A 72089-nucleotide genomic window follows, 5' to 3' on the forward strand; every position below is an offset into this window, starting at 1 on the left:
CTCAAAAAAGTATTGGATACTAATGAAGTGAATATTTGAAAATGTAGATCTTAAATAGTTACTTTCAGTTCAAAAACTGCAAGTTCACCTTAGCCTTAAGGATTCAGTTTTCTGATAATGCCCTAAGGTATTCCATCCAGAGATACAAAGATATTCCTTCTGTATCATCAAGCTTTTATTTCAAGTGTTTTCAGAAAATCAATCAACTATTAATTTATCCTTTTTTATTTCATAAACATATTTTAGTTTTCATTTAAAAATAGAGTACATTGACAAATTATTTAGGAAAATTAATGTAAAAATTTTCCTGAGACTTCATGTATGGAAAATCATATTTCATTTAGTATAGTCATTTACCAGGAATTTATACTTCTAGACATAGATAGATTTACATGTTGTTTTAATGCTTTATGACAAGACTTGCTTCTTAGAGAATTTATAGGAATATTTAAAGGCAAAAACAAGTAAAACTATATTTCTTTCCTAAGGATGGATGGGGAAACAGTGGAAGCAGTGTCAGACTTTATTTTTTGGGGCTCCAAAATCACTGCAGATGGTGACTGCAGCCATGAAATTAAAAGATGCTTACTCCTTAGAAGAAAAGTTATGACCAACCTAGATAGCATATTCAAAAGCAGAGACATTACTTTGCCGACTAAGGTCTGTCTAGTCAAGGCTATGGTTTTTCCAGTAGTCATGTATGGATGTGAGAGTTGGACTGTGAAGAAGGCTGAGTGCCGAAGAATTGATGCTTTTGAACTGTGGTGTTGGAGGAGACTCTTGAGAGTCCCTTGGACTGCAAGGAGATCCAACCAGTCCATTCTGAAGGAGATCAGCCCTGGGATTTCTTTGGAAGGAATGATGCTAAAGCTGAAATTCCAGTATTTGGCCACCTCATGCGAAGAGTTGACTCATTGGAAAAGACTTTGATGCTGGGAGGGATTGGGGGCAGAGGAGAAGGGGATGACAGAGGATGAGATGGCTGGATGGCATCACCAACTCAATGGACGTGAGTAGTCCATTACACACTGTGTAGTGCCCTATGGGATAATCAAAGAATTTAAGATGAATACCTTCGATGCTAGGTAGTCTAATTGACACAGGACATTCACACATGATGTATAGTTACTAGAGAAATATTAAGGAAATAATATATGTAAATAATATTGCCAGTAATTTTCAAATATTTCATTTTTAACCATAAAAATCCTGGGAAGTTATCATTAATCTTACTTTTTGAAGGCCATTAGGAGATCCTTTTAAATGCCAAAAACCTGGTAGGAACAGCTTTTCCAGCCCACATACCATGCCCTTTCCATTGAGGGTATCAACTAGAATAAGCAAAAGACCAGCTATTGTGAGGAAGCTTTTGAAACTTCTTGGTTCTGTGATGGGAGGATGTGAATATTTTATTTCTGTTTGTGATTTCTCCTTTGTAAATTATAAGTTCAATTGCATCGGAAGCCAGAAGAAGCCATTTTCATACTGTGTGCATTAGGCAAAAATCCTTTCACCCAAAGGCTGTGGTAACTAACATCAGGTAATTTTAAGGAAGTCAACTCATTGGTCCTATGTAGAAACCTTTTTCTGAAAATCACAATGTAGTTAAATTGTCAGCAGCCCTTACCATCTGAGCTCCTGAGGGTGATGGTGTCTTTTTTCAAACTGTTAGAATCTGAACAGCACACGTGTGGAAGGACAATTTTAAATGTGACGCATAAAAAATTGTTTTGAAAGTCAACCGTTACTTTAAATAAACCTAAATATATTTTATATCTCTTGACTCACATGCAGACCAGATTTGGAAATTAAAATGAAGAGTGAAACATAACTTATATTAAGTTCTCAAAGTCAAAGCTAGTAACTTGAGATATCTGAGTTAGTTGTTTTGTATTTTTTGAATCAATTTGAGTTCTATACTGGTTAGGAAAGAAACTGGACTGTGAAATAGAAACAAAAAATATAAGTGATAATAAACAGAAGATTATTTCTCTTTCTTGTAACAGTCTGAACTTAAGCCACCCAGTTAAGTATTATAGTGTATTTATCAGGAAACTCAGCTGCTTGTATTTGATTGTATCATCTTTGCTAGGGTATGAACTTGATCCTCATGATCTATGATAACTCACCAATGCTATGTTCCCACTGACCAGAAATCCTATGTATTGATGTAATCACACCTAAATGAAAAGTAACTAGAAGATGTAGACTCTGCTCCAGTGTGGCTATCTATCAGTGAAAATAAAAAGGATCTATGTTTCTATTATTATCTTAAAAATGCAACTCTTGGTCTCTGTCATGGGCTCAATGGTCCAAGCTCTCTGTTTTGTTCCAAACATTTTTTTAAACTGTATAAATAATTTATTCCAGTGGTAGTCTATCAGTATTACATGAGCTTCTACTTTTTGATGGATTATTCATTTTTTACTTACATCTCTTCTTCTGTAACTGTGGCTCTGTGCACTCTCTTTAAACTTCATTGAGAATGCTCTGTGATTAATTTTTATAAATAGTCCATTTATGTAAGAGAAGAATGAGTACTCTCTACTGTTTTGGTATAGAAATGCTCATAGGTCAAGATCATTATTTGTGCCATTTAACTGGCACACATTTAAATACTATTTCCTTTTTATTTGATTGAAAAATTAATGAATGATAACTTATTATATCTTCTGTTAAAATCAAGGATAGCTCAGCTTCTCCCTATAATTGCATCAATTTTTGTTGTACTTTTTTTCTTTTAGGTCATTTGTTAGCACATACATATTTTAAATTTCTGTGTATTTCTACCTACTTTTATGCACTCCTTTGTGCCAAATATAGCTCTTTAAATTAACGTCTATTTATCTCCTTCTGGTTATTGTTGTTATTTGCTTGAGTTACCATTTTTCCATTATTTGCCTTCCCTGTTCTCGTGAGGACCAGCTTGTATTGAACAGTTTGTGGCACACTCCTGTGCCTCTTATGGCCACATGAGGCCTGGAAGTTGTTGACCATCTTTCTTGACTTCTGTTGGTGGGAACACTTTTTCTCCATCCACATCTTCATATTTGAGTGTCCTTCTTCATGTTTAGGTCTCAGTTTAAGCTCCCACTTGCTGGTATAGAAGACCTGTTCCCTTTCTTCTTGGGACCAAGAGTCTAAGCTCTCTGCTTAGAAATACAGACAAGCGACCTCAGAGTGGCAGCAATTTCTGGGCAGATTGCATATTGATATCCAACTCCTGCTGACTTTGTCATTTCTGAAGTACTTTCCTGAATTTCTTGCAACTCTAATTTTATACACATATTTGTCCAGCATTTCAAGGTATTTTAATTTTCATCTGTAAGGTAGCTGATCTTTATTAATGTCAAAAGGAGTTTGATGGTAAAAAATGGTAGTTTACATTTAGAATAACTATTTCTACATTTATATGATGCATATTATTTTTCTTGTATTTTTTTCACACTAAATATCTCTTGTCTGTGTCTTTACTAAATTCTAAAAATTATCCTACCACTCAGTCGTCTCTGATTCTTTGCAGCCATATGAACTTGTGGCCTGCCAGGCTCCTCTGCCAATGGCATTTGCTCAGGAATACTGAAGTGAGGTGCTATTTCCGACTTTAAGGGATCTTCCTGACCCAAGAATTGAGCATACATCTCTTGTGTCTCCTGCAATAACAAGCAGATTGTTAGCCACCAGCACCACCTGGGAGGCTCAATCCTAGCATAGGAAAATCCTAGCATAGCTCTGGTGGGCTACAGTCCATAGCGTCACAAAGAGTCGGACAGGACGGAAGTGACTTAGTATAGATGGACCTCATCAAAACGAACCTAAATAACTGACTCCATGCCCACAGCCTCCATTACTTCCAAGGCCATATTCTATGCTCCAGCCACACTGACCTGAAAATTTTCATCCTTCCTTCTATCACAATCTCTTTGCATGTACCATACAGCTATATCCCTTCCCTTGTTAAGTTCCTAAGTTGTATCCAGCTCTTTGTGACCCAGTTAATTGCAGCACTCTAGGCTTTCCTGTCCTTCACTTTCTCCTGGAATTTGCTCAAACTCATGTCCACTGAACCGGTGGTACCATCCAGCCACCTCATTCTCTGCAATCCCCTTCTCGTTCTGCCTTCAAAGTTTCCCAGCAATGCTGTCCCTTCCCTAGTGATGCTTTCCCTTCCCTTCCAGGCAACCCTCCAGTCTTCTTGTGGTGAACACTTTTTCAAAGGAAACTCTGCCAACTTCCCTTACCTTATCCAATTAATTATAATTTCTCAGTATAACTGCAGAGATCTTAGAACAATTGTTAATTCACATTTCTGTTAATATAGGCTTAAGAGAATTTATTTCTGTGTGTACATGTTTATTTTGATTAAGAGTATTGTGAAGAGAGGGTTCCATTGTGTCCAGTTTAAGTTTCTATCTTTAAACCCCCTCATAGTGCCTAGTACACGGTATAGAGTTGATATATATCTGTTTCATAAATGAACTACTGTTTGAATAATATACTTGAATGACAAAGTCATGGACCAGGTCTTGCTAATATATTTTTCATTTGAATGTACAGTGTTTTCTGAAATAGAGATGTATTTATTTACAAGAGACTAGATTTTGTTTTGAAAAGGCAAAGAAGAAAAATTTTAGTCACTCAACAAGACTTATTAAATACCTATATTTCTAGGTATTCTATATTTTTTTTTTTTTTTTGCTTAATCTTCCAGAAGTGCTAAAGGGAAAAAAAATTAGTGTCTTCATTTTACTGAAGCTCAGTAACCTTATCACTATCACACTGTGAATTGTGGGTAGGAGTCCAATTAACTTCAGTGCTAGAGAATAGCTGCTTTCCTGTGCTGAATTTCTACCTCAAGCCAGCCTATAAGTCATCTTATTCATTGAGAATAGATTAGCTTCATTGTGTTTGAAAATTAAAGAAAATCTAGATTATTTTCCCAATGACTGTAGTTTCCTCAAATTAGCATGTTTTGGGAGATTGTTTTAGTATCTGCCATACTCTTATGATCAAATGGTACCCCCCCAAATAAAATTATTACTGATTTTAATTTAGAAGAAACCATGTTCTACCATCAAATATATAACAGGAGCAAATGGACAATTCAAGCAAATATTCTGGTTTTTAATTTTAAAAAGAATAGGGGCACAAGATTTCAGATTCAATCCTAGATGAAGTGAATTAAAATATTTTGCAAGGTATAATAGAGAAAACAACTATTTTTTTACTGAAATTCTCAAAAAGTATAGTTTCCTCACAAAAACAGTATTTTTTTTTTTTTTGGAAAGTACACTCAATATGATGGTTCTGTTGTTTTATTGTTTTTGTTGTTGGTTTTATTGTTCCTGTGAGTTAAATACACCATTTCCTCCTTCTATAACCTTAATGTCTAAAATGCAGATGGAAGATGATACACGAAAATAATTTTAAAAAATGATATTGGAGATCAAGTTGAATGTTGAAATAGTAGTGCAATCCTAGTTAATGTTAGCTATTATTTCAATAGAGAAAGTGTTTCTTTCCTATTATTATTGAATATGAAATTTTCAGGAAAAATATAAAGAAGAATGTAATTTGCACAAATAATTGCATTAGCACAGTGAATGGGGTATTAACAATTAGTCTGTATGTTCAACATGAAAATTATTTGGCAGAATTTTAATTGAAGGGATTTATGATTGTTTAGTCGGAGAAGGCAATGTCGACCCACTCCAGTATTCTTGCCTTGAAAATCCCATGGACGGAGGAGCCTAATAGGCTGTAGTCCAGGGGGTTGCAAAGAGTCTGACAGGACTGAACGACTTCACTTTCACTTTTCACTTTCACTTTTCACTTTCATTCATTGGAGAAGGAAATGGCAACCCACTCCAGTGTTCTTGACTGGAGAATCCCATGGACGGCTGAGTCTGGTGGGCTACTGTCTATGGGGTTGCACAGAGTCGGACACGACTGAAGCGACTTAGCAGCAGCAGCAGCAGCATGCATGTTTAGTAGGCTTAACGTTGCATTTTCTTGAATCACTCTGCTGTGTAATGTGGGTGGGGTGTGATTAGGATGTAGTAAGGCCAATTCACAGCAGAGCATCCAAAATGAGGTTCTAGATGTGTGTTAAGTGTGACTGGGACACTACTAGAGAAAACTACCATCCCTGCAGAAAAGATACTCTACACTTACTTAGTTCTGGGATAGATTCTAGAAATGAGCTTATCTTGTTCTTGCTGAAATCCGTTTAGTTATGCAGAATGTAATGGGATATGACAGTGGGATTTTCTGCCTCTTTCAGATTAGTGGTGCAAAACAAAGGGATATAATGTGACCACAAATTATAGAGAAATTAAAACCTTGGTATCTCTGGATTTGATGACCAATATCAGCATTTAAATTAATAAATTTGATGCAATAATTCAAATAGTAAAACTTTAATGTCATGAAAATCTATATAGAGAGACTCTCATTGTAGCAATATTTATACAATAATAGTGATATGTTAGGAGAAGGCAGTGGCACTCCACTCCAGTACTCTTGCCTGGAAAATCCCATGGATGGAGGAACCTGATAGGCTGCAGTCCATGGGGTCGCTGAGGGTTGGACACGACTGAGCAATTTCACTTTCACTTTTCAATTTCATGCGTTGGAGAAGGAAATGGCAACCCACTCCAGTGTTCTTGCCTGGAGAGTCCCAGGGATGGGGGAGCCTGGTGGGCTGCCGTCTATGGGGTTGCACAGAGTCGGACACGACTGCAGTGACTTAGCAGCAGCAGTAATATATTAAAAAACATATATATGCATAAATGAGGGCTTCCCCACTAGCTGAGCAGTAAAGAAGCCCCTGCAATGCACAAAGTGCAGAATAGGGTTAGATCCCCAGGTTGCAGAAATACCCTGGAGAAGCACATGGCAACCCACTCCAGTATTCTTGCCTGAAAAATCCCATGAACAGAGAAGCCTGGTGGGCTACAGTCCATTAGGGTAAAAGAGAGTCAGAAGCAACTGAGCAAACAAGCACAAATGAGTGAAGGATTAACCAAATTGCAATGCATTGAATAACTTAAACATTATATGGTGTTAAATATAACATTTTCTAATGCATAAAAGAACTTAAAGTGAAGAGACAAAATTTAAAATTTAATTTGGAGTATGAAACCAAGGGACCTAGATGTCCATCAGCAGATGAATGGATAAGAAAGCTTTGGTACATGTACACAATGGAGTATTACTCAGCCGTTAAAAAGAATTCATTTGAATCAGTTCTGATGAGATGGATGAAACTGGAGCCGATTATACAGAGTGAAGTAAGCCAGAAAGAAAAACACCAATACAGTATACTAACACATATATATGGAATTTAGAAAGATGGCAATGACGACCCTGTATGCAAGACAGGAAAAAAGACACAGCTGTGTATAACGGACTTTTGGACTCAGAGAGAGAGGGAGAGGGCAGGATGATTTGGGAGAATGGCATTCTATCATGTATACTATCATGTAAGAATTGAATCGCCAGTCTATGTCTGACGCAGGATACAGCATGCTTGGGGCTGGTGCATGGGGATCACCCACAGAGATGTTATGGGGAGGGAGGTGGGAGGGGGTTTCATGTTTGGGAACACATGTAAGAATTAAAGATTTTAAAATTTAATAAAAAAAAAAAAGAAAAAAAGAAAAAAAAAAAAGAAACCAAGGGAAACAAATTATTGAAAAGTGTAAACATGAATGTTATTTTTATTAAAGATAACCAAGGGAGTAATAACTTCAACTATATGATAATATAAAAATTTGAAAACACATCAGAGACATATTTTAAAAGATACAAAATATGTAGAAATCAAATGGCATGGGTGTCTGTACATGCTAGTGAAAATTTAATTAATCCTTTAGAACTAACCAGTTGAGTCAGCTACACTTTAACTCAAAAGTACTTCTTAATGCCCCAGGTTCATTTAATTCTTTGAGATAAAATTTATGTAATGAACATTTTTTTAAGCTATCTGAAGTCTCTTCAAAATTAAATAATGTAAATAATATATACCACTAGACCATTCAGGTATGACCTAAATCAAAACCCTTATGATTATACCATGGAAGTGACAAATAGATTCAAGGGATTAGATCTGATAGACACAGTGGCTGAAGAACTATGGATGGAGGTTCCTGACATTGTACAGGAGGCAGAGATCAAGACCATCCCCAAGAAAAAGAAATGCAAAAAGGCAAAATGTTTGTCTGAGGAGGCCTTACAAATAGCTATGAAAAGAAGAGAAGTGAAAGGCAAAGAAGAAGAGGAAAGGTATACCCATTTAAATGCAGAGTTCCAAAGAATAGCAAGCAGAGATAAGAAAGCCTTCCTTAGTGATCAATGCAAAGAAATAGAGGAAAACAATGGAATGGGAAAGACTAGACATCTCTTTAAGAAATTTAGAGATACCAAGGGAATTTTTTGTGCAAAGGTGGACACAATAAAGGACAGAAATGGTATGGGCCTAACAGAAGCAGAAGATATTAAGAAGAGAGGGCAAGAATACACAGAAGAACTATACAAAAAAAAAAAAAAAATCTTCACAACCCAGATAATCACGATGGTGTGATCACTCACCTAGACCTAGACATCCTGGAATGTGAAGTCAAGTGGGCCTCAGGAAGCATAACTATGAACAAAGCCAGTGGAGGTGATGAAATTCAGTTGAGCCATTTCAAATCCTGGAAGATGATGCTGTGAAAGTGTTGCATTCAATATGCCAGCAAATTTGGAAAACTCAGCAGTGGCCACAGGACTGGAAAAGGTTAGTTTTCACTCCAATCCCAAAGAAAGGCAATGCCAAAGAATGCTCAAACTACCACATAATTGTACTCATCTCACATGCTAGCAAAGTAATGCTCAAAATTCCCTAAGCCAGGCTTTAGCAATATGTGAACAGTGAAATTCCAGATGTTCAAGCTGGTTTTAGAAAAGGCAGAGGAACCAGAGATCAAGTTGCCAACATCTGTTGAATCATTGAAAAAGCAAGAAAGGTTGGTCTAGTCAAGGCTATGGTTTTTCCAGTGGTCATATATGGATGTGAGAGTTGGACTGTGAAGAAAGCTGAGTGCTGAAGAATTGATGCTTTTGAAATGTGGTGTTGGAGAGGACTCTTGAGAGTCCCTTGGACAGCAAGGAGTTTGAACAAGTCCATCCTAAAGCAAATCACTCCTGAATATTCATTGAAAGGACTGGTGTGAAAGCAGAAACTCCAATACTTTGGCCACCTGATATTAAGAACTGACCTATTGCAAAAGACCCTGATGCTGGGAAAGGTTGACGTCAGAAGAAAGGGATGACAGAGGATGAGATGGTTGTACAGCATCACTGACTCAATGGACATGAGTTTGAGTAAACTCCAGGAATTGGTGATGGTCAGGGAGGTTTGGGATCCTGCAGTCCATGGGGTCACAAAGAATCGGACATGACTGAGAAACTGAACTGATGCTGGGAAAGATTGAAGGCAGAAGGAGAAGGGGACGACAGAGGATAAGATAGTTGGATGGCATCACCGACTCAATGGACATGAGTATGAGTAAACTCTGTGAGGTGGTGATGGACAAGGAGGCCTGGCATGCTGCAGTCCATGGGGTACAAAAAGTTGGACATGACTGAGTGACTGAACTGAACTGAATATCTATCATGTCAATTTTATGACAATTATTCAAGGAAAAATGCAAGTAAACCATAATATATGGAAATATCTTCCCATTCACCTATTATAGCATTTTGATAAAGTATGGCATTAAGATAGAGCAAAAAGTTATACTGAAGGATTTTCATCATTTTTAGTCTTATTAACAAACACATAAAAGTAATGATTAAATACCATCAATGTGGTAATATGGGTTTTTCTTTCCACTTTATTATAACTCTTTATCCCTTTGTACGTATTAAAAGGAAAAAGTAATTATCATCTCCCTTGGTGGCATACATAGCCTCATTTTTTCAGATGTGCCATGTATTGAGTTTGACTATGCTCTCTCTTTTTTCATCCCCTAAATGCTTTGAAATTGATAATCTTTTAATAATTCCCACTTTGTGTTTCATAAACTGGGAAATGTGTGTGTGTTTGTATGAGTTTATTTCAACCTTTTTTTTTTTCTTTAATTTCCAAAATGGTTGTTTTTTTTCAGTTTGTAAGATGGAATCTAAAGTTTATATTGCTAACAATTTCCCATAGAGTTTGAAGCTGAAAGCTAGATGATATGATTTTGTGATGGAAAAGCAGTGAATGTGTTTCATTGACCGTGTTAATATCCTTGCTGCTCAAACATTCATTAGCTTTGTCGCCCTGAGCAAGTATATTTAAACTTTCTGCATCTCAGTTCCTTTTTCTATATTTTGGGGAAATAAAAGTTACTACCACAGAGAACTAAAAGAACTGATGTATATCAGCATGTGTATATTCACATTCATACATATAAAGGTAGCCAGATCCATATCGTATACAAAGAAGATTAATAATTCATTCAATTAGTTTTTTTTTGTATAAGCCAAGGAGAAGACTTATCTCCATATCTAACAATAGGTTATTTATACATGGTGTAGGGAACGTGACACTTTGTGAATCCAATCTGTAATTTGTGAGGCAAAATAAAGCTAATTTATATTGGCTGCATCAGAAAATTGAACTCTCCAAAGGATAAAAACCGGAGTATATACAACTCATTTGATAATGTAGATTCAAAATCTGCCTTAAAATTCCTTGGGTACATAGTACTCTGAAGAACATAAAGGATGTGAATGACCTTATCAATAATTGTAAAATATTATATGTAATTTTTTTTCCTGAAAACTAAATATAGCCTCTTTTATCACCTTAGGTAGTTCTGAATTCCCTATTATTATTAATCTTATTAACAATATGTTATTACTATATGTTGTAAACACTCTGCAAGTCATTTATAAGCTGCCACATGTAATAATGCTCAGTGGCACAAAATCAACCTTTAAACTAATGTTTACTCCATCACAGCTTCTTGCTTGTGAATTTTTTGCTGTAGCATTGGGGCTTAAGTGACATAACCCTAACATTTCATGTAATTTCCCTTGAGAGTATTTTAAAATAGTTTGGGCTTGCCTGAAAGCATGTTGGATTGCAAATAACAGAAAGTCACTTGAACTGGATTAAACAAATAGCTTTTATTACAAACTTCGAGGGTTACTTTAAGATCTTCAGGTCAGTAGCATCCTTTAGCTAGATATTGCTCCCCCATTTCTTTGCATACTACTTCTAGCACTATTTCTTAGCTGCTTCTCTTTCTATAGATTTCACTGCCTCTGTGTACATGTGAAAAGATGAGCATAGAAGGATTCCAAGTTTAGAAATCCTCAGTTGTGATAACTTTTAGAATCTGTCTGAAAAGGGTTATCAGATTTTTGTGGAGAGAATTTTTAAATTTATATTTTTTTAATGTGGGCCATTTTTTAAAGTATTTAATTTGTTACAATTTTACTTTTGTTCTATGTTTCTTAGTGTTTTTAGCTGTGAGGCACTTGAGATCTTAGCTCCCTGCACAGGGTCAAACCTGCATCCCCTGCTTTGGAAGGTGAAGTCTTAACCACTGGCCCACTAGGGAAGTCCCTGATGGAGAGAATTCAAATGTCATAAATTAAAACCTGTCAGTGATGTGGAGAGTACATGACACAAAATTTAAAAAGAAAAAAGAAAACCAGTTAGATGACCATTTTCTGTGAAAGGCTAGCTCTCAAAGAATACAGATGGTTTTACACTGGGCAGCCACCCCAGAATGTGTCTGCTCTATTAACCTGAACTATTTGTCTGTGAGTTTAAATAAAAATTGCAGATGTGCTTAGTGCATTGACTTTATTTTCTTTGTGAACAACCACTAACTTGTGATTCAAGGGGACATTTGAGATAGAAAACCAGCAACAATATTTCCTATTAAAATTATATGATATTTAAGTGTGGTTGGCTTTTCTATGATCTTCAGTTTGTCATTTATCTGCCATGAGTTTATTTTGGCTGACTAACATATACAATGACACCAAATTGACTCTGTTGGGGGATAGAAGTATAAAGGTAAGGTTCATAGAATGCTGAGTATACTTTAAACAATATTTTGCCATGTTTTCTTTAGTTATGGACTATCATTTTGTTATTATCACTTCTTCTTTGGCATCTTGTTTCACAATTACAAGGGCCTGACTAATTTTTTCACTTGGACACTTACTTTGTTGATAATTAATGTTGAGTACCTATACTTTTTGGAGAAAAAAAAGTTGATAAGTATTATAAAATACCATTTTAAAAATAGTTTTCTATTAACAAGAAGCCAACAAACTTAGGTGAAGGACATTTATCTTGGAATAATGTCAGACAGATGGTGTAGGATGTACAAATTACATTTAGAGAAAAGAGATTTGCAAGGCTATGCTGCTCTGAAAGGAAGAGATGACATTTCAGCTGGGAGTTTAGCTAGAAAAGGACGATATGGTGTACAAGTTTAAGGAAAGGTTATCTGAAGACTCACAGAAAGATAACACAGTGTCTATGGTGTGCAGCAGAAAATCCCTTTGACTGTAACAGGGTGTTTTTACACAGACTGTGGAGAGAAAAGTTGGAAATGTTAGTAAGGATTGGAGTGTGCATAAATATATGGTTTTAAATGGCAGAGATGTGGAATGTTATTCTTTAACAAATGGAAAACTACCGAAAAATTTTGAACAGGGAAGTGAAATATAGAGAGGAGAGACAATGAAATTCATCTCAGTTTTTTAGCAAGTTGGGCGGAATCAGGGAAAAGGAAAGGAGAGAAAGGATCTCTTATTGTATAAAACAGTTTATTTAACAAAGTGAAGTTTTAGGGAAAATCAGTGAGAGAGAATGAAAGTAAGAGAGAGGGAGAGGCAGAGGGATGGGAAAGGGGAAGAGAGAGAGAGAGAGAAAGAGACAAGAAATAATTTCTTGATCCATAATACCACTTTCTTCAACTGGGTATAAACTAAAAAAAAAAAAATACTAAGAAGGAGGGCCCAGGCAGTGTCCTACTCTTTGAGAACCCATGGACTATAACACACCTGGCTTCCCTGTCCTTCACTATCTTCCAGAGATTGTCTCGGTTCATATTGGTGCTTTGCATCAGGATTGATTTCCTTTAGGATTGACTGGTTTGATGTCCTATCGGTCCAAGGGATTCTCAAGAGTATTCTCCTTCTAAAGGAAATTAATCTTGAATATTTCATTGGAAGGACGGATGCTAAGCCTGAAGCGCCAATACTTCTGCCACCTGATGGGAAGAGCTGACTCATTGGAAAACAACTGATGTTGGTTAAGATTGAGGGCAGGAGAGAGAATGGGCAAACAGAGGATGAAATGGTTGGATGGCATCACTGACTTAATGAACGTGCTTTTGAGCAAACTCTGAGAGATAATGAAGGACAGGCATGCTGCAGTTCATGGTGTTGTAAAGAGTCAGACATGACTGAAAAACAACAGTCTAAATGCTATGTAAACAGGTGTGAATGCAATGCAACTGTTATGTAAATAGTTGCTAGAGTACAGTAAATTCCAGTTTTGTTTTTTGAAGGTATCTGGAAATTTTTTTCTAATATTTTTGATCCACAGTTTGTTTAATCCATGGGTGAGGAAATCCATGGGTGAGGGATATGAAGGCCTGATGTATATCTATAGGATAAAAACATTTTGTCAAAAAGTATCTGTATCTCTTAGAAAACCTCCTGCCTTATATCTATATTTATACTTCTGAATTTGACTGACATGCACTTATTCTCGTGTGATCGATTATATTTGTATATCTTTGGCAAAACATCTGTGGTACCCTTGTCCAACTAGATCTTAAGCACTGAACCATCTACTCCTTCCATCCAGTCCTGCTCAGTATTCAACATATTTCCCCAGAGCCACTGACCTCCTGTTTGGCTGTTTGTTTGTTTGTTTTGTTGTTGTTGTTGGTTGTTTTGTTTTTTTCCTTTTATATTATAATTCACATGTACTTTAGGGGTTTTGTATAGTAAAGCCTTTTCAATATTTTAATGGATCAGTAAATCTTAGATAGAACCTAGGGGGAACTCTTTCACACTAAATTATACTTTCTAATGAGTTGTATTAATGCATGTTTATTGCTATCATGTCTAAACATTTGTTGTAAATTGAACTTATGTACAAAGATAACCACAGGTTTAAAGATGCATTTTCAATTACTGAATCATCAGTAAGTACTAGTAGTTCAGTCTCTAAGTCACGTCTGGCTCTTTGTGACCACATGGACTGTAGCACGCCAGGCTTCCCTATCCTCCACTATATCCTGGAGTTTGCTCAAGTTCATGTCCATTGAGTCAGTAATGCCATCCAACCATCTCATCCTCTGACACCTTCTCCTTTTGCCTTCAATATTTCCCAGCATCCCAATGACTAATAAAGTAATGAGTGACGGAATCTAGAAAATGATTCTTTTGTGGATAGAAATAAAGCACCAGATATATAAATAAGCCCAAATTCTTCTTTTATTCTTCTTTTAGTTTTTTATACACATAAGCAGAAATGTGTAAGCAGCCGCAGCCTTTTATTTCTTTCTTGTTCGCATCACTGCTTCAGAGGCAACATACCATAATATTTTTCAGATCAGTACACCCTCATGCATTTTGGTTCACAGAATGCACAACTTACTACTCTGTCTTAACAAGAAATGCAATGCACATCAAATACAAAGAAATACAGGTATCACAGCTACTACTATCAGGGAATCACAGAACATTATTCTGTTTCTCTCTTGCTGTTTATGTCTTTTTAAAAATATTCTCAAGATAGAGAAGAACTACATCAAACTGCAAATGGATAAAACTCATTTCTCGCATCATAAAGCATGTGTGCACAAATTATTTAGTATTTATCCTTGGATTACCAGATTTCTAATTCAAGGATAAATACTAAATAATTGTCTAATTCACTTTCACACACACGCTACACATCTGTGTATCTGGCAACAGCACGCCGCTCAACATAATGCTTTTCAATAAAAATGCTTTGTAGGTGGGAATGGCATGGATTACAATTTCTGTGATTGACACATTTAAACAGTTTCATCCTTTCAGTCATCCATGAAAAAGGCATGATTGTGATTTTTTCAGTATGAATACCACAATGCATTTTCAGACTCTAGGGAGGTGCTCTAAGACAGTGTAGGATTATGTAAATTTTAAAAAGCTAGATTTTCCTAGTATAGTGCTCTAATCTATGTGGCTATTAAGAGAGTGTCATCTCTGTGATAGTTGCTAGAACATAAAGTGAGTTCAACTGCATTTGTCTGCTCTCACTACCATAACAAAATGCCACAGACTCTTTGGCTTTAACAATTCATTTTCTCACAGTTCTGGAGGCCGGAAGTCCAGGATTAAGCATTATCAGGGTTGTTTCCAGTGAGGCCTCTCTTCCTAGCTTGTGAAAGGTAGCCTCTTTCCATGTTCTCCCATGACCTCTCCCTCTTTGTCTAAGCATACTGATGCTGTTAAATTAGAGCCTCCCCATTATAATCAGATGATTTCTTTAAAGACATCTCCAGTTACAGTCACAGTGAGGGTCAGTGCTTCAGCATATGAGTTTGACATAATCTGGTCCTTAACACCAGTATTTTGTCAAAGCAATAAGGAGTCACTTAAAACTGAGTTGCTCAGTAGATGAAAATGTGAGCTCTTCGGGGTCTCCTTATGCCTCATTTTCTATAAGCAGAGTCTAGCTTTGAACTAGTTATGACCAACCTAGATAGTATATCCAAAAGCAGAGACATTACTTTCCCGATTAAGGTCAGTCTAGTCAAGGCTATGGTTTTTCCCGTGGTCATGTATGGATGTGAGAGTTGGACTGTGATGAAGGCTGAGCCCCGAAGAATTGATGCTTTTGAACTGTGGTGTTGGAGAAGACTCTTGAGAGTCCCTTGGGCTGCAAGGAGATCCAACCAGTCCATTCTGAAGGATCTCAGCCCTGGGATTTCTTTGGAAGAAATGATGCTAAAGCTGAAACTCCAGTACTTTGACCACCTCATGCGAAGAGTTGACTCATTGGAAAAGACTCTGATGCTGGGAGGGATTGGGGGCAGGAGGAGAAGGGGACGACCGAGGATGAGATGGCTGGATGGCATCACGGACTCTATGGATGTGAGTCTGAGTGAACTCCGGGAGTTGGTGATGGACAGGGAGGCCTGGTGTGCTGCGATTCATGGGGTCGCAAAGAGTCGGACACGACTGAGCGACTGAACTGAACTGAACTGAACTTTGAACTTAGCGTGTAACATCTCTGTATCAAGTTCTTTACACCATCACTGAAATCATCCATTCTGTATAATTTAATAGAATTTGTTTTGCTATTTCTTCTTAAAAAAATATGGTAGCATGTTATGTCATCAGATGACAGTTTTTATAATAATGGACTGAACATATCCCCGTGGTGAACTGCAATATGGATCTAACCCTGGCTTAAGGATTAGTATCCCTGGTCTAATGAAAAAAACCTAAAGACTAAAATCATTTTAGTCTGTTACAAAATAGAAATTATTTTTAAGATGTTACTTTCTTAGAAAGATATGCACTTGGTTTAGGTGCCAGATCACCCAGGGTTCTGTATAGTCTTCCAGATAGTTTAATTGTTAGAACAGCAAGGGAATGCATGGTGTTTTAAATTTGCAATGTTATGGAGAATATTAAATGAAACACTACATGCAGAGATGTTTTTAAAACACTAAGAGGAGATACAGTTGAAATGTGAAGTGAAATATTTATTGGTATGCCAGGAAGAATAATACAAAAGTAATTCTGGTGGAAGCCTAAATCATTTTCTTAAAGCTTATTTTCTTTTAAGAAACATATCATGATTTTTTAAAAATTATGGTTATATAATGGAGGTAATGGAATTCCAGCTGAGCTATTTCAAACCCTAAAAGATGATGCTGTTGAAGTGCTGGACTCAGTATGCCAGTAAATTTGGAAAACTCAGCAGTGGCCACAGGACTGGAAAAGGTCAGTTTCCATTTCAATCCCTAAGAAGGGCAACACAAAAGTTCAAATTACCGCACACTTGCATTCATTCCATGGCTAGCAAAGTAATGCTCAAAACTTCCAAACTAGGCCTCAACAGTACATGAACCAAGAACTTCCAGATGTTCAAACTTTATTGAGAAAAGGCAGAGAAATCAGAGATCAAATTGTTGATCATAGACAAGCAAGAGAAAGCCAGAAAATCATCTGCTTCATTAGGTATGCTAAAGCCTTTGACTGTGTGTTCCACAAAAATTACTGTGGAGCACTCTTAAAGAGATGGGAATATCAGACCACCTCACCTGCCTCCTGAGAAACCTGTATGCAGGTCAAGAAGCAGTAGTTAGAACCGAACATAGAAAGATAGACTGGTTCAAAACTGAGAAAGGAGTAGATCAACGCTGTATATTATCACCCTGCATATATGCAGAGTACATCATGCAAAATGCAAGACTGGATGAAGCACAAGCTGGAATCAAGATTTCTAGGAGAAATATCAGTAACCTCATATGTGCATATAATACCACCCTTATGGCAGAAAACAAAGAGGAACTAAAGAGCCCCTTGATGAAGGTGAAAGTGGAGTGAGAAACCTGGATTAAAACTCAACATTCAAAAAACTAAGATTGTGGCATCTGGCCCCATCATTTCATGGCAAATAGATGGGGAAACAGACTCTTTTTTGAGAGGGGGTGCTCCAGAATTACTGCAGATGGTGACTGGAGCCATGAAATTAAAAGAAACTTGCTCCTTGGGAGAAAAGCTATCACAAACATAGTCAATCAAAAAGCAGAGACATTACTTTGCTGACAAAGGTCCATCTAGTCAAAGCTATGGTTTTTTCAGTAGTCATGGATGGATATGAGAGCTTGACCATGAAGAAGGCTGAGCACAGAAGAAGTGATGCTTTTGGACTGTTGGGGAAGATTCTTGAGAGTCCTTTGGTGCCGGGGTCCAGCCCTGGTGGATCCAGGGAATTGGAAGGTGGGGACGGCATCGGCGTCCTTGGAAAAATACATATTTAATTACCGATATATAGAGAGATTAGAAACGGATAGTGTAGTAGGAAATTTAATGGAGAAAAAGAGGCTTAATATTCAGCCAGAAAAATGGGAAGCAAGAAAGAAAAGACATGGGGGAATCAGTCTTTCTGGAAACTGATCCAATTTCTTTATTTTGGTGTTTGCTTATATACCTTTTGTTACACATAGGGATGAATACAGAGTCACACAGGGGTCAGCAGTCCTGACCTTTATCAAAATCAGGTGCTTCACATAAATGTATAAAAAAAGGTCTTAGGGATATTACATCATCTTCTGGCCATGAGTGAGACCTGCTGACATTTTATGATCCTTTCTTTCTGATAACCAAAAAACTTATTTCTTCCAAGGGTGTTTTTCCTTAAACCAGGCACCACCCTCCAAATAAAGTTACATTCCTATAGGATGAGGGTGTAGTGAGTTATAATCAATAAAGGAATTTATTTAACCCAAGGTTAACATGATCAATCTTAAAGGTTAATACTTATTTATCCTATATGCTTAAAAGTTAATACTTATTTCTCCTAAATGCTAGTTATATTCATTATAAGGGCAGGGAACATGGAGATTTAGCAGCAAACATCAGCCCAACAAATGAAAATCCTTTCACCAATGCTCCCCTTAAGATCTGTTTAGTCTTAAGATAGTGACAAAGTTACATTTTTACATAGCAAGGACACAGTGATTTGTAACAAAGTATAGTGATCTATTACAAAAGAGAAAATTCATTAACTCAAGAAGTCTAGTGTTGCTAACCTTAAAAACTACTATATTTCCTTTTCTATATTCCAAATATGTTGATTAATATATTCCCAGGTGCCTAAGTATATGGAGGCCTGGTGGCAATCATTGACTAAGCCCTATGCTAATTAAGACTCTCAAAATACTCCAAAACTCTCTGTGCTGTTTATGGTTGAGAGGTAGCAAACAATCATGTGTGTAGTTGCAGGCATATGGATAATCCTGTCACACAAGCTAGTCTGTCAGCAGAGAGGTTTGACCTGAGACATCCTTGTCCCATCCAGAGCAGGGAATTAGCAGCAATTATTGGCACAACAAATGAAAAACACTTCACCAATATAATTCCTAACCAACCCACTATACTAATAATTTCCAACTCCCCAAAAGAATTTGCCTTTAGTAAGTCTAAAACATCTCGTGCCTCTCAGATTGGGGGGCTGTAAACAATCACATGTGGCCAGACAAACCTATACAAGTGGGATAGATAACCTTCAGAGGAGTCCGTAAGCTGAAACACTCTTGTCATGCCCAGGAATGTTTATTGCCTTTGAGCTGCACGTTTACTCCTCCGAGAAAAACGGTTATGGGGGAGAGCATAAAACAGACTCTGGTTTTCGGGTAGATGCTCGGGAATAGGGGGTTTCCTGAGGCTTGATCACGTGTTTGCTTATGCCAAGCCTCCTTCCTCATGACCTTTGCCATGGGCGGAGTTCCTCACGCTGGCCCCCAACACTTTGGTGTACAAGGAATCAAACCAGTCAATTCTAAAGGAAATCAGTCCTGAATATTCATTGGAAGGACTGATGCTGAAGCTGAAGCTCCAATACTTTGGCCACCAGATATGAATAGCTGACTCATTAGAAATGACCCTGATGCTGGGAAAGGTAGAAGGCAGGAGGAGAAGGTGATGACAGAGGATGAGATGAGTGGATGGCATCACCGATTAAATGGGCATGGGTTTGAGCAAGCTCTGGGAGATGGTGAAGGACAGGGAAGCCAGGCATGCTGCAGTCCATGAGCTTACAAAGAGTCAGACATGACTGAGCAATTGAACAACAGCAATAATGTAAATAGAAAATATATACTTATATATATTCTAATACATGTAAATAGAAAAATGAAGATTTTGAATAAGTGTATTAGCCTATAAAAAGGAATGAATAGGGAAAATATTTACTACAAAAAATAAGTGCTAAATATATTTGACAGAATCTGGTATCTATTACTGACAAGAATAGAGGATTTATGTTGTGATATAAAATCAGTATGCTATTTTCCTTTGATGCAAAAGGGAGCAAAAGTAAAATTAAGTGGAAAATGTGTATTTTTTTAATGTTTAGCACTGCAGTTAATTTTTTATGGGAGTTAGAAACATGTATTATTTGGAGATAAATTTATATTGGTTAAGTGTGTGGCCAACATGATGGAATTGGATCACCCTGAACTCACCTTCACCTGAATTCCAGTGCAGAGAAAACATTTTAAACAAAGCCTGGGACAGACCCACTTGATGATTCTTCAGAAATTCCCACAAAGGCTTGAAGCAACAGTGATTCCCTCAGAACATTTGCTAGTGGCTGCCAATTTTGAAATCTCATTCAAATGATGGCATGCACAATTTTAGAGTCCTCTTTCTAGTATATGAGCCGCAGGGGCTTACTCCCCAACCAGGGGACCAATATCTACCCTGGTACTCCCCAGGCCATACAGTAACCCATGGAGGGACTTAGTACTTTCCACCAGTTAGCTAGGACCCATTACACAAGGCAGGACTAGTAGCCAACTGCACCCAGGGCCAGCTCTCCCTCCCAGACCCACCACAGTTTCTACCAGAGCCTTTCTAGGCTCTGGAAGCCCACATGGGGACAACCTTAGTATGTGATGACCAGTGGGAAGTGTGCTTCTGTGCCCCACAGGGTATCTCCTACATTACACCACTACTCTAAGATTTGGGGAGACATAACCAACCTACCTCCATCCACAGTTCTTCAGGAACTCCGTCTATCAGATCTAGTCCCTTGAATCTGTTCGTCATTCCACTGTATAGTTGTAAGGGATTTGATTTAGGTCATACTTGAATGGTCCAATGGTTTTCCCTACTTTCTTCAATTTAAGTCTGAATTTGGCAATAAGAAGTTCATAGTCTGAGCCACAGTCACCTCCCGGTCTTGTTTTTCCTGACTGTACAGAGTTTCTCCATCTTTGGCTTCAAAAAAAAAAAAAAAATGTATATATATATATATATAATCAGTTCAGTTCAGTTGCTCAGTCATGTCCAAACTTTGTGACCCCATGAATCGCAGCACGCCAGGCCTCCCTGTCCATCACCAACTCCTGGAGTTTACTCAGACTCACGTCCATCGAGTCAGTGATTCCATCCAGCCATCTCATCCTCTGTCGTCCCCTTCTCCTTCTGCCCTCAATCCCTCCCAGCTTCAGAGTCTTTTTCAATGAGTCAACTGTTTGCATGAGGTAGCCAAATTACTGGAGTTTCAGCTTCAGCATCATTCCCTCCAAAGATATCCCAGGGCTGATCTCCTTCAGAATGGACTGGTTGGATCTCCTTGCAGTCCAAGGGACTCTCAAGAGTCTTCTCCAACACCACAGTTCAAAAGCATCAATTCTTCGGTGCTCAGCTTTCTTCATATAATCAATCTGATTTCGATATTGACTATCTGGTGATGTCCATGTGTAGAGTCTTCTCTTGTGTTGTTGGAATACGGTGCTTGCTATGAAAGTGAGAGAGGAGAGTGAAAAAGTTGGCTTAAAACTCAACATTCAGAAAACTAAGATCATGGCATCTTGTCCCACCATTTCATGGCAAATAGATGAACAAACAATGAAGACCATGACAGACTTTATTTATTTATTTATTTGTTTTTGGAGGGGCTCAAAAATCACTTCAGATGGTGACTTGCAGCCAAGAAATTAAAAGATGCTTGCTCCTTGGGAGAAAAATTATGACCAACCTAGACAGCATATTAAAAAGCAGAGACATTATTTTGCCAACAGATGTCCGTCTAGTCAAAGCTATGGTTTTTCCAGTAGTTGTGTATGGATGTGAGAGTTGGACTATAAAGAAAGCTAAGTGCCAAAGAATTGATGCTTTTGAACTGTAGTGTTGATCCCTGGTTGGGAAGATCCCCTGGAGAATGGCTACGCACTCCAGTATTTTGCCTGGAGAATTCTATGGCTAGAGGAGCCTGGTGGGCTGTAGTCCATGGCATCGCAAAGAGTCAGACATGACTGAGTGATTAGCACACAGTTCAGTTCAGTTCAGCTGCTCAGTAATGCCTGACTCTTTGAGACCCCATGAATTGCAGCACGCCAGGCCTCCCTGTCCATCACCAACTCCCGGACTTCACTCAGACTTGCATCCATCGAGTCAGTGATGCCATTCAGCCATCTCATCCTCAGTTGTCCCCTTCTCCTCCAGCCCCCAATCCCTCCCAGCATCAAAGTCTTTTCCAATGAGTCAACACTTCGCATGAGGTGCCCAAAGTACTGGAGCTTCAGCTTTAGCATCATTCCTTCCAAAGAAATCCCAGGGCTGATCTCCTTCAGAATGGACTGGTTGGATCTCGTTGCAGTCCAAGGGACTCTCAAGAGTCTTCTCCAACACCACACTTCAAAAGCATCAATTCTTCGGTGCTCAGCTTTCTTCACAGTCCAACTATTACATCCATACATGACTACTGGAAAAACCATAGCCTTGACTAGACAGACGTTAGTCAGCAAAGTAATGTCTCTGCTTTTGAATATGCTATCTAGATTGGTCATAACTTTTCTTCCAAGGAGTAAGCGTCTTTTAATTTCATGGCTACAGTCACCATCTGCAGTGATTTTGGAGCCCCCAAAAACAAAGTCTGACACTGTTTCCTGTGTTTCCCCATCTATTTCCTATGAAGTGATGGGACAAGGTGCCATGATCTTCATTTTCTGAATGTTGAGCTTTAAGCCAAACTTTTCACTCTCCTCTTTCACTTTCATCAAGAGGCTTTTTAGTTCCTCTTCACTTTCTGCCATAAGGGTGGTGTCATCTGCGTATCTGAGATTATTGATATTTCTCCTGGCAATCTTGATTCCAGCTTGTACTTCTTCCAGTCCAGCATTTCTCATGATGTACTCTGCATATAAGTCAAAAAAGCAAGCAGGGTGACAGTATACAGCCTTGCCATACTCCTTTTCCTATTTGGAACCAGTCTGTTGTTCCATGTCCAGTTATAACTGTTGCTTCCTGACCTGCATACAGATTTCTCAAGTGGCAGGTCAGGTGGTCTGGTATTCCCATCTCTTTCAGAATTTTCCACAGTTTATTGTGATCCACACAGTCAAAGGCTTTGGCATAGTCAATAAAGCAGAAATAGATGTTTTTCTGGAACTCTCTTACTTTTTCCATGGTACAGCGGATGTTGGCAATTTGATCTCTGGTTCCTCTGCCTTTTCTAAAACCAGTTTGAACATCTGAAAGTTCATGGTTCACATATTGCTGAAGCCTGGCTTGGAGAATTTTGAGCATTACTTTACTAGCGTGTGAGATGAGTGCAATTGTGCGGTAGTTTGAACATTCTTTGGCATTGCCTTTCTTTGGGATTGGAATAAAATCTGGCCTTTTCCAGTCCTGTGGCCACTGCTGAGTTTTCCAAATTTGCTGGCATATTGAGTGCAGCACTTTCACAGCATCAGCTTTCAGAATTTGAAATAGCTCAACTGGAATTCCATCACCTCCACTAGCTTTATTTGTAGAGATGCTTTCTAAGGCCCACTTGAATTTACATTCCAGGATGTCTGGTTCTAGATGAGTGATCACACCATCATGATTATCTGGGTCATGAAGATTTTTTTGTACAGTTCTGTGTATTCTTGCCATCTCTTCTTAATATCTTCTGCTTCTGCTGTTCCATACCATTTCTGTCCTTTATCAAGCCCATCTTTGCATGAAATATTCCCTTGATATCTCTAATTTTCTTGAAGAGATCTCTAGTCTTTCCCATTCTGTTCTTTTCTTCTATTTTTTTGCATTGATTGCTGAGGACGGCTTTCTTATCTCTTCTCGCTATTCTTTGGAACTCTGCATTCAGATGCTTATATCTTTCCTTTTCTCCTTGGCTTTTCGCTTCTCTTCTCTTCACAGCTGTTTGTAAGGCTTCCCCAGACAGCCATTTTGCTTTTTTGCATTTCTTTTCCATGGGGATGATCTTGATCCCTGTCTCCTGTACAATGTCACGAACCTCAGTCCATAGTTCATCAGGCACTCTATCTGTCAGATCTAGGCCCTTAAATCTATTTCTCACTTCCACTGTAGAATCATAAGAGATTTGATTTATGTCATACCTGAGTGGTCTAGCGGTTTTCCCTACTTTCTTCAATTTAAGTCTGAATTTGGCAATAAGGAGTTCATGATCTGAGCCACAGTCAGCTTCTGGTCTTGTTTTTGTTGACTGTATAGAGCTTCTCCATCTTTGGCTGCATAGAATATAATCAATCTGATTTTGGTGTTGACCATCTGGTGGTGTCCATGTGTAGAGTCTTCTCTTGTGTTGTTGGAAGAGGGTGTTTGCTATGACCAGTGCATTTTCTTGGCAAAACTCTATTAGTCTCTGCCCTGTTCATTTTGTATTCCAAGGCCAAATTTGCCTGTTACTCCAGGTGTTTCTTGACTTCCTACATTTGCATTCCAGTCCCCTATAATGAGAAGGACATCTTTTTTGGGTGTTTGTTCTGAAAGGTCTTGTAGGTCTTCATAGAACCGTTCAACTTCTGCTTCTTCAGCGTTACTGGTTGGGGCATAGACTTGGATTACCGTGATATTGAATGGTTTCCCTTGGAAACGAACAGAGATCATTCTGTCGTTTTTGAGATTGCATCCAAGTACTGCATTTCAGACTCTTTTGTTGACCATGATGGCTACTCCATTTCTTCTGAGGGATTCCTGCCCACAGTAGTAGATATAATGGTCATCTAAGTTAAATTCACCCATTCCAGTCCATTTTAGTTCGCTGATTCCTAGAATGTCGATATTCATTCTTGCCATCTCCTGTTTGACTACTTCCAATTTGCCTTGATTCATGGACCTGACATTCCAGGTTCCTATGCAGTATTGCTCTTTACAGCATTGGACCTTGCTTCATAGATATATATTTTTGTAACATATATATTTTTATATTTTAGCATATATATTTTTGTAATTATGCTGTACATATAAATATATGTGAACATGTATATGTTTTTGTGAACAACATAGTAACAAACTAAAAACCTATAAAAAATACATACATATACACATATGAAAAAGTGATTCAAATAAACTCTACAGATAGTCATCAAATCACAAAAAAGAGAGGAAAAGAAGGGAAAAAAGTAAAAATAAGAATAACCAGAAAGTGATTAATAAGTAACAATATTAGCAATAATTACTTTAAATTAAAACAGTCTCAATGCCCCAATCAAAAAATATAGTGACTGAATGGTTAAAAACGAGAACCATATATTTGCTCCCTATAAGAGATGAACTTCAGATCTAAAGACACACACACTAAAGTGAAGTGATGGAAAAAATATATTTAATACAAGTGGAAAAAGGAAAAAATGTGGGAGTAGCAATACTTATATCAGACAAAGTAGATTTTAAAACAAAGCTCTAACAAGAGACAAGGAATATTATATAGTAATAAACTGATTGATCCAACAAGAAGATACATGTAATTGTAATATATATACACTCAACATAGGAACACCTAAATACAGAAAGTGGTCGTTAACACATGTAAATGGAGAAATTGACAGTAACACAACAATAGAAGGAGGCTTCACCGTATCACTTATATCAAGGAATGGATCATCCATGTGGTGGTTTAGTAACTAAGTCGTTTCTGGCTCTTGTGACCCCATGGACTGTTGTGACCCCATGAACTGTAGCTCACCAGGCTCCTCTGTCCAGGAGATTTTCCAGGTAAGAATACTGGAGTGGTTTGCCTTTTCCTTCTCCAGGGGATCTTCCTGACCCAGGAATTGAACCCAGGTCTCCTGCATTGCAGGCAGATGCTTTCTCAACCTAGGTACAAAGGAAACCCATTCATGTAGATAATCCATATAAAAAATCAGTATGAAAATATTGGCCTTGAAGAACACATTAGACTAGACTAGATATACTGTGTGTGTGTGTATCCATTCCAACCAAAATCAGCAGAATGCAGTTTTTAAGTACATGGAACATTATGCATGGGAGGGAGAACACATGCAAGAACACAAAACAAATACCCATAAATTTGAAGAAACTGAAATTAAGCATATTTTCAGACAATAATGATATTATAGTAGAATTCAGCTACAAGAGAAAATAAAAAATAAAAACAAGTAAATAAATGAAAATTTGGACGGAAGAAGTAAAATTGTCACTATTTGTAGATGGTGATGCTGCTATAGAAAGTTCTAGAGAAATCACTGAAATTGCAATAGAATTTATGAATGAATTCAGTAAAGTCAAAGGGTACAATGTTTCTATGTACTAACAACAAACTATCAGAAAGATAAATTAAGAAAGCAATCTCTTTTACAATTGTACCAAAAATTTAAAAAATACCAAAGAATAAATCTAAACAGAGAGGTAAAAGGCCTATATTCAGAAAACTATAAGACATGGTGAGTGAAATTGAAGATGGCACAAACAAATGGACAGATATACTGTGTTCATGGTTTGGAAGAATCAATGTTATTAAAATGACCAATTAAAATTATTAATGAACAAATCAAATTAATAATATTCTCACTGAGAAAATAAGGGGTAAAATCTTTATCAAGAAATATAAAGAAAGTCTTTCTGAAATCAATTAAAAAACTGAGTATATTGATACTAAATTTTTAGATTTGTCTATATTAGCCAGATTTCAATCATTGTAGATTTGATCTCTAAGTTCCAAGTGATTTATTAACAATAAAATTGTTAATAAAAATTACTGCCATTGTTTATTTAAATAAATAAAGTTGTCCAGAAGAAAACAAAGAACAACAAGAATTCTGTGTTATAAATAATTTAAAATTTTATTATAATAATTTTAATGAAAGATATTAATAATAGCATTGAGTCAGGGTATATGAGGTATAAGATAACTACAAACATAAAATAATTTCCAAAGAAGTATATTTGAAAAGGTATTAGAATTCTTCAGTGTTCTAAATGAACAAGTACTGAAATAGAAATGTTCTTGTGAAAAAAATATAATGAACAAATTCTAGAATACAGGGTAAATGATTGCTTAATAAATGTGCCAGCCAAAGAAATAGAATATGTTATAACTGTGTTGAGCAATTAATCATTTTGAATTAATTGGAGAAATAGTCTAATAGTCTCACTCTGTTAACATATCTAATTAACTTCAAAGTAATTAAAATCTAATATAGAAATGAGGCCATATAAATAACATAATCAACTGTATCTAATTCTTATTAGGTTTTGGAATGTTGAAGAATTTTCTAAGGAGAAAATTATTGATGGAGACAAAAAAAGATGCAACATTATCTAAAGCAATTTGTCACTTCATGTGAAAGTTTTAATAATCTTATTTGTCCAAAATTATTCTAATTTTGCAATTTATCCTAATTTCATACTGGTGAAATAACTAAACATTTTAAAACAGTGAGATAGGCAGCTGCTCTTCCCACTGCTACCGGAGGATCACCTACCCTTTAGTACAGACCAAAAAGCAAGTAGTAATTGGACAGAAGAAGAATGGCATTGAAACAGGTTTCCAGCAGCAAGTGCTTTGGAGGACTGCAGAAAGTTTTTGAACATCACAGTGTTGAACTGAAGTGCAAAATGAAATTTGCTGTGTATTTACCACCAAAGGCAGAAACTGGAAAATGCCTTGTGCTATATTGGCTGTCTGGTTTAACTTGCATAGAACAAAATTTTATATCAAAATCTGGTTATCATCAAGCTACTTCAGAATATGGCCTTGTTGTCATTGCTCCAGATACCAGCCCTCGTGGCTGCAGTATTAAAGGAGAAGAGGACAGCTGGGAGATTGGCACTGGTGCTGGGTTTTATGTCAATGCTACTGAAGATCTTTGGAAAACTAACTATAGAATGTATGCTTATGTATCGAAGGAGCTTCCCCAACTCATAAATGACAATTTTCCAGTGGACCCCCAAAGGATGTCTGTGTTTGGCCACTCTATGGGAGGCCATGGAGCTCTGATTTGTGCTTTGAAGAATTCTAGAAAATACAAATATGTGTCAGCATTTGCTCCACTTTGCAACCCAGTGCTCTGTTGGGGCAAAAAAGCTTTTACCAGATATTTGTGAACAGATCAAAGTAAATGGGAGGCTTATGATGCTGCCTATCTTGTGAAGTCCTATCCAGGTTCTCAGCTGGATATACTAATTGATCAAGGGAAAGATGACGAGTTCCTTTCAGATGGACAGTTACTTCCTGATAACGTCATAGCTTCCTGTACAGAAAAGAAAATCCCTGTTGTTTTCAGATTACCAGAGGGTTATGATCATAGCTACTACTTTATTGAAATCTTTATTGCTGATCACATCAGACATCATGCAAAATACCTGAATGCATGAAAAACTGCAGATAAGAGAATCTCTTCAGGATTATAAAATTGTAATAAACAGAATTTCAAGGAAATAAGATTTTAAAACTTTGGATTTCGTAATGCTAAAAATGCTTTATTTTGTAGTTGAAACACCCTCTGAATAAATATATCAAACCTGAAAAAAAAATAGTGAGATAGACAAGTAACTCATGAAACAGCAGACTACTATGCTACCATAAAATTAATAGTCTAAAATTGTATTTTGTAACAAAGCACATATACAAAATTTGTGTACATATACATATATATGTAATAACTGGCTTCCCTGATGGCTCAGTGGTAAAGAATCTGCCTGCAATGAAGGAGTTGCAGGATACAAGGGTTCGATCCCTGGGTTGGCAATATTCCCTGGAGGAGGGCATGGCAACCCACTCCAGTATTATTGCCTGGAGAATCCCAAGGACAGAGAGGATTGGTGGGTTACAGTCCATAGGATTGCAGAATTGAGAGTGACTGAAGCAACTTAGCATGCTTGCATGTACTACATAACATCAACAAATACATTTTGATTGATAAATTATATAATGTAAAGCTTGTTCTTTATTTTGTGTTGGAGAAGGAAATGGCAACCTACTCCAGTATTCTTGCCTGGAGAATCCCATGGATGGAGGAGCATGGTAGGCTATAGTCCATGGTGGTGCAGAGTCGGACACGACTGAGTGACTTCACTTTCTTTCTTTATTTTGTATGACATCCTCTTAGGTAAAACACGTGTCATTTTGTATAATTTATATGCATATAAGGGCTACCCTGATGGCTCAGATGGTAAAGAATTCTCCTGCAATGCGTGGGATCTAGGTCCAGTCCCAGGGTTGGGAAGATCCCCTGGAGGAGGGCGTGGAAACCCACTCCAGAATTCTGGTCTGGAGAACTTAATGGACAGAGGAGACTGGCAGGCTGTAGTCAGTGGGGTTGCAAAGAGTCAGATATGACTGAACGACTAAGCACATCACACCATATGCATATGGATGCATATATATGCATAGAAATTCATATACATATTATGTATATATATTAATATTTGTATATATTAAGATAAAAGTTCTCCTCTTTACTTTCTGAGTGCCTATCAGATTAACTTTTGGAACTGCTTTGTGGCAACTTTGGCTTTTTCTAGCATATACCGCAAAACTTTTCCAATCTATACCCAGTACTCAGGTCCAAAACTACTTCCACATTTTTGGGTATGTATTTGTTATAGTAGGGCTTCCCTGATAGTTCAGTTGGTGAAGAATCTGCCTGCAATGCAGGTGACCCTGGTTCAATTCCTGGGTGGGGAAATAGTAATACCTGACTTTTGGTAAGAAAATATGTATGGTTGTAGTTCTCTGGAGAAATAGACCTACAAGTCTGTGTGTATGTTAATTTTGCTCAGTTGTGTCCAACTCTTTGTGACCCCGTGGACCATAGCTCACCAGGTTCCTCCTCTGTCCATGGAACTCCCTAGGCAAGAATACTGGAATGCACTACAAGTCTCTACATATATCCATTTCTGACTATACAGTTTTCTCTTTCCTGTCTGTCTATGTATCTACAAGTTAGGGAGAAAGAGAGATTTGGGGAATTGACTCACATGACTATGGAGGCTGAGAAGGCCCACCATCTCCCACTTGTAAACAGGAGGCCTGCAAAGGCTGGTGGGCATAGTTCCAGTCTGAGTCTGAAGGGCTAGGATCCAAAGGTGCAAGTTCCTATCAAAAAGCAGGAGACTGATGTCGCAACTCAAGATCTCAGTGTGCGCTAAGTTGCTTCAGCCCTGTCCTACTCTTTGAGACCCCATGGACTGTAGCCCACCAGGCTCCTCTGTCTATGGGATTCTCCAGGCAAGAATACTGCAGTGGGTTGCCATTCCCTTCTCCAGGAGATCTCCTTGACCCAGAGATCGAACCTGTGTCTCATAGGTCTACTGCATTGGCAGGTGGGTTCTTTACCATTAGCACCACCTGGGAAACCCTAGCTATTAGATTGCTCTTGCTGTTCAGTCTCCCAGTCATGTCCAACTCTTCACGACTCCATGGACTGCAGCACCCCAGGCCTATCCGTCCCTCACCATCTCCCAGAGATTGCCCAAGTTCATGTTCATTGCATCAGTGAGGCTGTCCAGCATCAGATAGAAAGTGTGAGTTCTTCCTTCCTCTGTTTTGTATTCTGTTCAAGCGTTCAGTGATTGAATAATGCCCATATCATTCTATATGATTCCAATGATGCCATTTCATGGAGAGTCCATCTGTTTACGTAGCCTACCCACTCCAATGCTAATCTCTTCTGGAAACACTCTCACAGACACATCCAGAAATAATGTTTAACCAGATATCTGGGTATCTCATCAGCAAGTGAAGTTGACATATAAAATTAATCATCACATAAGAGAATTTGGGCTTCCCTGGTGGCTCAGATGGTAAAGAATCCAATTGCAATACAGGAGGCTCTGGTTCGATTCCAGGATCAGAAAGATCCACTGGAGAAAGGAGAAGTTACCCACTCCAGTATTCTTGGGCTTCCATGGTGGCTCAGATGGTAAAGAATCCACCTATAATGCAGGAAACCTGGGTTTGATCGCTGGATTGGGATGATCCCTTAGAGGAAGGCATGGCAACCCACTCCAGTGTTCTTGCCTGGAGAATCCCCATGAACAGAGGAGCCTGGCAGTCTATAGTCCATGGGGTCAAAAAGAGTAGGACACCACTGAGCAACTAAGCTCAATACATAAGAGAATTTAATAAAATTAATTTTATTATACTTATTTGTAACCATGACTTTGCCCATAGTTTGTGTGATTTTAAGAATCAAGCATATGTTGTGTTTCTACCCTGATTCATATCCCTAAACCTTATCCCTTTCAACTTAGCTATACAGGTAATCGATGCAGAGTTTGTTTAATTGTTATTAAATATTGTTTGAATAAAACTGAACATTTGGAATCTAAGTAGAATTATTGACACATCCTTGTCCAGTTTGAACCTTGTGTATTTTCCCAATCTTTGTTTGTTAACTCTTGCAATTCATAAGAATAAACACTTTTGAAGCCAAAATGTGGGTACATTCCTCTTATGTGTTTCTCCTTAATGTCAGGAAATTATTTTCCAATTTTAATCATTTTTATATTGGCTTTGTAACCATTGTATTGTAATGTTAGGAAAGTACCTCAAAGATGTGCTCACAATACTATGCACCTGTTTCACATATGCCATATTTGTAAGGATTCTAAGAACAAGAATTTTCTTAGTACATTAATTGGGGTATGGCACAAACATTTCTACTGGTAGCTGAGGACTGAAGATATTTTGATGGCCACGTAGATACCACCTAAATGCAGCATATCCCCTCACACCATTCCTTATCCACCTTTGAGATATTCCTTATCCTTATTCTCTTGCTACCTTATATGCCTTGTCTCTGTAGTTCTGAAAGTTTGAAATCAGGACATTTTTCAAATTCTTTTGGACTATTGCTGAATATGCTGAAAGAAAAACATATATTACTGATACATACTGGAATACTAGAGATTATCCATGGTGCTAATATAATTATTTAGGGCGTTATTATTTACTTACATCTAGAAAACTTGCTCTTTTTTGGCTTCTTTTCGTTTAGACTGAATATTTTTCACAGCTCTAGTTACAAAGCAAACTTTCTCATCACACTTTGAAATCAATCACTTAACACCTGTTTCAAAAGTAAATAAATGTTAATTGACAGTTTTATTATCATTCAAAGCACCTTCTTGGTAATTAATGCTAGGTGAGGTTCTCAGTCATCATTTAGTTTTAACCTGAGTGTCAAGAGACTTAAAATATGAGATTTCTGTAATTAATAACACAGAGTGCTATGCCTCCATTGATGATGTTTATTTATGTTGATGTGTTATGGTTTTATATAAAGTTATAAAACATCTCAACATATTTAGCACTCTTTTCTCATTCAGTGCAACAAGAAAATGTTTCTTCCATTTCCTTTTCTTGAGAAATTCCATTTCTGTGGGATAATTACACACTCATCTGGTTTTCAGTGATGAGAAAAATACTCATGTTGGCAGATGGTACTATTGGTTATTGAGAAATGAATATCATAGAAATATTCCATTATGGTTGGGTTCACTAATAGTCAATGGATCCAAAAATCTGTGCAATATGAAGTCATAGTAAAGAGAAAAAGAGTTCCAGGTTCAGGTAATTCACCATTATTTTTTATTTGAAAATCTGTGCAAGCAATAATATGGCTTATATTCTTTTATATAATTATACCCATAGAGCTTATTAGACTATTTTAAATCTATTAAATAATCATTATTTTCATATTTCTAAAAATGTGGTTCTGAATTGTCTTTTCTTTCTCAAGTTGAAGTTAACTTAAATAACATTTGTCTAGTGCTTCATATCTTGCCAGTTCTTCCACGTATACTATCTCATTTAATTTTCAGGGAATTACTGAGAGTAATTGTTAACCTCATGCAACAAACAAAATTGTCTCAAGGTCATATAGCTGGCAACTTGCAAAGGTTACTTTTACCTTTGATTAACTCCACAAATGTTAGGGTAACAAATGCTAACAAATGTTAGGGTACTGTAACTGTATGAACATGAAAACAGTATAATTCCATTAAAGAACAGCATGTTTTCAAACATTCTCAACTTCTCAGGGTGGTTTGTCTTACGAGACAGTTCTTAAGGAGAGGCTGAGAGAGAGTCGCCTGTTGACAACTTTCCTCCTTTCTTAGTGGTGGTAGTAGTAGTGTCAGTCGCTCAGTAGTGTCTGACTCTTTGCAGTCCCACAGAGTGTAGCCCACCAAGCTCCTCTGTCCATGGGTTTCTCCAGGCAAGAATAATGGAGTAGACTGCCATACTCTTCTCCAGAGGCTCTTCCTGACCCAGGGATTGAACCTGGCTCTCCTGTGTTGCAGGAAGATTCTTTACTGTTTGAGCTACAGGGAAGAACTTTCTTTCTTATTTCTCTTTTATCCTTTACTCAAGGATAAGAAAAAAAAAAGAACATTTTAAGAATAGAATTCTTTCCCAAGCACCAGGTGATATTCAGGAGACCTAACTCAGGGGGAAAAATAGGTAAAGGTATGCTATGAAGACCTATTACAAGCCAAAATGTAGGTATTATACTATGCATTAAATATTATATTAGAAATTTCCTATATATTACTGAATTCAATCCTAAAGCTACCTTAGTGAATTACAAAATTTTATCAGTCACCCCATCCTACTAATGAAGACACTAGGTTTAGAATAGATAAGTGTCTTATTCAATATGAAAAACTAAATAACTAGGCTTGTCAACAAATGATAACTGAATGTCCTTATAGAATACACAAAGTTGGGCCTTTCCCCAAAACACACAAAAATCAACTCAAAGTGAATCATAGATGAAAATCTAAGAATTATGTATGATAAAACTCTTAGAAGAAAACATAGAAATAAACCATTACCTTGGGTTAGGTAAAGACTTCCTAGACATAATACCAAAAGAAGAAACAACAGAAAGAAAATTAAATGAATTGAATGACATGAGAGCTTAAAATACTTGTACATTAAAGGACACTATCAACGAAGTGAAAGATAACTCACAGTAAGGGAAAAATATCTTCAAGACAAATATATGAGAATTATATGCACAATATAAGACTAATTCCTATGACTGAGTAATAAAGAGACAACTCAAATGGCATGGAATCCAAAGAATATGCAAATGCCCAATAAACACTTGAAAAATGTTCAATATCAACAGTCATTAAGGAAATTCAAATCAAAGCCATAATGAAGTAACACAACACTTCCCACCCACTAGGATAGCTATAATAACAAGCATTGTAATGGTTTGAAAACCCTGAAACACTTGTAGACTGATGATGGGAATACAAATTGTCCAGTTGCTTTCAAAACAGTTTCATAGTTCCTCAAAATATTAGTGTTTTCACGTGACCCAGCAATTCTACTCCTTGTATATACTTAAGACAAATGAAAACATATGTCCACACACAAACTAGTTAACAATTGTTCAGTTTAGTTCAGCTCCGTTGCTCAGTCATGTCCAACTCTTTGTGACCCCATGGACTGTAGCACACCAGGCTTCCCTGTCCATCACCAACTCCCAGAGTTTATTCAAACTCATGTCCATCAAGTCAGTGATGCCATCCAACCATCTCATCTCTGTCATCCCCTTCTCCTCCCGCCTTCAATCTTTCCCAGCATCAGGGGCTTTTCCAATGAGTCAGTTCTTTGCATCAGGTGGTCAAAGTATTGGAGTTTCAGCTTCAGCATCAGTCCTTCTAATGAATATTCAGGACTGATTTCATTTGGATTGACTGGTTGGATTTCCTTGAAGTCCAAGGGACTCTCAAGAGTCTTTTCCAACACGACAGTTCAAAAGCATCTATTCTTGGGTGCTCAGCTATCTTTATAGTCCAACTGTCCCATCCATACATGACTACTAGAAAAACCATAGCTTTGACTAGATGGACATTTGTTGGCAAAGTAATGTCTCTGCTTTTTAATATGCTGTCTAGGTTGGTCATAGCTTTTCTTCCAAGGAGCAAACGTCTTTTAATTTCATGGCTACAGTCACCATCTGCAGTGATTTTGGAACCCCCGAAAATAAAGTCTGTCACTGTTCCCATTGTTTACCCATTTGCCATGAAGTGATGGGACCAGCTGCCATAATCTTAATTTTCTGTTCATAACAACACTATCCCTAATCTTAGAAGAGTGGCAACAACCTAGATGTTCACCAACTGAGGAATGGAACAAAAAATGTGTTGTATTCACACAATGGAATATTTTTCTACACGGTAATGAAATATTAATGCATACTACAAGGGTGAACCTTGAAATACACTAAATGGCCAGATATTTTATCCCCTGCATGGATCATTGCCTTGTCATGGCAAAGGGGCTTGCATAACTCTATGAAACTGTGAGTCATACCATGCAGGATCATATAAAATGCACAAATCATAGTGGAGAATTCTGACAAAATGCCGTCCACTGGAGGAGGGAATGGCAAACTATTCTAGTATTCTTGCTGCAAGAACACCATGAACAGTATTAAAAGGCAAAAAATTATGACACTGGAAGATGAGCCTCCCAGGTTGGAAGGTGTCTAATATGCTACTGGGGAAGAGTGAAGGGCAATTGCTAATTGCTCCAGAAAGAATGAATTGGCTGGGCCTAAGTGGCAATGACACCTAGTTGTGGATGTGTCTGATAAGGAAAGTAACATCTGATGCTGTAAAGAATAATATTTCATAGGAACCCAGAATGTACCCAATCCTTTCACTTTATGGCAAATGAATGGGGAAAACAGTGGAAACCATGACAGATCTTATTTTCCTGGGCTGCAAAGTCACTGTGGATGGTGACTGTTGGGATGAAATTAAGAGACACATGCTCTTTGGAAGGAAAGCTATAACAAACATAGTTAGCATATTGAAAAGCAAAGATATTACTTTGCTGACAAAGGTTCGTATAGCCAAAGCTATGGTTTTTCCAGTTGTCATGTCTGAATGTGAGAGTTCAATTATAAAGAAGGCTGAATGGCAATGAATTGTGGCCTTTGAATTGTGGTGCTGGCAAAGACTCTTGAGAGTCCCTTGGACAGTAAGGAGATCAAACCAGTCAATCCTAAATGAAATCAAACCTGAGTATTCATTGGGAGGACTGATGCTGAAGCTCTAATATTTTAGCCACATGATGTGAAAAACCAACTCATTGAAAAAGACCATGAGGCTGGAAAGATTGAAGGCAAAAGGAGAAGGGGGCAACAGGTGATGAGATGGCTCGATAACATCTCAGACTCGATGGTCATGAGTCTGAGCAAGCTCCAGGAGATAGTGAAGGACAGGGAAGCCTGGTGTGCTGCAATCCATGGGGTCACAAAGAGTTGGGTATGACAGTGATTGAAAAACAACACAAAGGTGAACCTTGAAAATACGCTAAATGGCCATAGATTGTTCGATTCTGTTATGACTTCGGAAGAATTGGCAAATATATAGAACCAGAATAAAGTCTAGTTTCCTAGAAACTGAGGGTGGGCTTTCTTAGTGGCTCAGTGGTAAAAATACAACTGGCAATGCTGGATATGGGGGTTTGATCCCTGGGCTGGAAAGATCCCCTGGAGAAAGAAATGGCAACCTACTTCAGTATTCTTTCTTGGAAAATCCCATGACATAACTCTGGTGGGCTATAGTCCATAGGATCGCCAAGAGTCAGACAGGATGTAGCAACTAAACAACACGTAACTGAGGATAGGGTGTAGGACTCGGAAGTGATTGTTAATCAGTAGAGGGTTTCATTTTGGGGAATGAAAATGTTGTATAATGGTATTATGGTGAAGATTTCAGAAACTGTGAATTAAATCCAAATAACTGTACATTTTAAATGGGTGAATTATTTTTATGTGAATTTTATTTATTAAGGATGCATTTAAAATAACCAATAGAATATGAAGCCAAGATGCTGACTTCAAATAACTAGATAAAATATATATTTTAAAGGGTTCACAAAAAGCCTACTTTTATTATCAAAGGAAGAAACTTACCCCTTTGCAAAATTCATTCTGCACTTGACTTTTTGATCCCATCAGAAAAAAAAAAATACTCATATATCTTGTTTAGTATTATTAACTGAGAAACACTGGTATTGATTTGATTAAAGATGAAGATGTAATTTGGTATTGATTCTGATTGAAGGGATATGTGTACTTAGACACAGAACTGTGTGTATGAGCTGTGTAGTGTATGTAGAAGTCTAAATGCAGGCTCAGACACAACTCCTAGAAACCTAATGCCAATTATTTTAGCCCTTTTCTGTACATTCCTTCACTAGCAGTACAGAAAGAAAATGTCATGTTACCCATGCAAATGTTTCTTCTAGATATTTAGTAAGTCTGGGTTCATCCAGGCTCTTCAAAACTGAATAAAGTTGTGGTCTACATACTGATATTATGTTTTACCTGGAAATATACAGCTAAGTAGAGATATCAGCATTTCTCACTCACATGAACACTGTAATAGCATTGCTCAAATAAGTGTATATCTAGAACTTCAGCTACTTTTTTAACTTTTTTTTTTTTTTTTTTAACTTTTTATTCTGTATCTGAGTGTAGCCAAGAAACAATGTTATGGTAGTTTCTGGTGGACAGCAAAGGAATTCAGCCTTACATATACATGTACCCATGCTCCTCAAAACTCCCCTTCCAGCCAGTCTGCTATGTAACATTGACCAGAGTTCCCTGTGCTGTTCAGTAGAAACTTGTTGGACTCTCAGCTTTAACTCACTAGAATTTCTCCTTTCCCTGAGCATTATTTACATTAAGTTCTTCTTAAATAATTTTGCTAGTCAAAAGTCAGGGACCTGAGGCAAACAACCTCTATCAGAATGTTTGCAAATGTTCCATTGAGAACACGAACAGTGGGAAGCAGGATTATTAGTGAAATAAACAACGGAAGATACACATTAAGGTCCTTAATGTTGTCGTTAACAGCAGTTATATCATTCCCTTTTTACTGATGTTGGCTTTATGTTAACAGAGAAGGATTAAATTGAGCAACTAGAGAGTCCTGATTTTATCCAATCCTCAGGTAGGCTGTAGGGCAAAGGGATGTCAGACTGTCCAGTGACTGTAGCTGGATTGTCCTGCATCGTTTGGGGTAAAGATGGAATCCTTAGAGCTTGGGTACCATGCATCATGTTAGAATACTGCATGCTCTCATGGCATTTTCCTAAATGAAACCTTTTTCCTTACTTTAAATCTGTCTTGCACAAGTTTCATTCCAAGTTATCTATCCCATTTCTTTTTCAGCGAGGAAGGTGATATCAACTAAAGAATGGAGGAAAGGCTCCTGATTTATTTTAGGCACTTAGCTCAATTTGCTTTTACTTGTTTGGGAAATTGCTTTTTCAATGCAGAAAAATGTGTTGCAGTGAAGCAATTTCATGGGCTTGATGACACTGCAGTGTGTTACTTGCCTGTATCTGTTCTAAGTGTAAATGAAATGCACGGGCAGCAGGATCACCATTATTTACTTCTTTTATTGCTTCTCCTTTTCTTGCCTACTAGATTACATGTGTGTTAACTGAGTTACTGTTTACACTTATTTAACAGTATTGACTGAAATTACCCTGAATCTCCTCCAGTGAGGACTGATTTAGCTACAAATCACTGTTCCAGCTCTGAAATCATTAATCAGCCATAGGCAACATCCATTATGTGGGATTTCAGCATAGAAGAAATATTAACAGCTCCCTGGAAGAAACGTTACCTTCATATTGGCTGTGACTCCCTGCTGGAGCTACAAATTACACTCAAGTAATAATTATAATACATTAGTAGGGATTTAATTTCCAATAAGTGCTGTCTGTTTAAGAAATGGCAATCTCACCGTGGCTCAGAGAACAATAGATCATGTTATCAGCCAGAATAAACCTACATGGAATTAAAAGAAAGATAATGAAAAATTCACTACAGTTTGAAAACTGTAGGGGAAAAAAAGAGTGAGTTTCTCAGTTACATTTTTATAGATCATGTTTACAGATCATCTGACTGGATGATATTTGGTATGGTTGGAATATTTTTGCTTTAGTTGATAGTGAAATTGTGAATTCACTAGTTAACATCTAGTTTGATAAGTCAGTAATCAATTTTTTTTATTATTATTTTTTCTGAGGGGTGGAAGTTACCCCTCCGTAGAACTATAGGAGAAATTCATTCTTTAGTTGCCTATACACAGTGACCCATGTTTTGCATCCAAATTAATATTCCAGCAACCATTTTCAAAAGTATAGAAAAGTTAGAATTTTAGAGGAGAAATTGTTACTAATTCTACTTTAAACTACTTTAAACAGAAAATAGAATGTTTCTGTGAAGTTAGACCTGTAAATAAATGGTTTAGGAAGGTTTTATTATGGTTTTAGCATAATACATGTTTTGTGAAGTCTGCACATCTTCACTTAAAATTTTCAATAGAAACTCTTATGTACAAAGTTTCATATTAGGAACTTTTTTTTATTTTATTTTTACTTTATTTTACTTTACAATACTGTATTGGTTTTGCTATACATTGACATGAATCCACCACGGATGTATACGAGCTCCCATTCCTGAATCCCCCTCCCACCTCTCACCCCATATCATCTCTCTGGATCATCCCCTCTACTGACACATATATATATATAGAACTTTTATACTGTATGTTGACATCTGTATACTTTTTAGAGTGGAGTGTAAAAAAGACCAAATATTATTTGCTTAACTTTAAATGAAGTAAATTTTATTTATAATACTTTCTCAGTTCAGTCACTCAGTCTTGTCTGACTCTTTGTAACCCCATGGACTGCAGCATGTCAGGCTTCCCCATCCATCACCAGCTCCCAGAACTTACTCAGACTCATGTCCATCGCGTCAGTGATGCCATCCAACCATCTCAACCTCTGTTGTCCTCTTCTTTAGTACTCTTAGGTTTTTACAAAACTCTTCATTTCCTCCAAAATATTAAGTGTCTATGGATGTCCACAAATACTGATGTAATAGCAGGGATATTCTGAAATTCTGATGTTTGAAAATGCCTTGTTCTCAAAGAGTTTGTATCATAAGTTCATTTTTCTTTTAACAGCTGGACTCATTTCTCATATTGAACAAGTTCTGGCACACTGCATAAACCAGATTGTGTATGTGCCAGTGCTTGAAAGTTTTCCTTCAGGTTCAATGAACTATTGATCTAAGGAATACAAAGAGATTCCATTACTGAATAAAGAGATTCATATTTTCTTAACACTGTAGAAATTCTAGTTTGATTTACGTAGCCATGCCAAGTGTATGTGTGTGTGTGTGCATGTGTGCGCACACATACATGTGTGTTTGTATTTGGAACTTTTCTATTTTGTTCTGCTGTTTGATAGATTTCATGTCATATTGTCAGATACAGAAGGAAAAATAAAAGAAAATGATTAAAAGTAAGCTTTGCACCCATTCTATACTGAATGACATGTTAAGAATATATACAAAGTTTATAAAAGCAAGCAAAATGCCTTCTCTTAAATCTGCCTATAACTCAGATTGGAAACAGCATAAGAAGCTATTTCTCAAAATCTGAAACAATTTCATTGTTTCAAAGTTTATTATATTTAGCAACATTTTTGGAAAATGAACTGTATGACTTATGACAACTTTAGAAGGGGCAATATGCAGAATCATTTAGACAATTTAAAAAGTTGAAGTCAGTCTTTAGCTCTGAAACACAAATTACCCCTTGAATAGCTAAATATGTAGCATATCTCAAAAATGACTCCCTAAGCTTATTAGAAATAAAATGATATGACAGAGCACGATTTCACAGCCCCTGTTTCACCCAGCATACAGTGATCTCTGCTAATTATCTGAAAAAGTATGAGTCAGGCATGAAACTTATCAAAGTGATTTTACATGATCAGATTTTTTTCTTAGGTTAAAAGGAAATGAAACACAATTAAAAATGAACTTTAAGGCTTCATTCTCATTAAAATGTGGCATTCAGTAATAAGAAAGAAAATCTACAGGGCATTATATATATGTAATATATTATGTATTCTTTTTACATAAGTAAATAACTAAGGGCTTAGTCATCTTGCTTAACAGTTATTGCAGTTGTAATACAGAGTAGAATACAATATATACTTTCAAAGCACTCCTCTCTTATTGTATAATTTTATAGGATGTGTATTTAGAAATAATTCAAGTGGTTTAATCATGCAGTGATTAATTAAAATTTGTGGATTTCTGACACACCTTCTACTTGAGTGCACAGCCCATAAGCATATATTTATAGCTGTGTAATAAAATAACAATCTCAGAAATTTTAAAAATACATTCTTTTAAATTTAATGAATGCAGTTATGCTTCTCATAGATGAAAATTAAAATGCTTATGAATTGGGGAACATATGCAATACTTGGTATATAATAAATGTACAGTGATATGGTATCAAGATGAAGCTTATCAGGATTACAGGGGGTGAGGGTCAGTGAAGAATATATTCTAAAATATATATGAGAAAGTGAGAGATTTAAATAAGAATGTAGATGAAGAGTAAGTAGTATGTTTTATTTCACTCCGAAATGTTCTAAGTGACTGTCCAGGAATGATAGACTCAGCCAGTGTGGTAATCCACATTTCCTGAAAAATGATCACTATAGAATCATCTTATTACATGATTCAGTTGTTGAAAGAGCAGTAAACATAAACAAGTGGATTTCATTCTAGAACTTGCCTTTTCCAGCTTTGTGTTTTCAGAAAAGCCATTAAAGTGCTCTGAACTTGTTTCTTCACATTTTACATGGAGTAGCAACACTGTGTGGAAGGAAATGGCAACCCACTCCAGGACTCTTGTCTGGGAAATCTCATGGATAGAGAAGCCTGGTGGGTACAGTCCACGACTTAGTGACTAAAACAGTCAGTCAATAATACTTGAACTGACGGCTATCTGTTATTTTTGTAAAAATCAGAACAGGAGATGGTAGCATATTGCTATTATTATTTGTGCTGCTGCTGCTGCTGCTAAGTCGCTTCAGTCGTGTCCGACTCTGTGCGACCCCATAGATGGCAGCCCACCAGGCTCCCCCCGTCTCTGGGATTCTCCAGGCAAGAACACTGGAGTGGGTTGCCATTTCCTTCTCCAATGCATGAAAGTGAAAAGTGAAAGTGAAGTCACTCAGTCATGTCCCGACTCTTAGTGACCCTGTGGGCTGCAGCCCACCAGGCTCCTCCGTCCATGGGATTTTCCAGGCAAGAGTACTGGAGTGGGGTGCCATTGCCTTCTCCTAAATAATAATAATTACTACTATTATTATTAATAAATATTACTAAATCAATAATAATAGTAATATCAAAGAAAATGAGCAACAATAATTGTAACAACAGTCTTAATAGTGACAAGGTTTCCTTAGCACTCATTGAGTCAGTGTGTTAGGTGGTACCAATGTATTTTATTTGTTATGCAGTCATGTGAGATATTTAATATTACTATCTCCACTTTAGAATGAAGAAAACAGAGAAAGTTTAAATTAGTTATGGAGACCACGTAGTTGGTAAATAAAAAGGAACATTTATGTCTGCCCAGCACTGGAGTCTGAGCCAGCTGCTGCACATTTGATTCTTTACCACTCCCAAGAGATTATGTATAGTTTATGTAATTCTGAGGAAGACCTTCTCATTTGATATTGCTGTTACCTGTTTACCGTTTGCTCTTCAAGGAGCTTGCCTTCTAGCTAACGTTCAATAAAAAACAAGCGGGGGTAAATGAGGCAGTGATTGCTTGGAGTCCATACAGACACATGGTCTGGCATGCAACAGAACTTCACAAGTTAAATTTAGAGAACAAAAAAAAACTATTGTTTTAAATGTCAACAGTTTAATTAACAGAAATAGTTCCTCACATTTTAAATCATATATGTTAAGAGGGTAGATCATAAAAAATGTACCTGTAGTAATATCTTTATGCGAAGAGAAGAAGACATTTTCTTGTATTCAAAATTCCTAATTCTTTTTATCTTGAATGTCATGAATGTGAGATTTCATTCTAGTAGGAATGCATATACATGTCAATTCTGATTCATTAATTTTATTTACCAGTAAACAGAATTTCTTCTAATCACTGAAACTGTTAGTTTTATTTTTTTGTTATAAGAATGGTGAGATCATTATATTCAAATGGAAATGAATCATTGTCATATGCCTTTACTATTTCTAGAGGCAGACATTTTAAAAAGCTGTAGATTGGATTTTTTATGGATTTTCATTGCAACAGAACTGATGATTACTGTGAATATGTCTTGTCTGCTTGCCCTATGGATAACCTCAAATATACTTCCATAAACTTGGAAGCTTAATGGAGATATATTGATTTCTTAATTTAATGGAAAATGTCTGTGTAATATAAAATAATGGATTCATTTAATGTAGTTACATCTAGGAATACAGATCTCTAAAACTTATACCTCACATGTACTTCATGTGATAACTAATCAAATAAGAGATAAAGAGAGTCATTCCAATTGATGCTACCCTGAAAGAACTACCTCTTAACATTTGGAATCTGTAACTACTGAAAATATATGAAAATGATCGTGAAAGTCGCTTAGTCATGTCTGACTCTTTGTGACCCAGGCCAGAATACTGGAATGAGTAGTCTTTCCCTTCCCCAGGGGATCTTCCCAACCCAGGGATCAAACCCAGGTCTCCCATATTACAGGCAGATTCTTTACCAGCTGAACCACAAGGGAAGCCCAAGAATACTGGAGTGGATAGCCTATCCCTTCTCCAGCGGATCTTCCTGACCCAGGAATCCAACCGGGGTCTCCTGCATTGTAGGCAGATTCTTTACCAACTGAGCTATGGGGGAAGCCCACCGAAAATGTATAGCTATTTTTTCACATTTACTATTGTCCTTTCCTTCTTTGTTTGAAAATAGCTAGCTCTATATAAGTTCAAATATTAGGAAAATATTTTTTTCATTTTTACTCTTATATAATCTCTTCTTATTGCTAAGTAATAACAGTAATAGAAGGAGAAGGGGCCGACAGAGGATGAGATGGTTAGCATCCCTAACTCAGTGGACATGAATTTGAGCAAACTCCAGGAGACAGTAAAAGATAGAGGAGCCTGGCAGACTATGGTCTGTGGGGTCCCAAAGAGTCGGACATGACTTAGAGACTGAACGACAAAAAAGCAAAGATTTTAAGATGACCACAAATTATATTTTCTGGTTTAATTTGAGTCCTTTCTTTCAATACCACCTAGAATGGACATGTTTTGAATAATCTTAGAGGATAGAACTAATGTCTTCATATGTCATCAATTCATGTCTTATGACTCATTGATTTATGATCTGTAGAAGTCATGTCTTACACTTTGGGACCCCGTAGACTGTAGCCCAGCAGGCTCCTCTGTTCATGGAATATTCCATGCCAGAATACTGGAGTGGGTAGCCACTCCAGTGTCTCTGGGGACCTTCCCAACCCAGGGATTGAACCTGGGTCTCCTGCCTTGCAGGTGGATCCCTTACTGTCTGAGCCACTGGGGAGGCCCTTGTTTTCCCATAAAAAGACATTAAATCTAACAAAGTACCCTCATAAGATATACCCCATAAGATATACACAACTGTTAGAGGACTTACCCACACTATGGATGTTTATGTGGTTTGCTTACCATCTAGAATCTAGAACAAGGTTTAAATTTGAAGACAATCTTTAATTTCTTCTTTATATTTATGGTTACTTAGGAGAATGTTTGACAATACAGTAAAACCTCATGCACTTGTTGAAAGCTTTGAATTCAAAATAGTTTCTGTCTGGCCAGAATACATTGAATAAAATATTCATTATTCAGTAGGTGAATTCTGAGTCATAAGATCATATGAGGACCTGTGCTTGGGATTCAATGGTAATCAAATGGATATAGTTGTTATTGTTCTGTTGCTCAGTTGTGTCCAGCTCTTTGCAACCCCGTGCATTGCAATACGCCAGGCTTCCCTGTCCTTCACTATCTCCCAGAGTTTGCTCAAATGCGTGTCCATTGAACTGGTGATTCCATCCAACCATCACATCCCTTGTTGTTCCCCTCTCCTCGTTTTTTCCGTCTTTCCCAGTGTCACGGTATTTTCCAGTGAATTGGCTCTTCACATCAGGTGGCCAAAGTATTGGAGCTTCAGCTGCAGCATCAGTCCTTCCAATGAAAATTCAGAGCTGATTTACTTTAGGATTGGCTGGTTTGATCTCCTTACTGTCCAAGGGACTCTCAAGAGTCTTCTCCAACACCACAGTTCAAAAGCATCAAGTCTTTGGCACTCAACCTCTTTTATGGCTCCCCTGATACTTAAGTTGGCAAAGAATCCATCTGCAATGCAAGAGACCCTGGTTCGATTCCTGGGTCGGGAAGATCTGCTGGAGATGGGATGGACCTACTCCAGTATTGGTCTTCCCTTGTGGCACAGTTGATAAAGAATATGCCTGCAATGTAGGAGACCTAGGTTTGATTGCTGGGCTGGGAATATCCCCTGGAGAAAACAAAGGGTACCCACTCAAGTATTCGGGCCTGGAGAATTCCATGGACTATACAGTCTACGGGGTTGCAAAGAGTTAGGCACGATGAAGTGACTTTCATTTTCACTTTCTAACCTTCTTTATGGCCCTACTCTCACATCCATACATGATTACTGGAAAATTCAGTGCTTGGACCATAAGGACATTTGTCAGCAAAGTAATTTCTATGCTTTTTAATATGCTGTCTAGGTGTGTCATAGCTTTTCTTCCAAGGAGCAAGTGTCCTTTAATTTCATGGCTGCAGTCACCGTCTTCAGTGATTTTGGAGCCCAAGAAAATAAAGTCTGTCACTGTTTCCATTTTTCCCCCATCTATTTGCCATGAAGTGATGAAATAGATGCTATGATCTTAGTTTTTGGAATGCTGAGTTTTAAGCCAGGCTTTTCAATCTCCTCTTTCACCATTATCAAGAACTTTCTGCCTTTATGGTGATGTCATCGGCATATCTGAGGTTATTGATATTTCTCCCAGCAATCTTGCTTCAAGCTGGTGCTTCATCTGGCCTGGCATTTTGCACATTATATTCTACATATAATTTAAAGAAGCAAAGTGACAGTATACAGCCTTGATGAACTTCTTTCCCAATTTTGAATCAGTCGGATGTTCCATATCCACTTCTAATTCTTGCTTCTTGACCTGCATACAGGTTTCTCAGGAGGAAGGTAAGGTGATCTGGTATTCCTGTCTCTTGAAGAATTTTCCACAGTTTGTTGTGATCCACCCAGTCCAAGGCTTTAACATAGTCAATGAAGAACAAGTACATGTCTTTCTGGAATTCCCTTGCTTTTTCTGTGATCCAATGAATGTTCTCAATTTAATCCTCTGCCTTTTCTAAATCAAGGTTTTATATCTGGAAGTTCTCAGTTAATTCACTGTTGAAGCCTAGCTTGAAGGATTTTGACCATTACCCTTCTAGCACATGAAATAAGCGCAATTGTGCGATAGTTTGAGCATTCTTTGGCATTCCCCTCCTTGGGGATTTGAATGAAAACTGACCTTTTCCAGTCCTGTGGCTGCTGGTGAGTTTTCCAAATTTGCTGAGTGCAGCACTTTCACAACATCATCTTTTAGGATTTGATTTTTACCTAAGATTTACACACAATTTTATGTTCCCTAATTTATCCCATGTTATATTTTTAACGTTTTTTGTTGTTGTTGTGGAAAAAGTCACATAATATGAAACATACTCTTTTAACCATATTTAACTGTACAGTTCAGTGACGCTAAGTACATTCACATTGTTGTGCAACTGTCACCACCGTTCATCTCCTTGCACTTTGCACCTTTCTAAACTGGGATTCTGACCCCATTAAATACTAGCTTCCTATCCCCTCTCCCCACTCCCCCACCCTCTGACCCAATCCCTGGCATCTACCAATATACTTTCTGACTCTATGAATTTGATTATTCTAGGTACATTTTGTAAGTATAATCAAATAGTGTCTGTCTGCACCTACTATATTTTGCAATGTATTTTTAAAGTTAACTTAATATATGTCCTACCAACATATTGTACCTTCTCTTTCCCCTGTCTTCTACAAAGTGTTCTCATTTATCCCTTTTATACATAGTAGTGCATATATATCAGTATCAGCCTGCCAATATATACCACCTCCTGTTTTCCCCTTGGTGCCCATACATTTGTTCTCTATATCTGTGTCTGTCTCTGCTTGGATGCAGACAAGATGTTACAACAACAACAGAAAATTCCCACTTCAAAATTTGTGTAAATTTATTTATTAAAATAGTGCTACCTCTAAATATATTTTATAAAATGGTTATGATATTTTGCTGCTTTCTATGTTCTTTCATGGAACTAGAGGCCCTGCTTTCTTGATAAAGTTATGAAATACAAAATTCAGAAAAAATATAACAATTTCATCTCAATGTCCCAAAGCATATAAACTTGAGTGCTTAAATTTTAGCATTAATATTATCTGATTACAAGGAAATGAACTCTTAAGCGTATTCAGTTACTCGCCTCTTTATATTGAGGAAATCACATAGAATTTTTGTTATCTTTGTTAGTATCTCTAAAATAACTTCCACAAAAAAAATTTGCTGCACAGCCCTGTTCGCACAGACCTCACATCATTGGATAAGGTGATTTCTGGCCTAAAGGATGTTACATTTTTCTGTATTTTATATAAATTTTCATAATCACTTGTCTATTGTTTAGAGATGACCATAGAGTATTTGAGGGGCTTCCTATGAGGTGCTACTGGTAAAGAACATTCTTGCCAATGCAGGAAACACAGGCAATGTGGGTTTGATCTCTATGTCAGGAAGATCCCCCGGAGGAGGGCATTGCAACCCACTGCAGTATTCTTGCCTGGAGAATCCCATGGACAGAGGAGCCTGGTTGGCTATGGTCCATAGGGTTGCAAGCATTCAGACTGGACACGACTGAGGTGACTAAGCAGCAGCAGCAACGTGGAATATTTGATCTTTTTTTTTATCAGTTATAGAGTATACAATACTGCTTTTCCTTAATACTATTCATTTTCAAAGTAATCTTTATAAGTGAGTGATCAAATTCACTGATGGAGAAGTGATACAAGTACTCAGGAGACTAACTTCATATTCATTTGCATAAGTACTTTTTAAAGGCACCATTAATAAGTACACTTATTTAAGGTTTGAGGGCATTTGTTGAACTTCAGTGAATTAGATACTCAAATACCCTACACATCTCATTTTCCCTTGTATCCCTTATAGTTAGGAGTAAGCTCCCTAGCAAAAACTCTGCAAGACCTATTTTTTTGCAGTAGAATCAATTTCATTAAAAGTACATTAATATGAAATCTGTGTTAAAGTTGCTCCTGGATACAAAATTTATCATTACTCAATGAAGAAATAAAAAGCTACAAAGTTAGCATTAATCAAATAGGCAGTAGCACACGATACATATTAACCAAGGACAGGCTTTTTCAGCTGCAGTCCTTTACCAACCTATAAGAAAAGACTTAAATACAAATAATTTATATTCATTAATTATTCCAGGAAGAACTTTTATTTTGCCAAAAGTTGTTATTCTACTTAAAGTTACTATAGGCATGTGGAAATAATATATGACTGTGTTTGTGTAAAAAGAAATTGGGATGGGGAGGGAGATGGGAGGGAGGTTCAAAACGGAGGGGATATATGTATACCTATGGCTGATTCATGTTGAGGTTTGACAGAAAACAGCAAAATTCTGTAAAGCCATTATCCCACAATAGAAAATAAATTTAAACAAATGAACACACACACACACAAAAGAAATAATCAAATTTATCTTTATCAGAAACACTATGAGATATTGTTGAAAAGGAATTATCCAACTGACAATATAAAATCAAAATATATTTGTTGAGTATACTTATGATTTCAGAAAAGCTGGAGGTAGCACAATGACAATTAGAGTATTGATAAATGACTCCTTGAATAGGGAGATTATGAAAAGGGAAAGCTTGGCTAACAATAGGGTTATGTCAGGCTGAAGTGGAAAATGAAACAATGTTTGCTAAGAAAGATGAAGACTGCAGCTATCCTGGGGAGAAATTAGGGTTGAGAGTTGGCTTTAGTGCTCAGAAGCAGCATCATGTATCTAGATAGCATATTAAAAAGCAGAGACATCACTTTGCTGACAAAGGTCCATATAGTCAAGACTGTGGTTTTTGCAGTAGTCATGTACAGATGTGAGAGTTGGACTATGAAGAAGGCTCAGTGCTGCAGAATTGATGCCTTCAAACTGTGGTAATGGAAAAGACTCCTGAGAGTCCCTTGGATAGCAAGGGGATCAAATCAGTCAAACCTATAGGAAATAAACCCTATACATTTATTGAAAGGACTGATACTGAAGTTGAAGCTCCAATCCTTTGGCCACTTGATGGGAAGAACCTATTCATTGGAAAAGACCATGATACTGAGAAAGACTGAAGGCAGGAGAAGGGGACAACAGAGGGTAAGATGGTTGGATGGCATCACTGACTCATTGGACATGAATTTGAGTACATTCCAGGAGATAATGAAGGACAAGAAAACCAGGTGTGATGCTGTTCATGGGATCAGTAAGATCTGGACATGACTGAGTAACTGACCAACAGCAACAATGGAATATAATGCAACATGTTGGAATACCTTAGGAACTGGAGAAATATATTTAGACCTTATTCAAACGATTAGAATTGTATTTAGTAAACAGTAAAGTAACATGGAAAAATTTGGGCCCCACAAATTTCAACCGGATATTGACTAGTCATTCCCAGTCTGTCCTGCAACATATGATTGAGAAAATGTATCCACCTTTGTTGACTAAAGGCGATCTGTGGTTATGATAATATGTAAACAAGGGCCAAAATTTAAAAAAAAAAGTCAATATTCAGTTGTCTAGTTTCATTTGTTGAAGAAGAAAGAGATGAATCTTCTACCTATATATATATAAATTCTTCAGGGAAGGTGGTAAAATACAGAGGAAGCCCACTAGGAGAAACCTGAATGAGGTTGTTGTTGTTTAGTCACAAAGTCATGTCTGACTCTTTGTGACCTCATGGACTCCTTTGTCCATGTGACTTCCCAGGCAAGAATAATGGGGTGTGTTGTCACTTCTTTCTCTGACCCAGGGATTGAACCCATGCCTCCTGCATTGGCAGGCGGACTCTTTACCATTGAGCTACCTGGGAAGCCCTAGGATAAATGTATGAAGGGCATAAAGGAAGTAATTATGGCATCATAGATACAAATCCAAGGATTTTTTTTTTTTTTTTTCTCTAAGCAATACCAACATGAACCCAAAAAAGAAAAAAATAAATGAATAATCACAGAGGCTTCCCTGATGACTCAGTGGTAAATAATCCACCCACAATGCAGGAGACACAGGAGACTGGAGTTTGATCCCTGGGTTGGGAAGATACCCTGGTTGAGGAAATGGCAACGCACTCCAGGATTCTTGCCTGAAGAATTCTATAGACGGTGGAGCCTGGTAGGCTATGGTCCATGGGGTTGCACAGAGTTGGAAATGACTGAGTGTGCACAACACAGCAATAATCACAGAGATTGTTATGGACCAAACACATTTTCTCTGTTCTCTTGACTCAGCTTACCTTTCTCAACTTTCCATGGATGTTGCATTGTGGCTGGATTTTAGCCAGTGGAATATAGGAATGTTAAAACCTTATTTTCAACCTTAGCTCATAAACCACTTCCTCTATTCTAGCGCATCTCAGCTCAAAGAGATTGTGCCCCCTCAGGGATATATGGCAAAGTCTGGAGATAATTTTGGTTACACTGGAGCATGATCCACTTATGTCTGAATCTTAGAAGTCAGAGAGGTTGCAGTTACTGCTAAACATTCTACAATTCTAAACAGCCCTTAAAACAAAGATAAGGATACAAAACAATAATAGGACCGAGACTGAAGAAGCCTGCTTTATCTTCTTTAATACCTCCAGTATATTGGATATCTAGAATAAATTTGGTGTTGAGAAACTTGTGAGAAATAAACAGTACATTTCTACTATGATTCTGCCATTACACATATTCAAAGCATTTTTGGTATAATAGCAACCATAACTAAACTAAAAGAGAGCTGGATTCTTATTGGTATTAACAGGAATATAATGAGTTCCTTCCTTCTATGGAAGGTAGCTGAAGAATTTTTTAAAGGGAAAAAAAAAGTAAACCCATTACAAGGCAAAGTAAACATTATGCTTGATTCCCAGCTTTGATTTTTAGCTTTGAATGCTATTTAGAGTATTGCAATGAGAAATGGAAAGAAATAACCTCCCACATTTCTGAGGAAAGTGTAAATTAAAATTTTAAAAGTCTGTAATTTACTTTAAAGATATATCAAAACCTTAAAAAGATGTGTGGCCTAGTTGGAATTAATATCAATAAATGATTTATGAACTCTTAGTAATATTGATGACAGGAATGCCTTATAAAATACCACAACTTCTAAACATAAGGTAGTTTTATAACCCCCATGGTATATATCAATATGATTAAATATTTTAATCATTAAGTATCATTGGTATTTTTAAAAGCTGATCATATTATATGGATATATATGCAAGTAAGCTAGGAAAAATTTATAATCCTGAAGGAGAAATGGTTATTTCTACGAGGCAAATGGTGAGGCTTTTGATTTTTTTGAATATTATTCTTACTTCTATTTACCAAATGTAATTATAAAATTGTATTATGGAAAAATAGATATTAAATTGCTGTTAAATCTGCATCCTGTTCAAAATATGGGACCTCAGAGAAGTCTGCAGAGTTTCTCTTGCAATGCTACCCACCAATGTATATTTGGCTTTGAACAAAAGTCTTGCATTTTATCTTTCGCTCAATTCCTGACACAAACATTATGGTTGGCCAGCATACTAAAAGTCCAAGAAATGGCTTAATTAATAGTGTATAGAATGTATGGAAGAATTGGAAAGTGATACAGCAAATATATAATGTATATTCTCCTCCACTACTTGATAATTCGGACCTCTTTCCATGCCATAAGAATACTGCTGTATATCAGGAATAGTTTCAGCTGATCATAATGTGAGACTCAAATTACGGTGGCTCACATGCTAGACAATATGTTTTGATCAAGTGAGAAATCTTGTTTACCCATGTTGTCGCAAGTGGCAGGATGCCCTTCTTTTTAAAGACTGAATAATACTCGATTTCGTGTATATATACAAACCACATTTTCTGTATTCATTCATCTGTTGATGGAAACTTGGGTTGTTTCCATTCTTGGCAGCAATGAATAATGCTGCAGTGTACATGAGAATACAGATATCTCTTTCAGATTCTGATTTCAATTCTTTTGTATATATACCTAGTGTGAGATTCTTGTACCATATACTGGTTCTAGTTTTAATCTTTTAGGCAATTCCATACAGTTTTCCATAGATGCCACACTATTTCACATTCCACCAACAAGATACAGAGGTTCTAATTCCTCTAATTCCTCATGGACACTTAATGCTAAGTGAAATAAGCTAGTCACAGAAGGACAAATTCTGTATAATTTCACTTATATGAGTTATCTAAAGTAGTCAGACTCACAGAAGAGAATACAGTAGTGGTTTTCAGGGTCTGAGGGGTGAGAGAAATGGAGAGATTTTATTCAGTTGGTGTAGTTTTCAGTTATGCTAGTTGAAGACATTCTAGAGATCTGCTATACAGCATAGTGCTTGCAGTTAGCAATGTCACATAGTATATTTCAAAATATATTAAGAGTGCAAATCTCAATGTTAAAAGTTCTCACCACCTAAAAAAAAGCAACTACAAAAATGGAAAAAAAGAGATACAAGCAAACTTTGTGAGTTGCCATATACGTTTATGACCTCCATTATGGCGATGGTGTCACGTGTGTTGCGTATGTCCAGACTCATCACTTTGTATTACTTAAATATTTATATAAAATATCAAATTAATTGACATTAATTAATCTATTAAGGGAAGAAAGAGGAGGAGGAAGAGAAAGAAGGGGAGGGAGGGCAAGGAAGAAGAAAGAGAAATATGCGTGGAAGACTATAATGATCTAATTTTGGTTCTGAGTTAAGAACTGAAATAAAGAACCAGTAATGTCCACCATGTTTTTAACCTTATGATTGATTCCATGATACTAGTTCTTACATTGCAATCAATCTGCTAGTGATAAAACAGAGGGCAAAATATTTCTGCAGAATGAGTTTGTGTTATTTAGAAAAAAGCCTAACTGGACATCAGAAGACCCTGGGACTCCAATTTACATATCACTGGTCAGACATTGGTCACATGGCCACTTCTAGTTGCAAAAAAAGACAAGAGAACATAGTTTTTGGTATATTGCTGCCTTAAAATTGCTTAGTAAGGAGGAGGAAAGTAAGGGAAGTGTGAAGTGTTAAGTTGCTCTCTCGTGGCCGACTCTGTGCAGATAGACTGTAGTCAGCCAGGCTCCTCTGCCCATGGAATTCTCCAGGCAAGAATACTGGAGTGGCTAGCCATTCCCTCCTCCATGGGATCTTCCTGACCCAGAGATTGAACCTGTGTCTCTTGCATTGGAGGCAGATCCTTTACTGTCTGACCAAGAGTAGGATACATATTGGGTGGTCAACTAGTTATGGCTGCCGTGAGTACATATATTCTGATTCTCTGAGAACGTTTATGTTCATATCTGTATTCTCCTTGTGTAGGTCTAACCTAAATGTCTTTAATTTGCATATATAACTATTTAAATATATCTAAACTACTTAAATAAATTTGAACTAAATTAAGCATATCTAAAGACTGTAAGTGTTTCCCTCAGTGTTGAGAGATAAAGCCAATATTTCTAAGTTCATTTAGCACTAGTTTCCAGGTTGAAGCTCTTTCCTACAGACTACAAAACAACCGTATTTTGACCAATCCACAGGGATGTTTGAAAAGAAACTCTATTAGTATGCTGTGTTTGAGAATGAATTCTTAATGAAACATGACTAAAGGGTGAAATGTAATTTTATTTTCATCAGCCAGAGGAAAAGAGCAAGTGTTATGATAACACATTTGAAGACCTTTGGCAGTAATGAATCCTGGTGCTTGACGGTAAAGTAAGGCTAGCATTATTGAAAAATGTTGAGGTACCTAAAAATATAAATACAAAATCAAAATGAACAAGAGAAAGAGAGGGAGGGAAGGCAAGAGGAGAGATTGAGACTGAAGAAAAGAAGAGAGAGCAAGAGAAAGGAAGAGAGATAGAAAGATCAACAGAGTTTCCAAAATGGAAACAAAGGAGAATACTGAGAGAAAGAAAGCTTTCAGTGAGGATAAAAAAATGTACCTCTAGTTATAAGAGTAAAGTTAGCAAGAAAAGATGCAAAGGTTTACTTTTTCTATAATAAAAAACTACAAGCTGATAATAAAATAAATCAGAAAGATTAAATAGTACTATTTCAATGAAGAACAAAATGGGATATGTACAATTTTTATTGAAAAAGCATTTGTTGAAAAAAATAGTGTTTCATATCTGTTGAACAACTATGGATCTCTAAAACCGTTAATGATTTGAGAAATTAAAGTTTTTTTCCTTAAGTGTTCTTTCTTTTCTAGTAATACACAGATTAAAATAATCACTGTGATCCTGAGTGCATTTCTTGCTGAGTTCTTGATAGAATCAAACGGTACATTTGAACAGGAAAAGAAGCAAAGGCAAATGAAGTGAATCACTGGCAGTGATTATTGTCAATATGCACGTCACACATGGAATGTATTTATTTATCCTTAGAGTATACTTTAAATCTTCAGAGCAAATAAGTAAATAGGTTCTTAAACTTTGATGAAGGTTTTTAACCATTACATTGGAGGCCATGGTAAAAATCAGATTATTCTGGATACCCCGGCACTTGTCCAGCCAAGAAAGTTCATAATCAGCCAATTATGCAGTATCACTTAGACCTTTAAATCAGAAATCACAGGTAATGTACATCAGGATAGAGAATTCTGAACCCCCTCAACTGCAAGTTTCATGGTATCAACCAAAGAAGCCCAGAGCCCAGTGTGGCTGCAACACGTCCCTGTTAAGCTGTTCACTCCTAACTTGTGTTGTTGATTCCCTCAGTCACATCTGACTCTTTGTGACCCCATGGACTCCTAACTATGGTGGTGAAAACTATTGCTAAAGCAGCTCTTCTTAATCTCACTGTGTAAGTTAACTGACAGCCTTAAATACATTTCCAATATACCTTACTCAATATTTTCGATTCACACATACACTCAAAGACTAGAATGAAGAAATTGGATTAGGGAATAGAGGTGATAATTCACTGAGAATTCATGAAAGAAAGCCTGAGTTAACATAGCTGAAACCCTTAACTAAAGGAAGTTTGTTCCTAAGGAAAAATGCCAAGATTAAGTAGAATTCTTTTCTTTAGAGAGATATGAAATCTTTCTTGAAGTTTTGTACAAAAGAGTAAAATGCATATTATTTAATCCTGAATTATCTGTTTTATCTTCTGCATAGAAAGGCCTATGTGTACAAACTTCTGGAATACTGGAAAGAGGGGGAGAAGGTGTGACGTGGCCAGTGCACAGAATGGATAATTAGCTGAAGTCAGAAGTGGTTGGAGTCAGAGAAAATGACAGAATGTGCAAGGTCTTATAGACCATACTAAGCACTTTGTTGTTTACCTCTAAGAGCTATAGGAAACCATTAATATTATGACTTTAATAAAAATTACTTACTTGCTTTGTATGGGTGTATAACTATAATATGCATTAATTATTAATTTCATTTACCATTAAGTTTTAGATTGTTTATATGACCAAATTTTTTTCTGATAAAAATGTCATACATTGATGAATACACAGAAGGTAAATAAGAATCATTTTTAAAAGAACCAATTAAGAGACTTTTGCAGTTGTCTAGATTAAAAAATGGTTCAGGCAAGTCAAGGACAGGAGCAGAAAGGTATACAAAGCCATCATTGCTATAATTAAATTGACTGAAGTTGATTACAGGTTAAACATGAGTGTTGACTGACAGGAAGGTGTTCAGAACTTGTGCCAAGGGCATGACCTGTTCAGTTGCATTTGTATCATTAGATCCATTTTCTGAGATAAGGTATATTTTTAAAAATGTCAGCTTTTCAAGATTTCCTCTGAGTTTAGTCCTTGAAATGTTGTTTTTGAGGTCCGTTTCAGGCATCTGTGTAGAGATGTGGAAGGATGAGTCAGAAGACATCTGGCCAGGAGGTTTAAAATTGAGTCAATTAGTGAAGATGAGGTTGCCTAAATAGTGTACACGACAGAAGAGAAATGACTTAAAGATGATGCCAGCTAACCTCAGCATTACGTGACTGATTGAAAGGAGAAAGAGAAAAGACTGAGAAAGGACTTTCTAAAAGATCAAAGGAAAATCAGACGTATTGGTTTAAAGAGAAATAGTTTGCAAGAAAAGGAGAGGGTTCAGATAATCAACAGTTACCAGAAAGAACAGAAAGATGAATGAGGAAAGCAAAATCAAGCGTATGGTGTGAAGCACCATGAGAAAACTGGTTACACTGGCATGAAGTCATTTTAAAGTGAGAGGAGTTTATCGAACTGATAAAATCCTGTTAGTGCAGACTTCCCGTAAGTGATGTTTTTGTTTCAGGGGTAGGAGAGGAAGATATGTTTATTTGAAAAGGGGATGTGTATTTAAGAAGCTTTTCACTAAGGTGAGGAAGACCACATTTGAAATACTGGCACAAATGATTCAATAAAAGGAAGAAGTGGAAAATGTGTGAAAAAGAGGCAATGACCCATAATATAATGTTGCTGAGAAGACAGGGTTAGGTGGGTTCCAAAGCATGAAAGAGAAACATCTTTCAGACATCATTGTCTGCGTCAACAGAACATTTTAAATTAAAAACCAAGAAAACCCCCAAGCAGCATTATTTGTAAGATAGGCAATGAACATTTTCAGACTGTCTCAATCTCAACAACTAAGATGCAGCTGACATTTCTTTAGTTTGTTAATTTTTTGTTATTGCCATGAATTAAGTCTTTTTGAATAGAGCATAGACCATGAGCTGAAACTTCTCATTTGTTGGAACATTCTATTGAAAGTTTCAAACTTTCATTTCTACAATTTAGCATAACATTTATAATAGCTAAACATTTAAGATTCATACATTTTTTAAGTAACCTTGGGATATTGAGCTAATCATTTAATAGTGTAGATATCAAATTAATCAGTTTTAAAAACTTTTTTGAATTATGCTTTATACAACTGTTTCTCAATTATAAAATTTGTGATCTATATTGAAGTAAACTCTTTACTTTTTAAGTAATGTAAAATCAGTGTCTAAAAACATTTCTTCCTAGTCCCTTTAGGTCACATTTCATCTAAATCAAGGCTGAATTTCTCTGCATCTATGGGTGCTAAGTTCCTTCAGTCATATCCAACTCTTTGTGACCCTATGGACTGTAGCCCCCCAAGCTCCTCTGTCCGTGGAGTTCTTCAGGCAAGCATACTGGAATGCATTGCTATGTTCTTCTCCAGGGGATCTTCCTGACTCAGGGATCAGTTTCTCTGAATCCATTTCATAATCTAGGTATCAGCATGGCCCACGACATCCTTGATCCCTGTCTCTCTATTTTTTTAAATTAATTTGTATTGGTGTATATTTGCTTTACAATGTTTTGTTAGTTTCTGCTATACAACAAAGTGAATCAGCTATACATATACACTCAGTAAAGAATCCACCTGCAATGCAGGAAGCCTGGGTTGGGAAGATCCCCTAGAGGAGGGCATGGCAACCCATTCCTGTATTCTTGCTTGGAAAATCCCACGGACAAAAAAGCCTTGTGGGCTGCAGTCCGTGGGGCTCCAAAGAGTCGGATACAGCTGAGTGACTTAGCACAGCACATACACGGAGTAGAGCTGCTCCCTGTCCTTAACATTAAAGATGGCTCACATGTATCAGATACAAGCCTACTCACCTCAAAAGTGGGGCCAAGCATTGTTAATCTATCTTCTGATAATTTTATTAGGAGAAAAAAGAGACATGCCAAACACAAACAACAAAGCTTACTGGGTTTTTCTCTCTGTACAAAATTAGTAGTTTGGCTTTCATTCTCTAATTGGTGTACCATTCGTCTGGATCTACGCCTGTTCTCTAGTTTTTACCCCAGCTGCTTCTCTTCCATCCTTCTCCTATAAGGATAGGAATCAAAATGTTCAGCCAGAAAAATTGCTTTTCCTAAGAGAAGTTTAATTAAAGTGATATATATATATAATCAGTACAATGGTATATATAATTTTTTGGGCTAATTGTATGGCCAGGAGCTATAGATGAGTAGATGATGATGATGGTAAGCAAGCCATGGTTTATTTCCAGCAATCTGATTGTGAGTTCCAAAAAACTCTTCTGTGAGTAATAGTGTCATATCATATGAACTATGTTGAAATAAAATCTATTTTATAAAATCTAAGATATTCTTACTAAACTCAGAGCAGAGTGGCTAAAACATATATTTGAACTGCAATGTTTATAACCTGCTTATATAAACTTACAGAAATTGTTTAGCTGTTTATTGCTCACTTTTCTCAAACATGGAATAAAGACAGAAATGTTACACAGTTGGTTGAGGTTAAGAAGAAAATGTATGGGAAGAATGAAGTAAACAACCAATTACTGTTGTTACCAATATTGTTAAGAAAAATACAGTATCTCTATAGATAAAAGGCAATTGTTAATAGATACCAATATTTAGGAGCAAATGCTGGGATCATCATCTGTGTGTTACAGGTTTATTTAGATGGATTCAAAACTCACAACTTACTGTTGAAGTAGGAGAATCTGTTACATAATTACATTATATTGGGTTGGCCAAAATGTCCATTCAGGATTTTTTGTCAAAAGAGAAAAGAGACAGAAGAAACTTTTTGCCCAACCCAATACTGCAATGCTTTTTAGCATCATCTTAATATATGTTGATCAGTGTACTAGACAGAAATTTATATACTATAGTTCAACCTTCTTCCTTCAGAAATGAAGGCACTGAAGGCCAGGTCATTTATGAGACTTGCCCAAGTTCACAATGCTATATGAAAAAATATATGTATATCCTTAGGGGGAAAATATGTATCAAGTTTTAAAACATTGAAATATGACCACGATGAGTAATTGCTCAATTAGTTTGTAGTTCTATATGTAATCATGTTATTTGCAAGGTACTAAATAGCTAGAACACTACTTAAGAAATGAATGTGATAAATTAAACTTTTCCTCCTGAAAATTTGCTATAAAGAATAATTCTTAAAAGTCAAAAATTTTAAATAATGACAAATAACAATTCTGTTTTAATAACATCTTGATAGGTCTGGCCCAGTGTATACTTGTGTTATTACTAATTCTCCTGTCATCACTGTTGAGACTGAAATTAGTCTCTTTCTCTGCATCTCACTCTCCCACCACCCCTTGCCTTTTTCCTACATAATTACCAGATTTTTTAAAAATCTTTTTTCAACCTGGCTTCCACAAACAATATCCAAAATATTTGGGCATGTATGATTGTAATTTGTTTAATGGTATAATATCAAATTCTGTCCTGAGTTAAAAGCAATTATTTTTATAAAACAGCATGATTCATTTGGCAGGACCCAGAAATCTGTGCAGATTAAATTAGGATTTCAACAGAATTGCACACTAAAAGAAACCTGTAGAGATTTTATTACATTAAAGTGGGTGATGAACTGTCATTTTACTGAATGGTCTTAATCAGCAAATGTAAAACGTAATTTGCTTTAGAGAATGTGGATTATTTAGTAGTCTTCACAATAGCCAATGGCAACATAAAGGGTATATAAATTTCTGACAAAAAATATTCATTTATACAGAAAAAATGCAGTGTTGATAGGTGGTCACACATAAATGTATCAATCACACTGGTCAGATGACTTAGTCTTCAAACACTGTGAGAACTGACTGTCTCATTCTGAAAATGTGAAAACTCATGCTCAGGTGGTCCTTGGGAGCAGTATGTGAGATTTTTGTGCATGAGATGGAATGATTGCATGAAAGGTACTGGGTATATGCATGACCCTCTGAAAAATATGAGTTTCTTTCTCTTCCTATCTTTTATTTAACTAGTTTTTGTAGTTTAGTTATGATGTGCAATAATTTATCATTTTTCCTGTAAGTCATCTGCAGTTTTATATTATCATAAAGTTGAAATTAGCATATTTTCTTATAAAACCTTCTTTCTCTACTTAGAATTTCTCTGAAAAGGTTCACAGAGTAAAAGCCTGAGTCCACGTGTGTAAATACATTTTTAAGATTGTTAATATAATTGTAAATTCTATCTTGTTTATCAATGGGAGAAGAGATCATAATTGATGAGTTTTAGAATTTGTTTTTATTGTTCATGCTTTCCCATTTTCAAAGAGTTTTCAAATCAGAGTATTTTCACTCTTGTAGAAGAATGACTGATATAGTTATAATTATAAAAATATTGGCAGCCGAAAAGGTTGTTTTTCCTTTTAGTTGTCCAGCAATTTGACCACAAACACTTCTCAGTGAAAAGATATGGAATCTTGTGCCAGAACTGCATCTTTAGGGATCCAGTTCAGTCCAGTTCAGTCACTCGGTCATGTCCAACTGTTTGCAACCCCATGAATAGCAGCACGCCAGGCCTCCCTGTCCATCACCAACTCTTGGAGTTCATTTAGACTCACGTTCATCGAGTCAGTGATGCCATCCAACCATCTCATTTATCCTCATTTATCCCCTTCTCCTCCTGCCCCCAGTCCCTCCCAGCATCAGAGTCTTTTCCAATGAGTCAACTCTTTGCATGAGGTGGCCAAAGTACTGGAATTTCAGATTCAGCATCATTCCCTCCAAAGAAATCCCAGGGCTGATCTTCAGAATGGACTGGTTGGATCTCCTTGCAGTCCAAGGGACTCTCAAGAGTCTTCTCCAACACCACAGTTCAAAAGCATCAGTTCTTCGGTGCTCAGCTTTCATCACAGTCCAACTCTCACATCCATACATGACCATTGGAAAAACCATAGCCTTGACTAGACGAACCTTTGTTGGCAAAGTAATGTCTCTGCTTTTCAATATGCTATCTAGGTTGGTCATAACTTTTCTTCCAAGAAGTAAGCGTCTTTTAATTTCATGGCTGCAATCACCATCTGCAATGATTTTGGAGCCCCCAAAAATAAAGTCTGACACTGTTTCCCCATCTATTTCCTATGAAGTGATGGGACCAGATGCCATGATCTTCATTTTCTGAATGTTGAGCTTTAAGCCAACCTTTTCACTCTCCTATTTCACTTTCATTAAGAGACTTTTTAGTTCCTCTTCACTTTCTGCCCTAAGGGTGGTGTCATCTGCATATCTGAGATTATTGATATTTCTCCTGGCAATCTTGATTCCAGCTTGTGCTTCTTCCAGTCCAGCATTTCTCATGATGTACTCTGCATATAAGTTAAATAACCAGGGTTACAATATACAGCCTTGACATACTCCTTTTCCTATTTGGAACCAATCTGTTATTCCATATCCAGTTCTAACTGTTGCTTCCTGACCTGCATGTAGGTTTCTCAAGAGGCAGGTTAGGTGCTCTGGTATTCCCATCTTTAGGGATTAGCTGATAGTAAATGTCATCAAAACTCATTTTTTAAAGGTATACTACTAATTAGTAGCACTAAAACAACCTGTCTGTATCCTAGATTTAAGCCATTGCTATACAAATGGAGTGTTAGTGTAGATTGACTGATGTTATTTATTTTCCCCTGACAGTTTGGTTTACTTTTTAACACAGTTTGGCCAAAATACATCATGCCATTTATTCTTCTATATGTCTCATGCTAATGCTGTAATCTCTGCCTTCCCTTTTATTTCATCTGTCTCCTTGGTATATCTTTCATTCCTACAAAAATGCATTCCATTCCTCAATCTCCCTCTATGTATCTGTTTCTTTCCCATTACATTTTCCAGAGAGCCTGCCACACCACTTCATCTCCCTGAATTTATCCTTCCTTCAATTAAACCTTAGAATCAAATATCTTAATCCCCTAAGTCTCTTGTCTTCCCTGAACCTAAATGATTGTTTCCTTGTACATGGTGATGGTAAGACATGGTTCAGTGACATTTAAAAGTAAATTTGAAAATTTTGAGGATAGTTTATCATTCCTTAAACCAGAGAAGTGAGTGACATAGGCAGTTCTTTGTTGCTGTTTTCACCATCCATTCTCAGAATCAGGGTCTTCCCAGATGGCTCCGTGGTAAAGAATCATCTGCCAATACAGGAGACACAGGTTTGATCACTAGGTTGAGAAGATCCCCTGGAGGAGGAAATGGCAGCCCACTCCTGTATTCTTGCCTGGAGAATCCCATGGGCAGAGGAGCCTGGCCGGCTACAGTCCATAGCGTCTCAAAATGAGTTGGACACAGCTTAGTGACTAAACAGCAACAGCAGATACAGATTAAAGAAAGAGGCGTAAAAAAATGTGAAAAGAAAAAAGTCATAGTTTATTCTCTTGTTAACTGTGACTTAACAATTCTTGCTAAATATAATTTCTTTTAAAATGTTCCTGTCTAACTTATGTAAACTGACGAATTCACTAATACTAGTGGTTAAATCTAGGGAAACTGTCCTGGGGGTCAGTATATTGTGAAAATGGGTCTGCTCTGAGAATCTTTGAACCTAAATTTCTGGCTAGTATTTTTACACTAAATGGCCAAGTGGTCAAATTCTATATTTTGATTTCTCTATCTATAAAATGAGACATCGGGTTACATGATTTCTAAAATTATTTCAAGATTTAAAATCTATATGTAGGGCATATTCAAATGCAAAATCTGTCTTAACTGATATTTTTTATGTGTCAATTTAGTTATTTATTGCCTTATGAAGTTTGATTAGATGTTTGAGTCATCAGTAACTGAGAATAACATAGTGTGTGTTACTTATTTTTTTAATTTTAATTTTACATTGGAATGTACTTGAAAATGGCAATGCAGTCCAGTGCTCTTGCCTGGAAAATCCCATGGACAGAGGAGCATGATAGGCTACAGGCCATGGGGTCACAAAGAATTGGACACGACTGAGCGGCTTCACTTTCACTTTTCATAGTTGATTAAGAATTTTGTGTTAGTTTCAGGTATACAAAAAAGTGATTCAATTACACATCATGTACCTAATATTTTTGAAATTCTCTTCCCAATTAGATATTAATAGAATAGTGAGCAGATGTTTTAAAAAAAAACAACTCACTATTTCATGTTTGGCAATGAGTTATAGTCTTTCCTAAAGACACATTGTCTGCACTCAGAAAGATTGTTTATTTGGGAATTTTCTAATAAAGCTACATTGGAATAGCACTAAATAGAATAATCCCTGGGGAAACCTATAAGGAAAACAAAAAGTGTTTTCAAAAGAGGGATGGACACTGATGGTGAAGTTTTAGAGTTCAACACAGATCATAAACAGACAACAGAAAGAAGCTGATTCCAATACAGGATACTCACTAGGCTTCAGCTAATTCTCTGTCTAGAATTAGATTAAGCTGTGAAGTTGTAACTCTGATATGATCCAGTTTTCACGTTCTTCACACCATCTCATTTGCTTTCTATTTGCACGTAGGTTTCTTTGCTTCTTCTAATTGCACATTTAAAAAGTACCAGGCTCTGCTAGGAAAGGAATTCAGTTCTAAGGCAAAGTCTACAGAGATGTGTAATTGAAAAGAAATTAGAAAGTTACCCAACTCAAACTTTTCAGTTCCTTAATATAAAGTTGTGAAAACTTGGAGCTTGTTTTTTTGTTTGTTTATTTATATGTTTGGCTTCTTTTTCTTCTGGAAAATAATCAATGCATTTTAAAAGGTTATTATTGCATCAAAAATCATATTTAACTTCTAAATGGCCAGCCATCGCCAATCAGAGGTATTATTTAAAACTCCATGTTTAAAAAAAGAGATATATGGAAACATTGTGCTTAAATCCATGAGTAAATGAGGTACAAAATATGCTTTTTTTTTTTTTTCTAAAAAGTAAGGCAATTAATGACACAATGAATTAATGTGGAAAGTAATATTGGATCCTGAAGGAGAAAAATTCCCTCTCCATTCTCTTTTGAGTTAGCAAACAAATTGACTACATTTTTGTTGAATTTTGTTTCCAATTTGTAGCCTAATTTTCCCAGTCCAAATATTACCTTAGAACACCTACTGTCTTGGTACATGGTGTTCAGACAAAATCAGTTAATATCTGTTGTAGCAAATATGTTTAATTTCTAACATAGTCAACTGATATGAGAGAATTAAAAGTGATACTTACTGGCAGTCGGGTATCAATCTCCAAATAAGAAACCAGGTTGATGTGTTAATGTAATGAGGAGTGTGAATTCTCATCCTGTTATGTATTATACATCCTGCTTCATAATTTAACTACCAGTGCATAGCAATGAATGGTTGGCCTAAACCAAGCTTTGCAGTTAGAGAAACCTGGAATATAGCATCTTTCCTAAACACATTTTGCATGTATTCTTGTTTGTAAGTGTATGTATGTATGTATATGCTTTAGTCACTCAGTCCTGTCTGACTCTTTGTAACCGTGTGGACTGTAGCCCACCAGGCTCATTTGTCCACGAGATTTTTCAGGTTTGACTATTGGAGTGGGTTGCCGTTTCCTCCTCCAGGGCATCTTTCTGACCCAGGGATCAAACCTGTGTCTCCTGTGTCTCTTGCATTGTAGGCTGATTCTTTACCCACTGAGCATCAGAGAAGCTCAGAATATGTATGCTGCTGCTGCTGCTGCTAAGTCGCTTCAGTCGTGTCCGACTCTGTGTGACCCCATAGACGGCAGCCCACCAGGCTCCCCTGTTCCTGAGATTCTCCAGGCAAGAACACTGGTGTGGGTTGCCATTTCCTTCTCTGATGCATTAAAGTGAAAAGTGAAAGTGAAGTCGTTCAGTCGTGTCAGACTCTTAGCGACCCCGTGGACTGCAGCCTACCAGGCTCCTCAGTCCATGGGATTTTCCAGGCAAGAGTACTGGAGTGGGGTGCCATCACCTTCTCCCAAGTATGTATTTTTGCACGTAAATATGTGTTTGCTTTGTTTATCCAGAAGGAAATGGCACGACTGAGCAACTTCACTTTCACTTTCAATGGCAGTGATAGTAAAATGCATTCCAAAGATCCCCATCTTTTTCAATGCTTTGGAGAAGTAAATCAAGTTTAATCCATTATCTTTTCTTTGGAAGCATGAAAAAATAATATTATGAAACATTTGTTTTCATTAAAAAAAATTTTTTTAAACACACTAGATTAGATTATCGGAGAGGGCAATGGAAACCCACTCCAGTACTCTTGCCTGGAAAATCCCATGGACGAAGAAGCCTGGTAGGCTGCAGTCAATGGGGTCACTAGGAGTTGGACAAGACTGAGCGACTTCACTTTCACTTTTCCTTTTCAAGATTAGATTATGGTCAGCAAACAATTATTATGCAATTAAAATGTCACTGAGGTATGTTCCATTCAGCATATGGAAAAGACTCTATTTCATAATGAAATACAGATTTGTATATTTATTTAAATCCACCATCACATTTTCATTCCCACTGATGAAAATTTCAGGACCTAATGTGAAATTGCCCCACTGAGTACTAAAGAAGCTTGATAAATTCACCTATTACCCAAATTGAAAATGTATTAATAGAAATATTTGAACTGTTGAACTCTGAAAAATATGTCTTTGCTTCAGAGGAAATAATAGTATCATGGAAGAGAATTTCTTCCAGTGAAATGTGCCTAATTTATGGAAAAAAGCAGTTCTCATTTTTGCTACATTGCAAGATTTTTTTGGTTTATCTTCGACTCTGCCTCATTCAGCAGATCTTGACAGAGCAAAAAAGAAGTTTTATTAAGGGGTTGAGCAATAAAGATTCAATAGAACTCCTGAGACATAATGATTTTTTTCCTTCTGTTGGAGGATGTCTTCTTTGGTAGAGACTATGACCAGCTGGGAGTATCCTATTTGCTACCTTTGCATTACCACCAAGGCAAGCAGAAACTAGAATGATACGTTGGTGAGGATTGCTTTATTTCTTTCAGAATAACACTTGTTTTATTATAGCTGATTTCTTATCCTGCTCTCTTAGTCAGAATTGTAAATTCCATTGAGTTTAAACAGATACCAATAGTATATCAACTTCCCATGCACATACTACACAAGAGAATATGCAGCAAATTTTTGTATTAAAACCTAGACTAAAATTACCCATGTAAAATGAGTTTATAAACAAGATATTTTCACTCTATCTCAGTGATTCAGAGAACTTGACTCAGGGGCATAAATCTAAAGGCAACGGTAATAAATAATTATATTCATCAAGTGTTCCCTTACTCTTCCTTAAGCTACAAGTAAGCAAGCAATCATGAAATATGAACATAATTCCTTAAGGAGTCTCCTATAAAGGAGAACTAGAACATTAATTATTGTTGTGCTTATGTTGTTTACGTGTCTACATCTAACCTTTTTTTAAACCGGATTCAGGTCTGAAGAGTAGTAAAGAAACTTATCAGACCTCAGAATTCATTATAGAGACAAAATAATATAGTTTTATACCTTAAAATAAAGGAGAAAAGAAAATTAGATTTAATATATGAAAAAACACTCATGGAAAGCAAACTAGTAAAGGATTTGTAATCTAAACAGGGGATTCTGGAAATTTCCTGTTTCAAATTCTGCTTAGTAATGATAACATTTTATTTGCTAAGCTATAATACAAAAAATATTCATTCACATGGCCTCCAAATATTATTACAATCTTAGGGGAAAGAGCCTAAATCTTCTACCAGTGAAGTGAAAGATTGCAGAGTGCAATAGTATGATTTTATCTTTCAAAACAATATTTATACAAATATTTTACCATCAGCCTTTGGGCTTCCCTTGTGGCTTTGCTGGTAAAGAATCTATCTGCCTGCAATGAGGGAGACCTGGGTTCGATCCCTGGGTTGGGAAGATCCCCTGGAGAAGCAAAAGGCTACCCACTCCAATATTTTGAACTAGAGAATTCCATGGATTGTATAGTTCATGGGGTTGCAAAGAGTTGGACACGACTGAGCGCCTTTCACTTTCACTTTGCCATCAATATTCTCACAGATCTACAAGGTACCTAAAGCATTTTATGTCATTCTAATTTCAAATAAGGAATAAACAACAGCAACAAAACACTAGATTTAGGGATATTATACAGTGATTCAGGAGTTTTTATTTTTCTTTTGTTTATTGGAAAGCATAACAGACAACCCATTGTGGCAGATTACAAGGAAGACTTAAGAGATGGTTACTTTCCTTACTTGAATTTCAGACCAGTTGAGATTATCTTTCCTTATCTAGTACTATTTTTTTCTTGAATCATACTTCTCTGTTTTGAGTGGAAATTTTCACTAAATGATCTCTATTGTGCTTCTCAACTCAGAATACTTTATTCTTTGAAAGTGTATTCACATACGGACTTATGGGAAAGTAGCATGTCCTAATTCTATTACTTTTGAATCTAAAATGATTTCACCATTGCTCCCATACTTAAAGCACTTATTGTCGTATTAACTTGGGTGCATGTTCTGAAACCCTCACTCTTTTAAAGAATGGTAACAAGTTGAGTGAAATAATGTTGTTTTTTGTATTCTGAATAACTATTTCTGGTTATGGCAGCTGAAGTTAAGGTTAGCTTTTTTGGCAGGCTCATCAACTACTAATCATAAATTAGTCCTTTTATGTACTAAAATATCCATGTATTTATAAATGAATGGCTACCCATAAACTGTGTCTCTTTATATGTCTAATGCAATTTTATAAATTTCAGCTGCACATATAACACTGCCCAGCAATTATCCAGTATTTTCATGTTATCTCCTCTCTGAACAGCTCTATCACACCTTCTTTATTCATTTGAAATTTCCATTTCCTTCCTCCCCATTCTCGTGTTCAGCCAATTACTTTCTTGACAATTTTATTATAGAAATTAAATCAGTCAAGATAGATTAAAATTGTGTTTGTTGTTTTCAGACCAGGAGAGTTGATTTTCTTTAAAGAATCTGGGTACTCTTTCAGTTTCTGAGACTTTATGAACTTTCACTGTTTTTCTAAATAAGTAAGTGATAAATGATCTTCAAAATTTTATTTAATCAATATCTTTTTCTTGTTGATCCAAAAATCACTGTGCTTTGGGGACAAGTTAAGAGAATATTGGACATTGTGTCTCTTGCTCTTTTATCAAATATGATTACTCTCCCTACTCAATTTATTGTTTTATTTCTTCCTCATTTTAATTTGCTTTCTCTTGAATAAATTTGAGCCTATACTCTGGGAGATTTTCTTATAAGCTGTTATGAGATACATTTAAAAATATAATTCATCTCTTGGTGATAATTGTTTCCAGAGAAATATTTCCATATCAAATTAGTATTAAAATGTGGACTAACTAAATCATACTACTGTGAATAACAAAGTAATAAAAATTCATGTACCTTTGGTAATTAACTGAAAGCCCAAAGGATTTCAGTAGTAAATAGTATAAAATTGTGTGACACAAGAAGAACTAGTGATACCAATATTTATCTGCCTTAAAAGAGTGTTTCTGTGTGTATTTACTATTATTAAGGTGTCCTTAAATACAATAAAGCACCCAAATCCTCACTAAAATTTGATGATTGCTACATAGGCATAAACTCAAGTAACGAGTCTCTAGTTAATTGCATAGGGTTGCTAAAACTTTGAAGCACACCATGTGATCATTTCCAGTCAGCCTTTGCACATATACCTCTACATAATATAATCATTATTCTGATTGTTTTTTTTTTTTACAATTTTTTAAAAATTCATATAAATGAAATAATGGCTTTTTTCTTCGATACTTTTACTTAATGATTTCATCTAGAAATATTTTATTAGCAAATATGTTATTCCATCTATAAATGGGGACTTTCATATAGCTCAGAGGGTAAATACTCTTTCTGAAATGCAGGGTTCGATCCCTGGGTCAGGAAGATCCCCTGGAGAAGAAAATGACAGCCCAAAATAGCTTGTTTAACTGGTATGTAGTAATTAGTTGTTTAATTATATAAAAAAATATACATACTAAAGTCTAATGTTATTGGACATTTTGGTCATTTTCAGTTTTTTCAATTTTAAATAAAAACTCTATGAATTTTTTATATATGTGCGTTTGAGCACATATGTACTTTTTTCTCCTTAAGTTTATACTAGGAATAGAATCACTGGGTCATAAGGTAGGCTTCTAACAGAAGATATTAAGAAGAGGTGGCAAGAATACATGGAAGAACTATACAAAAAAGATCTTCACAACCCAGATAATCATGATGATGTGATCACTAATCAAGAGCCAAACATCTTGGAATGTGAAGACAAGTGGGCCTTAGAAAGCATCACTATGAACAAAGCTAGTGGAGGTGATGGAATTCCAGTTGAGCTGTTTCAAATCCTGAAAGATGATGCTGTGAAAGTGCTGCACTCAATATGCCAGCAAATTTGGAAAATTCAGCAGTGGCCGCAGGACTGGAAAAAGTCAGTTTTCATTCCAATTCCAAAGAAAGGCAATGCCAAAGAATGCTCAAACTACCACACAATTGCACTCATCTCACATGCTAGTAAAGTAATGCTCAAAATTCTCCAAGCCAGGCTTCAGCAATACGTGAACCGTGAACTTCCTGATGTTCAAGCTGGTTTTCAAAAAGGCAGAGGAACCAGAGATCAAATTGCCAACATCCACTGGATCATCGAAAAAGCAAGAGAGTTCCAGAAAAATATCTATTTCTGCTTTATTGACTATGCCAAATCCTTTGAATGTGTGGATCACCATAAACTGTGGAAAATTCTGAAAGAGGTGGGAATACCAGACCACCTAACCTGCCTCTTGAGAAACCTGTATGCAGGTAAGAAAGCAACAGTTAACTGGACATGGAACAACAGACTGGTTTCAAATAGGAAAAGGAGTACATCAAGGCTGTATATTGTCATCCTGCTTATTTAACTTATATGCAGAGTACATCATGAGAAATGCTGGACTGGAAGAAACACAAGCTGGAATCAAGATTGCTGGGAGAAAGATCAATGACCTCAGATATGCAGATGACACCACCCTTATGGCAGAAAGTGAAGAGGAGCTAAAAAGCCTCTTGATGAAAGTGAAATTTGAGAGCAAAAAAGTTGGCTTAAAGCTCAACATTCAGAAAACAATGATCATGGCATCTGGTCCCATCACTTCTTGGGAAATAGATGGGGAAACAGTGGAAACAGTGTCAGACTTTATTTTTTTGGGCTCCAAAATCACTGCAGATGGTGGTTGTAGCCATGAAATTAAAAGACGCTTACTCCTTGGGAGAAAAGTTATTACCAACCTAGATAGCATATTGAAAAGCAGAGACATTACTTTGCCAACAAAGGTCCGTCTATTCAAGGCTATGGTTTTTCCAATGGTCATGTATGGATGTGAGAGTTGGACTGTGAAGAAAGCTGAGCACCGAAGAATTGATGCTTTTGAAGTGTGGTGTTGGAGAAGACTCTTGAGAGTCCCTTGGACTGCAAAGAGATCCAACCAGTCCATTCTGAAGGAGATCAGCCCTGGGATTTCTTTGGAGGGAATGATGCTAAAGCTGAAGCTCCAGTACTTTGGCCACCTCATGCGAAGTGTTGACTCATTGGAAAAGACTCTGTTGCTGGGAGGGATTGAGGGCAGGAGAAAAAGGGGACGACCGAGGATGAAATGGCTGGATGGTATCACTGACTCTATGGATAGGAGTTTGAGTGAACTCCAGGAGATGGTGATGGACAGGGAGGCCTGGCATGCTGCGACTCATGGGGTAGCAAAGAGTCAGACAAGACTGAACGACTGAATTGAACTGAACTGAATATTGATGTTCGCTATTATTTTAATATTAGTATCAGCTACTTTTTTTGTCATGCAGTGATATCTTTTTGTGTTTTTTGATCTGCATTTTCCTGATGATTCAGTGACGGTGGAAACATTTTCATACGCTTATTTGCCATTTGGAAAATTTTTTTGTGAATTGCCCATTCATATTTTTGCACATTTTTCAAACAGTTGACTTCCATTGAATACACTTTTAAAAATAAATCTCCAAGTTAAATTCAGTATTTTTCTCTAAATATAACAAAAAGTTATAGAAATATCCAATTTTTATATTTAAATTACACATAGAAAATACCATTATTATAACTCAAAAATTTATTTAAATACAAATATTTGAATACAAAAACATATAATATAGATGAGCTGTGGATTATGAGAAAAGCTCACATATACACAAGTATACATGTTTGTATCAGCAGAGGCCTAAATGCTAAGCTCCAATATATACAACTTGGATACAGTAGACTTGCTTCAGTTGAAATCTGGTGGTGGTCCACGCTTGCACTTGCTTGATTTCTCCTCTTCCTTCACAGTGACACTGAGAAATTTCAAAACCAGCCCTGTGTGTTTTGCTGATTCAAATATTTTCTATAAATATAATTAAGTTGAATTAAGCCATGCACAAGAGACACACCTATTGTTAGACTTATTTAAGATTCTGGTTCTCATATGTGGAACATCATCAAGGATTTCTATGCAGCTGAAGGAAGGAAATTATGAGCTAAGGGATGATACTACTTAGCATGTGTGCTAAGTCACTTCAGTTGTGTCCAACTCTGCAACCCCATGGACTGTAGCCTGCTAAGCTTCTCTGTCCATAGGATTTTCCAGGCAAGAATACTGGAGTGGATTGCCATGCCCTCCTTCAGGGGTAAACATAATTAGAAGCAAATGACAGATCATGAAGATCGCATAACTCATGGTATAGAAATTCAATATAATTCCTTAGCAAAAATGCAAAAATAATTACATATTTATTAAGAAATTGAATATTGTAATCTGGATTTTAAAAGAGAGGCATCTGATAGAAATAAAAGTTTAGAAATAATATGTCGGTGACATTTCAAATCATGAGAATGGATGAAATTGTCCAGAAGAGATTTTATGCGTTCATACATATATGTATTTGGCCCCTCCAGGTGGCTCATTGGTAAAAAAAATCCATCTGCCAAGCAGATGTACATTTGATCCCTAAGTTGGGAAGATCCCC

At 36.7% G+C, this 72089-nt stretch overlaps 1 pseudogene; it reads left to right on the top strand.

The window, feature by feature from the left end:
* Window positions 1–27537: 27537 nt before the first annotated feature.
* Window positions 27538–28383, top strand: LOC138094701 (S-formylglutathione hydrolase pseudogene; annotated as a pseudogene).
* The last annotated feature ends 43706 nt before the right edge of the window (window positions 28384–72089 follow it).

This window comes from Capricornis sumatraensis, chromosome 18, assembly GCF_032405125.1.
Source record: "Capricornis sumatraensis isolate serow.1 chromosome 18, serow.2, whole genome shotgun sequence".
NCBI lineage: Eukaryota > Metazoa > Chordata > Mammalia > Artiodactyla > Bovidae > Capricornis > Capricornis sumatraensis.